Source organism: Triticum urartu, chromosome 2A (genome assembly GCF_056163025.1).
Source record: "Triticum urartu cultivar PI428250 chromosome 2A, HENAU_Tu73, whole genome shotgun sequence".
Lineage (NCBI taxonomy): Eukaryota > Viridiplantae > Streptophyta > Magnoliopsida > Poales > Poaceae > Triticum > Triticum urartu.
This window is the reverse complement of record NC_141874.1, coordinates 518,972,668-519,044,756: the sequence shown is the minus strand read 5'-3', so window position 1 is coordinate 519,044,756 and position 72,089 is coordinate 518,972,668. Positions and strand designations below refer to the sequence as shown.

The following is a 72,089-nucleotide window of genomic DNA, read 5'->3' as shown; positions in this document are numbered from 1 at the left end:
TTGCTTGTTTGCAATAGAGTACCCGGAGTGCGCCGCTTGCTACTTTGAATCTCTAGGTTTCGTGGATCATCAGCAAGGCAAGTAACACTTTGATCATACCTCTTTACTACCCAGTTTTATTGCATTAGGTCAATCCTCAAACAATTGCATGATTAGGATCTAATTAAATTGTGGGTTTTGGGAAGTAGATGAGGTAGTACCTATTACCTGTTTTATTATCAAACCCTTGGGAGTTACTTCTACGTTTGCTTATTATGCCATGCTATGCTACTAGACGTGGATTGGGTGAGTGTATCCATGACAGATGTGAGATTGATAAATTGATAGTTTATTTAAGGTGGCAACTTAAACACACATCTGGGTGGATTGAGGCACCTGGGTATTCCAGGATTGCCTGTTTTTCTTTATGGACCGCCACCCAGGCTCAAAGGGATCATGAGATTATTCATACTAGAAACTTCCGTGTGCAGCCACAAGCTACTATGGGCTCTAGCATAGTTGACTAAGTCGTGCGAACTCTTACAATGGTAGACTAGCAGATGTAGGGGATGTAGGTTGGTACTGTCTACCCGATCATAAGGTGCTAGCACTTCTAAAAGACTATGTCTCGGTCATCCGTTTCTCAAACATCATGTAGTGCGAAAATCCCAACGGAGGAGATCGAGTCTTGTGGGGAAAAGTGCGCAAACCTCTGCAGAGTGTATAAACTAATCATGGTTAGCCGTGTCCCCGGTTATGGACGTCTTGAGTATCTAGTACTTGGATTATCATGTGAATCTCATCATGTTACTTTAAATTAATATTGTTGGGTTTTAATGATGATACTTAATTGGGATTGAGAGTATGTCTATCTTCTCAATGTTTAACAACCACCATGATAGTTAAATAAAATTTATTCCTTTGCAGTAGGGAAAAATTGGCTTTATGCAAAAACTGTAACCATAGAGCTTTCCACCAGCCAAATATGCATGTAGTATAACTTTATTCTTTCATTACTCTCTATGTGTTACATTGCCAGCATATTCCATGTGCTGGCCCGTTTTCGGGCTGCAACGTTCATGTTGCAGACTTTTCAAACGACGAGTAAGGTGCCTTTAGGTCGTGGTTCTATACTTAGTGATGCCGTTGGAGTTGATGGACTCACTTATCTTCCAAGCCTTCCGTTGTTATCGTTATTAGATGGCCTTAAGCCATATTTATTGTAATAAGTTCTCTTTTGAGACATTCAGTGTAATAAGTGTGTGATTGCTACTCTGTTATAAATCCTTCAAGTACTGTGCGTGTCAGCATTACTGATCCAGGGATGACACTAAAGCACAGAGATCAGACTGCTTGAGGTCTGGTCGCTACATATTATTTTTATTTTTTTTATTTTTAATGTATTTATACGCCGTTATACAAATTTTGGTATAGTACGAATTATGAGGTTGTTATATCAATATGTCCATAACAGTGTGTCAAATGAAGGTGAATTAGGTTCAAGTGGAGGCAACATGTGGTGCATGTCAAAAGTATACTACTAATCCAAACTTAATCTAGTTTGGACTAGTAGAACTTTCGATGTGCACCAGATGTTGCCTCCACTTGAATCTAATCCGCCAACGCAAGCTATTTAATCATCATCATAGTCATTATCACCAATAGTAGCTATTTAGTCATCATAGTCATAGTGTAGCACACATCATCATCTTCAAACTCATTCTAGCTAGCTAATCACCACCAACACTAGCTGCGGTAGCTATATCTAATCACTACCAACACTAGCTAATAATAATCATCATAATCATTACCACCAACGCTAGCTATTTGATCATCATAACTCATTTCTAGTTAGCTAATCACTCCTGCTGCTGCTCTCTCTCTCTCTCTCAGGTAAAATAGGATAAAACATGTGTAGCACTCCTGCTTCATCAAGTTGGAGCATGCAGATGAACCTGTCTCCTAATCGTGATCCGCGCTTCTGATTGCAACCTCCCTAGTACTTCTCTGCGATCGTTCATAATTTTGCTCCAATCTTTCACTATTAAGCATTCCTCGCTATTAGAAATCCTGAATGCACTAAAGTGCATTGTAGAATATCTTGGCCATAAGCTAACAATTCTCATGCGACCTTTAGTCTCGATCCAATGAGGCACAACATTCATCGGGAGTCCCTGTTGAAGAACATCGTATAGTAACATACTTAGCAATGAAGTTTAGCTTAAAAAATAATGTATGCAAAAGATGCACTGAGGACAAATAGTAAAAATCTTACCATCTTTCCTAAATAGATATGACCGTAGTTCAGTACGAACACTATTGGTTCGCACGCTTTGAGTACTAAGATTTTTGAGTCCAGAAAAATAATTTGTCTTGACACTATGAAGATCCTCAAGCCATGAAACATAATGACTTATCTCCTCGCAGTTTAGTTCAGCCCCGGGACAGTAGTAGGTCATGTCTACCAAGCGCTGGACATGTTTGCTTGAACGGAAATTAGTTGTCAATTATTTTTGAATAAACAATATCGAAGACATAAATATGAAGGAAATATACCCTAGAGGCAATAATAAAGTTATTATTTATTTCCTTATTTCATGATAAATGTTTATTATTCATGCTAGAATTGTATTAACCGGAAACATAATACATGTGTGAATACATAGACAAACAGAGTGTCACTAGTATGCCTCTACTTGACTAGCTCGTTGATCAAAGATGGTTAAGTTTCCTAACCATAGACATGAGTTGTCATTTGATTAACGGGATCACATCATTAGGAGAATGATGTGATTGACTTGACCCATTCCGTTAGCTTAGCACTTGATCGTTTAGTTTGTTGCTATTGCTTTCTTCATGACTTATACATGTTCCTATGACTATGAGATTATGCAACTCCCGTTTATCGGAGGAACACTTTGTGTGCCACAAAATGTCACAACGTAACTGGGTGATTATAAAGGTGCTCTACAGGTGTCTCCAAAGGTACTTGTTGGGTTGGCGTATTTCGAGATTAGGATTTGTCACTCCGATTGTCGGAGAGGTATCTCTGGGCCCACTCAGTAATGAACATCACTATAAGCCTTGCAAGCATTGCAACTAATGAGTTAGTTGCGGGATGATGTATTACGGAACGAGTAAAGAGACTTGCCGGTAATGAGATTGAACTAGGTATTGAGATACCGACGATCGAATCTCGGGCAAGTAACATACCGATGACAAAGGGAACAACGTATGTTGTTATGCGGTCTGACCGATAAAGATCTTCGTAGAATATGTAGGAGCCAATATGGGCATCCAGGTCCCGCTATTGGTTATTGACCAGAGAGGTGTCTCGGTCATGTCTACATAGTTCTCGAACCCGTAGGATCCGCACGCTTAACGTTCGTTGACGATATAGTACTATATGAGTTATGTATGTTGGTGACCGAATGTTGTTCGGAGTCCGGGATGAGATCACGGACATGACGAGGAACTCCGGAATGGTCCGGAGATAAAGTTTTATATATGGGATAATAGTGTTTGGTCATCGGAAGGGTTCCGGAATTCACCGGAAGGGGTTCCGGATGTTTCCCGAAATGTTTGGGTACGAGAACACTTTATTTGGGCCAAAGGGGAAAGCCCACAAGGTTTTTGGAAAGCACAAAAGGAAGTTTTGCAGAGTCTAGGGGCCAGACGCCAGGGTCCCTGGCGTCTGGGTCCAGACGCCGGGAACCCTGGCGTCTGGCCCTGGAGTCCGAGAAGGACTCTTGCCTTTCGAGTGAAACCGACTTTGTGGAGGCTTTTACTCCAAGTTTCGACCCCAAGGCTCAACATATAAATAGAGGGGTAGGGCTAGCACCCAAGACACATCAAGAAACACCAAGCCGTGTGCTGGTAACCCCGTCCCCTCTAGTTTATCCTCCGTCCTAGTTTTCGTAGTGCTTAGGCGAAGCCCTGCGGAGATTGTTCTTCACCAACACCGTCACCACGCCGTCATGCTGCTGGAGCTCATCTACTACTTCGCCCGTCTTGCTGGATCGAGAAGGCGAGGACGTTACCGAGCCGAACATGTGCAGAACTCGGAGGTGCCGTGCTTTCAGTACTTGGATCGGTCGGATCGTGAAGACGTACGACTACATCAACCACGTTGATATAACGCTTCCGCGGACGGTCTACGAGGGTACGTAGACAACACTCTCCCCTCTCATTGCTATGCATCACCATGATCTTGCGTGTGCGTAGGAAATTTTTGAAATTACTACGTTCCCCAACAGTGGTATCAGAGCCAGGTTTTATGCGTAGATGTCATATGCACGAGTAGAACACAAGTGAGTTGTGGGCGATATATGTCATACTGCTTACCAGCATATTATTCTTTGGTTCGGCGGTATTATTGGATGAAGCGGCCCGGACCGACATTACACGTACGCTTACGCGAGACTTGTTCTACCGACGTGCTTTGCACACAAGTGGTTGGCGGGTGTCAGTTTCTCCAACTTTAGTTGAACCGAGTGTGGCTACGCCGGTCCTTGTGAAGGTTAAAACATCACCAACTTGACAAACTATCGTTGCGGTTTTGATGCGTAGGTAAGAACGGTTCTTGCTAAGCCCGTAGCAGCCACGTAAAATTTGCAACAACAAAGTAGAGGACGTCTAACTTGTTTTTGCAGGGCATGGTGTGATGTGATATGGTCAAGATGTGATGAGATATAAGTTGTTGTATAAGATGATCATGTTTTGTTGAAGTTATCAGCAACTGGCAGAAGCCTTATGGTTGTCTCTTTATTGCATATGATGCAAGCGCCAAATAATTGCTTTACTTTATCGCTATGCGATAGCAATAGTTGCAAGAGCAATATTTGGCGAGACGACCATGTGACGACACATTGATATAGATCAAGATGATGGAGATCATGGTGTCACGCCGGTGACGATGGAAATCATGACGATGCTTTGGAGATCGAGATCAAAGGCACAAGATGATGATGGCCATATCATGTCACATATTTTGATTGCATGTGATGTTTATCTTTTATACATCTTATTTTTCTTAGTTCGACGGTAGCTTTATAAGATTATCTCTCACTAATTATTAAGGTACAAGTGTTCTCCCTGAGTATGCACCATTGCGAAAGTTCTTCGTGCTGAGACACCACGTGATGATCGGGTGTGATAGGCTCTACGTTCAAATACAACGGGTGCAAAACAGTTGCACACGCGGAATACTCAGGTTAAACTTGACGAGCCTAGCATATAACAGATATGGCCTCGGAACACTGAGACCAAAAGGTTGAGCGTGAATCATATAGTAGATATGATCAACATAGTGATGTTCACCATTGAAACTACTCCATCTCACGTGATGATCGGACATGGTTTAGTTGATATGGATCACGTGATCACTTAGAGGATTAGAGGGATGTCTATCTAAGTGGGAGTTCTTAAGTAATATGATCAATTGAACTTAAATTTATCATGAACTTAGTCCTGGTAGTATTAGCATATCTATGTTGTAGATCAATAACTCGCGTTTAGCTCCCCTGTTTTATTTTTGATATGTTCCTAGAGAAAACTAAGTTGAAAGATGTTAGTAGCAATGATGCGGATTGGATCCGTGATCTGAGGTTTATCCTCATTGCTGCACAGAAGAATTATGTCCTTGATGCACCGCTAGGTGACAAACCTATTGCAGGAGCAGATGCAAATGTTATGAACGTTTGGCTAGCTCAATATGATGACTACTTGATAGTTTAGTGCACCATGCTTAAACGGCTTAGAATCGGGACTTCAAAGACGTTTTGAACGTCATGGACCATACGAGATGTTCCAGGAGTTGAAGTTAATATTTCAAGCAAATACCCGAGTTGAGAGATATGAAGTCTCTAACAAGTTATATAGCTAAAAGATGGAGGAGAATAGCTCAAGCAGTGAGCATGTGCTTAGATTGTCTGGGTACTACAATCACTTGAATCAAGTGGGAGTTAATCTTCCAGATAAGACAGTGATTGGCAGAGTTCTCTAGTCACTATCACCAAGTTACTAGAACTTCGTGATGAACTATAATATGCAAGGGATAACAGAAACGATTCCCAAGCTCTTTGTGATGATGAAATCGACAAAGGTAGAAATCAAGAAAGAGCATCAATTGTTGATGATTAACAAGACCACTAGTTTCAAGAAAAGGGCAAAGGGAAAGAAAGGGAACTTCAAGAAGAACAGCAAGCAAGTTGCTGCTCAAGTGAATAAGCCCAAGTCTGGACCTAAGCATGAGACTAAGTGCTTCTACTGCAAAGGTACTGGTCACTGGAAGCGGAACTGCCCCAAGTATTTGGTGGATAAGAAGGATGGCAAAGTGAACAAATGCTATATTTGATATACATGTTATTGATGTGTACTTTACTAGTGTTTATAGCAACCCCTCAGTATCTGATACTGGTTCAGTTGCTAAGAGTAGTAAATCGAAACGGGAGTTACATAATGAACAGAGACTAGTTAAGGGTGAAGTGATGATGTGTGTTGGAAGTGGTTCCAAGATTGATATGATCATCATCGTACACTCCCTACACTTTCGGGATTAGTGTTGAACCTAAATAAGTGTTATTTAGTGTTTGCGTTGAGCATGGATATGATTGGATCATGTTTATTGCAATACGGTTATTCATGTAAGTTAGAGAATAATTGTTGTTCTGTTTACATGAATAAAACCTTCTATGGTCATACACCCAATGAAAATGGTTTGTTGGGTCTCGATCGTGGTGATACACATTTTCATAATATTGAAGCCAAAAGATGCAAAGTTAATAATGATAGTGCAACTTATTTGTGGCACTGCCGTTTAGGTCATATTGGTGTAAAGCGCATGAAGAAAATCCATGCTGATGGGCTTTTAGAATCACTTGATTATGAATCATTTTGATGCTTGCGAACCATGCCTCATGGGCAAGATGACTAAGACTCCATTCTTCGGAACAATGGAGCGAGCAACTGACTTATTGGAAATAATACATGCTGATGTATGTAGTCCGATGAGTGTTGAGGCTCGCGGCGGGTATCGTTATTTTTTGACCTTCACAGATGATTTGAGCAGATATGAGTGTATCTACTTGATGAAACACAAATCTGAAACATTTGAAAAGTTCAAAGAATTTCAGAGTGAAGTGGAGAATCATCGTAACAAAAATAAAAGTTTCTATGATATGATCGCAGAAGTAAAATATTTGAGTTACGAGTTTGGCATTCAGTTAAAACAATGTGAAATAGTTTCACTACTCACGCCACATGGAACACCACAATGTAATGGTGTGTCTGAACATTGTGACCGTACTTTATTAGATATGGTGCGATCTATGATGTCTATTACCGATTTACCACTATCATTTTGGGGTTATGCATTAGAGACAGCTACATTCAAGTTAAATAGGGCACCATCTAAATCCGTTGAGACGACACCATATGAACTATGGTTTGGCAAGAAACCTAAGCTGTCATTTCTTAAAGTTTGAGGTTGCAATACTTATGTGAAAAAGTTTCAACCTGATAAGCTTAGACCCAAATCGGAGAAGTGCATCTTCATAGGATACCCAAAAGAAAATGTTGGGTACACCTTCTATCACAGATTCAAAGGCAAGATATTCATTGCTGAGAATGGATCCTTTCTAGAGAAGGAGTTTCTCTCGAAAGAAGTGAGTGGGAGGAAAGTAGAACTTGATGAGGTAACTGTACCTGCACCCTTATTGGAAAGTAGTTCATCAAAGAAACCTGTTCATGTCACTACTACACCAATTAGTGAGGAAGCTAATGATGATGATCATGTAACTTCAGATCAAGTTACTACCGAACCTCGTAGGTAAACTAGAGTGAGATCCGCACGAGAGTGGTACGGTAATCATGTTCTGGAGGTCATGTTACTTGACCATGACGAACCTACAAACTATGAGGAAGCGATGATGAGCCCAGATTCCACGAAATGGCTTGAGGCCATGAAATCTGAGATGAGATCCATGTATGAGAACAAAGTATGGACTTTGATTGACTTGCCCAATGATCGGCGAGCCATTGAGATTAAATGGATCTTCAAGAGGAAGACATACGCTGATAGTAGTGTTACTATCTACAACTCTAGAATTGTCGCAAAAAGGTTTTCGACAAGTTCAAGGTGTTGACTACGATGAGAGTTTCTCACTCGTTTCTATGCTTAAGTCTGTCTGAATCATGTTAGCAATTGCCGCATTTTATGAAATCTGGCAAATGGATAAACAAAACTGCATTCCTTAATGGATTTATTAAATAAAGAGTTGTATATGATGCAACCAGAAGGTTTTGTCAATCCTAAAGGTGCTAACAAAATATGCAATCTCCAGCGATCCATCTATGGACTGGTGCAAGCATCTCGGAGTTGGAATATACGCTTTGATAAGTTGATCAAAGCATATAGTTTTATACAGACTTGCGGTGAAGCCTGTATTTATAAGGAAGTGAGTGGGAGCACTACAACATTTCTGATAAGTATATGTGAATGACATATTGTTGATCGGAGATAATGTAGAATTATTCTGCAAAGCATAAAGGAATGTTTGAAAGGAGTTTTTCAAAGAAAGACCTCGGTGAAACTGCTTACATATTAAGCATCAAGATCTATAGAGATAGATCAAGACACTTGATAAGTTTTTCAATGAGTACATACCTTGACAAGATTTTGAAGTAGTTCAAAATGGAACAGTCAAAGAAAGAGTTCTTACTTGTGTTAGAAGGTGTGAAATTGAGTAAGGCTCAAAGCCCGACCACGGCAGAAGATAGAAAGAGAATGAAAGTCATTCCCTATGCCTCAGCCATAGGTTCTATAAAGTATGCCATGCTGTGTACCAGATCTATTGTATACCCTACACTGTTTTTTTGGCAAGGGAGTACAATAGTGATCTAGGAGTAGATCACTGGACAGCGGTCAAAATTATCCTTAGTGAAATAAGGATATGTTTCTCGATTATGGAAGTGACAAAAAGGTTCATCGTAAAAGGTTACGTCGATGCAAATTTTGACACCGATCCAGATGACTCTAAGTCTCAATCTGGATACATACTGAAAGTGGGAGCAATTAGCTAGAGTAGCTCTGTGCAGAGCATTGTTGACATAGAAATTTGCAAAATACATATGGATCTGAATGTTGCAGACCTGTTGACTAAACTTCTCTCACAAGCAAAACATGATCACACCTTAGTACTCTTTGGGTGTTAATCACATAGCGATGTGAAATAGATTATTGACTCTAGTAAACCCTTTGGGTGTTGGTCACATGATGATGTGAACTATGGGTGTTAATCACATGGTGATGTGAACTATTGATGTTAAATCACATGGCGATGTGATCTAGATTATTGACTCTAGTGCAAGTGGGAGACTGAAGGAAATATGTTCTAGAGGCAATAATAAAGTTATTATTTATTTCCTTATTTCATGATAAATGTTTATTATTCATGCTAGAATTGTATTAATCAGAAACATAATACATGTGTGAATACATAGACAAACAGAGTGTCACTAGTATGCCTCTACTTGACTAGCTCGTTGATCAAAGATGGTTAAGTTTCCTAACCATAGACATGAGTTGTCATTTGATTAACGGGATCACATCATTAGGAGAATGATGTGATTGACTTGACCCATTCCGTTAGCTTAGCAGTTGATCGTTTAGTTTGTTGCTATTGCTTCCTTCATGACTTATACATGTTCCTATGACTATGAGATTATACAACTCCCGTTTACCGGAGCAACACTTTGTGTTCCACCAAACGTCACAACGTAACCGGGTGATTATAAAGGTGCTCTACAGGTGTCTCCAAAGGTACTTGTTGGGTTGGCGTATTTCGAGATTAGGATTTGTCACTCCGATTGTCAGAGAGGTATCTCTGGGCCCACTCGGTAATGAACATCACTATAAGCCTTGCAAGCATTGCAACTAATGAGTTAGTTGCGGGATGATGTATTACGGAACGAGTAAAGAGACTTGCCGGTAACGAGATTGAACTAGGTATTGAGATACCGACGATCGAATCTCGGGCAAGTAACATACCGATAACAAAGGGAACAACGTATGTTGTTATGCGGTCTGACCGATAAAGATCTTCGTAGAATATGTAGGAGCCAATATGGGCATCCAGGTCCCGCTATTGGTTATTGACCAGAGAGGTGTCTCGGTCATGTCTACATAGTTCTCGAACCCGTAGGGTCCGCACGCTTAATGTTCGTTGACGATATAGTACTATATGAGTTATGTATGTTGGTGACCGAATGTTGTTCGGAGTCCGGGATGAGATCACAGACATGACGAGGAACTCCGGAATGGTCCGGAGATAAAGTTTGATATATGGGATAATAGTGTTTGGTCACCGGAAGGGGTTCCGGATATTTCCCGAAATGTTTGGGTACGAGAACACTTTATTTGGGCCAAAGGGGAAAGCCCACAAGGTTTTTGGAAAGCGCAAAAGGATGTTTTGCGGAGTCCAGGGGCCAGACGCCAGGGTCCCTGGCGTCTGGGTCCAGACGCCGGGAACCCTGGCGTCTGGCCCTGGAGTCTGAGAAGGACTCTTGCCTTTCGGGTGAAACGGACTTTGTGGAGGCCTTTACTCCAAGTTTCGACCCCAAGGCTCAACATATAAATAGAGGGGTAGGGCTAGCACCCAAGACACATCAAGAAACACCAAGCCGTGTGCCGGTAACCCCGTCCCCTCTAGTTTATCCTCCGTCCTAGTTTTCATAGTGCTTAGGCGAAGCCCTGCAGAGATTGTTCTTCACCAACACCGTCACCACGCCGTCGTGCTGCCGGAACTCATCTACTACTTCGCCCCTCTTGCTGGATCGAGAAGGCGAGGACGTCACCGAGCCAAACGTGTGCAGAAGTCGGAGGTGCCGTGCTTTCGGTACATGGAGCGGTCGGATCGTGAAGATGTACGACTACATCAACCACATTGATATAACGCTTCCACAAACGGTCTACGAGGGTACGTAGACAACACTCTCCCCTCTCGTTGCTATGCATCACCATGATCTTGCGTGTGCGTAGGAAATTTTTGAAATTACTACGTTCCCCAACAAAATATGGATGAGAAACTTACATAATGATATAACTGGAGGCGTCAGCACATCGACCCAGATGTCGATATTACCATCAATATCATCTTCTGGACGAATATCAAAGGTGATAACCATATCAGGCTCAAATGCATAAGTCTTGCATAGTGCTTGCCAAATTTTGCATTCAAAATAGGTGTAGGTGTCTGCGTTGTATAATTTTGCGTGGAAAGTATAACCATGCTTGGTCTTCAAGTAAACTCTCTTTACCTTCATAGTAGTTTTCATATGACTGAAACCTATCTTATCCAAGACAAAAACTCTTGCATGGAAGAGGATACGCTAGTAGAATAGTAAAAAACTAAATTATAAGTTGAAGCAAATGAAGCAGATGTCATGCTTAATTACGAAAAAAGACTTGTCATTGTGACTTACTGTATCCACTTTGAAGTTCTCGTCCAGCTTGATGCTGAAGCGCTTATCATCATCTAGGAAGATTCTGTCGCACAGGCCGCACTCGTCTTCGCAGTATTCGCAAATACCGAAATCCTTTTCGTCGTTAGACATTTCCTATGTTCATAGTTGAAACATTAATTAAAAATCGATCGAAGGCAACTACCAGGATATTCAACACACAAATCCAGGGCACTCGATATTTCCTACATATTCTGGCATAAGTCATGCCAAAATTCATGGAAAAATCCGACATGACCTTTGCTAAAATAGGACATATCGAGCGCCTGAAATTTGCCGGAACGGAAATGAATCAACACTCCGGCAAAACATAGGCCACTCGAAGGTGTAACCTGCAAACATGACCGGCCACTTGGGCAAGCACATATCCTATTTGAGCAACACAAGATATACATTTCAAAATATCTTATAGGACTCATATTGACATGAGCATTCAATAAGCAAAACCAAATCATAAAATAAATAAGTATTCAAATTAGCATGCATTCAATAAGAAAAAGTAAATCATCTCATGCGTCCGTACATCGTCGAATATTATCACTAATACATCCCGAATAGTATCATACATATAACATCACTAATACAACTAAATCCCTAGCGCACGATGGGTATCGACGCGGGCGGTGGACACCCAAAGAGAATGAACCATCACAGGATCATAGCTCCAATGAGATCCCTGGAGAACCTGCCAGGTATTGGAGAACCTGTGCTCCAACGCAAACAAGCAGCGACGGACGTGCGCGTCCTCCTCGCTGACACGGTGACGTACCACCTCCGCGGGATCCTCAAGCCTCTGCACCGTCACTGGCCCACGTGACCGCCACCAAAGAAGGTTTGGGTCAACGACAGAATGACTCCTCACCAAGCTGCGCCCCCCGGTAGGTAGCGCCTCCCAGTACCAGCCCGGCGGAGCCCGGTCCCAGACATGGCCCATCTGGTCAAGCAGGTGTCCTCCGTTGAGTCGACGACGAGGATGCGGGATATACATCGTCGACGTCGATGCGGGAATAATTGCTTTAACTAAAAAAATAACAACAATGTGACATGTTCAACTAGTTCTATTAATTAAACTAGTTCTTACTAAAAATAAAATTACTATAAATAAAATTAAACTAGTACCTAATTAGTACCTAGTTCTTAGTAACTAATTATGAACCTAGGGGTGGAAAGTGGTAGCGGATAATCCGAAATATCCGATATTCGTATTCGATCGGGTATTCCGATTATCCAACTTAAAAGTCAAATAAGTGGTCAAATTTTACTATTTTTATGATTAATCTTAGAAATTATTATGCATTACAATAGTGTTTATTCATAAACCTATTTATCATTGACTTATTGTATGTCACAAGTTGAATACTTCATGTCACATAGCTATTGACTAATACACTTAAGCAATATGTCACTATTATTCGTATCCGTTCCGAATCAAGAAAACATCCGATTCGTTTCCACCCCTAGATGCACCCTAACTAATTTGATGCAATTAAAATTTGAAGAACCCTAGGCAGAGGCAGGGGAGGGGGAGGAGCAGGCGTGCTCACCTCGGGTGCCTGCGGCGAGGGAGGGGCAGGCGGCGTCGAGGTCGGGGTTGGGGCTTGGGCGCGCGGCGGAGGACGGCGTCGAGGTCGAGGTAGCGTCGAGGTCGGGGTCAGGGGCGGCATTGAATCCGTGGTCGGGGGCGGCGTGGAGGGTGTGCGGAGAGCGACGGGAGAGCGTGCGGCGGCCGATGGGCGGCGACAGCGGCGACAACGGGGGAGTTTGGATTTGGGGGAAGTGTCCGTGGGGGGAATGAACCGCGCGGTTAAGTCAAAAGTAGCAGTAGCGCGTTCTGGGAAGTGCGCTACTGCCAAGTTAGCTATAGCGTGTTTCCGGATACGTGCTAATGCTATTCCTTTCTCTCTCTCTTTTCCCTTTTTTCATTTATTTTCATTTACATTTTATTCTTTTCCTTTCTTCTTTTTCTATTTCTTTCATTTTCATTTACTTTTCTATTTGCTTTCCATTTAATTTTATTTCCTTTAGCAGTAGCGCCTTTCTGCGTAAACGCGCTGCTACAAACCAACCAGCAGTAGCGCTGTTCACAGTATATCGCTACTACTATGTGTAGCCTATCAGCTTTGCAGTGGGAATTTTAGTAGTAGCGCTCTTATCTTTAGGCACGCTACTGCTACAATTGTATCTGTAGCGCGGTTTATCACAACGCGCTACTGCTACTTAGCACTAGCGTGCTTTTTTAACACGCGCTATTGCTAAAGTTCTGTGTATAAGGTTTTCCCTAGTAATGATCCCCGGCACCGCTCGAGCCGCCCCGAGCTCGAAGCCGACGCCAGGCGCGCGAGCCTCTGCTTGATCGCCGCCCGGTCCGAATGGAGAGGGAGAGAGACCAGGCCCCGCTGCCGGCGGCACCGCGTGGGCTTTGCTGGGCGACTTCCTTCGACGATGGTGAAGAAGGGGAAGCGAGGTGGGGAAGGGCTGCGGCAGCGTGGTAGAGTTTCTCTCGGGTCGCCCGCGGGGGCACCACGGGAAGAAGAGGGGTGCTTGGTAGACCAAATATCTATATCTGCAATATCAAATATATACCACAAGACCAAGCTGACCAAGCAGTCAGTTTGGTAAGCTAGCTACAAAAAATACAATAAATATATCGCATGAAAAATATATTTCATGATGAATGTAATGATACTGATTTGATATTCTACATGTTGATACGTTTTTCTATAAATTTGTTTAAATTTTACAAAGTTTGACTAAAAGATGTAGTAGGCACTATATTTTGAAACGGAAGGGGTAGTAATCACCGTGCTGCTTATTCTTTTGCATGAGTTCAGACAGACATGCTTCAGTTTCACACCGAGAGCAGTCGCAAATTGGATTTGGGCCACGAGATAACCTACATTACGTATGAGTGTCAGCCTTTTTCTGTTCTGATGTAGCCTGTACCGGCAGCAAGGCCGGTCAAGATCGCCACATTTACGCTTCTCCCTCTCCGTCGATCACCATGGCCTCCTTTGAGTAACCCTTAAGATAGTACGCGAGCACCACCAGATAGGCTGCCAAGGATCGCACGACCCGGAGGCACCACACCGATCGAGAAGAGAACGCACTCCCAAAGAAGATGTGGAGACTCAATTATATACTACTAGTAACATTCCCTGGATCTGTTGGATTAGATACTTCGGCCCCATGATCGATCACTCTGACCCAGCTCGCGTTCCGGTGTATGATCTCGAGAGCTCATGAGATAACATAAACAACTTGCAACCTGGCTCCAGATTAATTTGGCGAAATCGTAGACGTCGTTGCAGCGAGCTTCTCCTATCTCGTGGCATGTACTCCTATAAATCATGGCCATGCATTGCAATGTCGCATTAGCCCAGACGGTAGCATTGGGGAGAGAAGATGAGCAATTCGGCTGCTTTGGCACCAGCATCACGCTCACGCGTGGCTGTGTTTCTTGCCTTCTCCCTCGTCTGGCTCTCCAGCCACGTCCTTGCCGCCGGACACCCTGACTACGCCGACGCGCTCGCCAAGTCGTTCTCTTCTTCCAGGGGCAGAGGTCCGGCCGCCTGCCGGCGGACCAGGCCGTCAAGTGGAGGTCCAACTCCGCCATGTCCGACGGCTCGGCCGCAAACGTGAGCAAGCGATGTCTCGCACTCTACCACTTATCCTTGTGGCGCATGCTTGATTGTGGTCAACGTGCTGACCTAGAATTTGACTTTTGTTGACTTGGGTGCCGTGGATGGGCCGGGCGTATTTGGGCGGCAGGTTGACCTCACCGGCGGCTACTACGACGGCGGCGACAACGTCAAGTTTAATTTCCCCATGGCTTTCACCACGACCATGCTGTCTTGGAGCATCATCGAGTACGGCGGGCGGATGGAGGGGCGCGTTCACGACGCGCGCGCCGCGGTACGGTGGGCGACTGTAAGACAATGATTTGGGGAAACCAGCTTAACCTTTTAGGGGTGGCTTATCTCATATATATATATATATATATATATATATATATATATATATATATATAATGAGTGTGTTACAATAGGTACAATATACGTACACAAATACAGAAGCTATACATAGTCTAACACCCTCCCTCAATCTTAGCCACTTTCTAAAGAACTGAGAAGGGTAAGATTGCGCCTACAAGCCTCGAACTGTGGTAAAGGCAAAGGCTTAGTGAAGATGTCTGCAAGTTGATCTTTGGAAGAGATGAACTTGATCTGAAGTTGCTTCTGTGACACACGTTCCCGTACAAAGTGATAGTCCACTTCAATGTGTTTCGTTCGGGCATGAAATACCGGATTAGCAGAAAGGTATGTAGCACCGATGTTGTCACACCAAAGGATAGGAGGCTGCGGTTGAGACATACCCAACTCCTGAAGCAAAGATTGCACCCAAATAATCTCTGCAGTAGCATTAGCCACAGCCTTATACTCAGCTTCAGTACTACTACGTGATACAGTAGCCTGTTTCCGAGCACTCCAGGCGATCAAGTTAGAGCCAAAGAACACAGCATACCCCCCGTGGATCGCCTGTCATCCGGGCTGCCAGCCCAGTCCGCATCAGAGTAGGCCGAAAGAACCCGAGAGGAAGACGGCCGAATATGCATCCCAAAAGACACTGTGAATTGGACATAACGCAGGATGCGCTTAACAGCCGCCCAATGAGTGTCGCGGGGAGCCTGAAGATACTGACAAACCCTGTTGACAGCATAAGAAATATCTGGCCGCGTAATCGTCAAGTACTGAAGCCCACCAACAATACTCCTGTACTCTATGGCATCCGCAGAAGACAAAAGCGCACCATCAACAGCAGTAAGCTTCTCGGTAGACGACATGGGTGTGGTAGTCGGTTTGCACTTAAGCATCCCAGCTCGCTGCAATAAATCCAATGAGTACTTCTTTTGTGTCATAACAAGACCATCAGCACGAGAGGTAACCTCAACCCCAAGAAAGTAGTGAAGCTTCCCAAGATCTTTGACAGCAAAAGCAGCACCAAGAGAGTGAACAAGAGCATCGGCAACATACCGAGAGGAACTGACAAGAATAATATCATCCACATAGACCAAAAGATACATAGTGACTTCTGGCTTCTGGAGAAGAAATAATGAGGAGTCAGCAGTGGACGACATAAACCCATGAGCACGAAGAGCTGAGGCAAGACGAGCATGCCAGGCACGAGGAGCTTGCTTCAGACCATAGAGCGCTTTGGTGAGACGGCAGATGTGATCAGGACGATCAGGATCAGAGAAACCAGGCGGCTGTCGCATATAAACCTCTTCCTCCAAGAAACCATGAAGAAAGGCATTCTACACATCAAGTTAACGAAGAGACCAACCGCGAGTGACAGCAAGAGAAAGAAGAAGCCGAATGGTGGTAGACTTGACAACGGGACTGAAGGTGTCCTCGTAATCAAGACCATAGCGCTGCCGAAATCCTCTGGCAACAAGGCACGCTTTATAACGCTCAATAGATCCATCCGAGTGCTTCTTCACTTTGAACACCCACTTGCAGTCAATAACATTAACCCGTGGTGGGGGAGGAACAAGAGTCCATGTCTCGTTATGAAGAAGAGCATGATACTCCTGCTCCATAGCCTCTCGCCAATGAGGAACACGCATGGCGGCCTGATACGAGCGGGGCTCAGAAGACGGATCCGCAACAGCAGCAGCCAAACATGCTGCCAACCAAGCAACAGTACCATCCGTACGTTCCTTTGGTCGAAAAATACCACTGCGACTGCGTGTATGTGGATGTAACACAGGAGCCGTCGAGGTCGAAGAAGCAGCCGACGAGGGGCTGGGCGACGAAGAGCCAGACAATGGAACCAGATCCTCCATCTTGACAGCCGGCTCGGTGGAGCCAGAACCCGCCAGTGGGCTATCCAACAGAGTCGCGGGCGAGGCCGGTGGAGCGGACCAAGCCACGGGCGACGCCGACGTAGTGGGCCGAGCTGCAGGAGACGTGGGCGAGGCCGGTGTAGCAGGCTGATCTGCTGGAGACGGGGGCGAGGCCGGCGTAGCGGGCCGAGCCGCGGGAGACGCAGGCGTCCCAGGCCGATCAGGGGACGAGGCCGGTGCCTCAGGTGCATCCACCAAGCGTGTATGGGCACACGGATCGAGGCCATGCAACATCGCGGTGTGATCGACGTGCACAACAGAGGGCGGCGGCGATGATGATGGGGAGTCCTCCAAAAGCTCCAAACGAGCCCCACGTCTGGTTCCTGCACCATGGTTAGGCAATAACACAGGAGAGTATGCAACATCATCAAATTGGTCAGAGGCAAGAGAGGATGAATGGATGGACGGAGGAGTATCTGTGGAGACAGGTAGATTGGCAAACGGAAAGACATGCTCATCAAACACCACATCCCGAGAAATATAGACACGATTAGTGGGAACATGAAGACATTTGTAACCTTTATGAAGGGAACTATAGCCAAGAAAGACACACTTTTTGGACCTATTATAGGGTCGAAGATGCGGCCAGCAAGCACACCCAAAGACTTTAAAGAAAGTATAATCGGGTTGTTCATTAAGGAGAAGTTCAAGGGGAGTCTTCATGTTGAGAACACGTGTGGGAGTACGGTTGATAAGAAAACAGGCAGTGGTAAAAGCATCACTCCAAAACCAGAAAGGAACCGATGCATGGGCCAAAAGAGTGAGACCAATCTCAACAATATGACGATGCTTACGTTCGACGGAACCATTCTGCTGATGAGTATGTGGACATGCTAAACGATGAGCAATCCCAAGCGACTGGAAGAAGGAGTTGAGGTTGCGATACTCGCCACCCCAGTCCGACTGAACATGAACAATTTTATGCTTGAGAAGACGTTCAACATGTTTTTGAAACTGAACGACAATATCAAACGCATCAGATTTACGCTTAATAAGATAGAGCCAAGTAAAACGACTGTAAGCATCCACAAAACTAATATAATAGTTATGACCACTGACAGAAGTTTGGGAAGGGCCCCATATATCCGAAAAAACAAGTTCTAAAGGATGTTTCACCTCACGGCTAGACTCCGAAAAAGGAAGTTGATGACTCTTCCCCTGCTGACAAGCATCACACACTGCTACATCATTATTGCTAGAGACACTAGGAAGCTCATGACGATGCAAAACATGACGAACGATAGGTGTGGCTGTTGGAAATATGCCCTAGAGGCAATAATAAATTGGTTATTATTATATTTCCTTGTTCATGATAATCGTTTATTATCCATGCTATAATTGTATTGATAGGAAACTCAGATACATGTGTGGATACATAGACAACACCATGTCCCTAGTAAGCCTCTAGTTGACTAGCTCGTTGATCAATAGATGGTTACGGTTTCCTGACCATGGACATTGGATGTCGTTGATAACGGGATCACATCATTGGGAGAATGATGTGATGGACAAGACCCAATCCTAAGCCTAGCACAAAGATCATGTAGTTCGTATGCTAAAGCTTTTCTAATGTCAAGTATCATTTCCTTAGACCATGAGATTGTGCAACTCCCGGATACCGTAGGAGTGCTTTGGGTGTGCCAAACGTCACAACGTAACTGGGTGGCTATAAAGGTACACTACAGGTATCTCCGAAAGTGTCCGTTGGGTTGGCACGAATCGAGACTGGGATTTGTCACTCCGTGTAAACGGAGAGGTATCTCTGGGCCCACTCGGTAGGACATCATCATAATGTGCACAGTGTGATCAAGGAGTAGATCACGGGATGATGTGTTACAAAACGAGTAAAGAGACTTGCCGGTAACGAGATTGAACAAGGTATCGGGATACCGACGATCGAATCTCGGGCAAGTATCATACCGCTAGACAAAGGGAATTGTATACGGGATTGCTTAAGTCCTTGGCATCGTGGTTCATCCGATGAGATCATCGTGGAACATGTGGGAGCCAACATGGGTATCTAGATCCCGCTGTTGGTTATTGACAGGAGAGTCATCTCGGTCATGTCTGCATGTCTCCCGAACCCGTAGGGTCTACACACTTAAGGTTCGGTGACGCTAGGGTTATAGAGATATTAGTATGCGGTAACCCGAAAGATGTTCGGAGTCCCGGATGAGATCCCGGACGTCACGAGGAGTTCCAAAATGGTCCAGAGGTAAAGAATTATATATAGGAAGTGCTATTTCGGCTATCGGGACAAGTTTCGGGGTCACCGGTATTGTACCGGGACCACCGGAAGGGTCCCGGGGGTCCACCGGGTGGGGCCACCTGCCCCGGGGGGCTACATGGGCTGTAGGGGGTGCGCCTTGGCCTGTATGGGCCAAGGGCACCAGCCCCAAGAGGCCCATGCGCCAAGACATAAGGGGAAGGAAGAGTCCTAAAGGGGGAAGGCACCTCCGAGGTGCCTTGGGGAGGATGGACTCCTCCCTGGCCGCACCCTTCCTTGGAGGAAGGGCCAAGGCTGCGCCCCCTCTCTCCCTTGGCCCTATATATAGTGGGGGGAAGGGAGGGCAGCAACACCTAAGCCCTGGCGCCTCCCTCTCCCTCCCATGACACATCTCCCTCCTCCCGCAGCGCTTGGCGAAGCCCTGTTGGAATCCGGCTACTTCTACCACCACGCCGTCGTGCTGCTGGATCTCCATCAACCTCTCCTTCCCCCTTGCTGGATCAAGAAGGAGGAGACGTCGCTGCTCCGTACGTGTGTTGAACGTGGAGGTGCCGTCCGTTCGGCGCTAGGATCATCGGTGATTTGGATCACGACGAGTACGACTCCATCAACCCCGTTCTCTTGAACGCTTCCGCGCGCGATCTACAAGGGTATGTAGATCCACTCCTCCCTCGTTGCTAGATGACTCCATAGATAGATCTTGGTGACACGTAGGAAAATTTTGAATTATTGCTACGTTCCCCAACAGTGGCATCATGAGCTAGGTCTATTGCGTAGATTCTATGCACGAGTAGAACACAAAGTAGTTGTGGGCGTTGATTTTGTTCAATATGCTTACTGTTACTAGTCCAATCTTGATTCAGCGGCATTGTGGGATGAAGCGGCCCGGACCAACCTTACACGTACGCTTACGTGAGACCGGTTCCACCGACTGACATGCACTAGTTGCATAAGGTGGCTGGCGGGTGTCTGTCTCTCCCACTTTAGTCGGATCGGATTCGATGAAAAGGGTCCTTATGAAGGGTAAATAGCAATTGGCATATCACGTTGTGGTTTTGCGTAGGTAAGAAACGTTCTTGCTAGAAACCCATAGCAGCCACGTAAAACATGCAAACAACAATTAGAGGACGTCTAACTTGTTTTTGCAGGGTATGCTATGTGATGTGATATGGCCAAGAAGAATGTGATGAATGATATGTGATGTATGAGATTGATCATGTTCTTGTAATAGGAATCATGACTTGCATGTCGATGAGTATGACAACCGGCAGGAGCCACAGGAGTTGTCTTTATTTATTTATGACCTGCGTGTCAACATAAACGTCATGTAATTACTTTACTTTTTTGCTAACCGGTAGCCATAGAAGTAGAAGTAATAGTTGGCGAGACAACTTCATGAAGACACGATGATGGAGATCATGATGATGGAGATCATGGTGTCATGCCGGTGACGATGATGATCATGGAGCCCCGAAGATGGAGATCAAAAGGAGCAATATGATATTGGCCATATCATGTCACTATTTGATTGCATGTGATGTTTATCATGTTTATACATCTTATTTGCTTAGAACGACGGTAGTAAATAAGATGACCCCTCGTTAAAATTTCAAGAAAGTGTTCCCCGTAACTGTGCACCGTTGCGAAAGTTCGTCGTTTCGAAGCACCACGTGATGATCGGGTGTGATAGATTCTTACGTTCGAATACAACGGGTGTTGACGAGCCTAGCATGTACAGACATGGCCTCGGAACACATGCAAAACACTTAGGCTGACTTGACGAGCCTAGCATGTACAGACATGGCCTCGGAACACAAGAGACTGGAAGGTCGAGCATGAGTCGTATGGTAGATACGATCAACATGAAGATGTTCACCGATGATGACTAGTCCGTCTCAGGTGATGATAGGACACGGCCTAGTTGACTCGGATCATGTAATCACTTAGATGACTAGAAGGATGTCTATTTGAGTGGGAGTTCATAAGATGAACTTAATTATTCTGAACATAGTCAAAAGGTCTTCGCAAATTATGTCGTAGCTCGCGCTTCAGTTCTACTGTTTAGATATGTTCCTAGAGAAAATTTAGTTGAAAGTTGATAGTAGCAATTATGTGGACTAGGTCCGTAGACTGAGGATTGTCCTCATTGCTTCATGGAAGGCTTATGTCCTTAATGCACCGCTCAGTGTGCTGAACCTCGAACATTGTCTATGGATGTTGCGAACATCTGACATACACATTTTGATAACTACGTGATAGTTCAGTTAAACGGCTTAGAGTTGAGGCACCGAAGACGTTTTGAAACATCGCGAAACATATGAGATGTTTCGAGGGCTGAAATTGGGATTTCAGGCTCGTGCCCACGTCAAGAGGTATAAGACCTCCGACGATTTTCTTAGCCCACAAACTAAGGGAGAAAATCTCAATTGTTGAGCTTGTGCTCAGATTGTCTGAGTACAACAATCATTTGAATCGAGTGGGAGTTGATCTTCCAGATGAGATAGTGATGTTTCTCCGAAGCCATTACCACCAAGCTGCTAGAGCTTCATGATGAACTATAATATATCAGGGACATATATGATGATCCTTAAGATATTCGCGATGTTTGACACCACAAAAGTAGAAATCAAGAAGGAGCATCAATTGTTGATGGTTGGTGAAACCACTAGTTTCAAGAAGGGCAAGGGCAAGAAGGGATACTTCATGAAACGGCAAATTAGCTGCTGCTCTAGTGAAGAAACCCAAGGTTGAACCCAAACCCGAGACTAAGTGCTTCTGTAATAAGGGGAACAGCCACTGGAGCAGAATTACCCTAGATACTTGGTAGATGAGAAGGCTGGCAAGGTCAATAGGAGTATATTGGATATACATTGTGTTAATGTGTACTTTACTAGTACTCCTAGTAGCACCATGGTATTAGATACCGGTTCGGTTGCTAAATGTTAGTAAACTCGAAATAAAAGGCTGCGGAGTAAACGGAGACTAGCTAAAGGTGAGCTGGCAATATGTGTTGGAAGTTTTTCCAAGCTTCATGTGATCAAACATCGCACGCTCCCTCTACCATCGAGATTGGTGTTTGCATTGAGCATAGACATGATTGGATTATGTCTATCGCAATACGGTTATTCATTTAAGGAGAATAATGGTTACTGTGTTTATTTGAATAATACCTTCAATGGTCTTACACCTAAAATGAATGGTTTGTTGAATCTCGATCGTAGTGATACACATGTTCATGCCAAAAGATATAAGATAGTAATGATAGTACCACCTACTTGTGGCACTGCCACGTAAGTCATATCAGTATAAAACGCATGAAGAAGCTCCATGTTGATGGATCTTTAGGCTCACTCGTTTTTGAAAGGATTGAGACATGCGAACCATGTTTGTTGGTAGATATGCATGAAGAAACTCTATACAGATGGATCGTTTGGACTCACTTGATTTTGAATCACTTGAGACATGCAAATCATACCACATGGGCAAGATGACTGAAAGCCTCATTTTTCAGTAAAATGGAACTAGAAAGCAACTTGTTGGAAGTAATACATTTTGATGTGTGCAATCCAATGAGTGCTGAGGCATGTAGTGGATATCGTTATGTTCTTACTTCACAGATGATTTGAGTAGATGTTGAGTATATTTACTTGATGAATCACGAGTCTAAATTATTGAAAGGTTCAAGTAATTTCAGGGTGAAGTTGAAAGATCATCGTGACAAGAGGATAAAATATCTATGATATGATCATAGAGATGAATATCTGAATTATGAGTTTGGCACAGAATTAAGACATTGTGGAAATTGTTTCACAACTAATACAGCCTGGAACACCATAGTGTGATGGTGTGTCCGAACATCATAACTGCACCCTATTGGATATGATGCATACCATGATGTCTCTTATCGAATTACCATGATAGTTTATGGGTTAGGCATTAAAGACAACCACATTCACTTTAAATAGGGCACCACCTAATTCCAATGAGATGACACCATATGAACTATGGTTTAAAGAAACCTAAGCTGTAACGCCCGGGTAATTAAGCTACAGTAATCCCACGCTAATGGAGCCACGTTACCTACGTTATTGTTGCTAATCGATCGTTAGATCAAAACCGGACCAAAATTCAAATTCAAACTTTGGTAAATAATAAAAGTTTTCAAACATTGAAATAAAAATGTTCGGTTTGTACTAAATATTACATAGATAATTGTGGTGTAGGAGACCCAGTTTTTATAAAATGCATAAATATTTTAAACTGAATTGAAACACAAGAGAAAATAAATAAAAGAAAGAAAATACAAAAAAGAAAAACTAAACAAACAAACAAAAAAAACCCTGGGCTTCGGCCCGGCAGACCGCAAGCCCCCCCCCCCCCCCCCGCGCTGGGCCTCAGCCCGGCTGGCCATCCAACCAGGCCGGCCCACCTAACCCTCCATAACCCCCCACCGTGACCTAACCCTATCCCACGACCCCCACTCTCCCCAGCACGTCTCTCCCTCTCCCTCCCAGCGCCGCCACACACCCAGCGCCCCAGCGCTCGGCGCCCCCGTCCCATCGGCCCGTCGCCCTCATCCCGACCCCGCCGCCTCTCCCCGGCGACCGCGCCGCCCCACTCCTCGACGCCGGCGCCTCGCCTCGTTACCGACCCTGAAGCCGCCGGATCGAGCCGCGCCCCGCCGCCTGGACACCGCCGCCCCAAGTCGCCGCCACCCGCCGCCGGCGGCCTCGACACCGCCGCCTGTCGCTTGCTACCTCGTCTCCCCGAGCCCATTGCCGCCCCCTACGCTCCGCTGTGAGCCCCTCACCGATTCCCCCTCGTCCCCTTCGTCCCCGTCGTCGTAGGTGGTCGCACACGGCGTTGGCCACCATGGCTGCGCTCCGGCAGTCCCCCATCCGCGCGTTGGCCTCGCCTTCCCCGGCTGCGGCCACTAGCCTCCCCGTCGCGATCCCGCCTACGCCTGCACCTGCCCCTGTACGCCCAGCCGCTGCTGCTCGCCGATCCGTACGTTGCCCTGCTCGCCGCTCGCGGCCACCACCGCCACCGCCACTGCCGCGCCGCCTCTGGTCTCGCCCCTCGCTCGCCGGCCTCATCGGCGCGGCCAGTGCCTCCCCTGGCCACACCATGGCCATAGTTGGCCCCTGTGTGTGTGTGTGTGTCACAGCCAGGGCGTGGCCTTGTGCCACTGACCACAGGGGCCCACCCCCTGTTTAGAACAAAATTGATAATAAATAAAAATAGAAATGAATTTAATTAATTAATTGATTAATTAACTAAATTAATTAAGTTAATTAATCATGTTTAATTAAGCTAATTAACTAGTTAGTTTAATTAAATAGTACTTAGTTTAACTAAGACCTAATTAACCTAAACAGGGTATGACAGGTGGGTCCCATTGGACCCACATGTCAGTTTGACCCAGTCAACTCAGTTGACTGCTGACGTCAGCATGACATCATGCTGATGTCATTAATTCATTTCGAATTAATTTAAATAATTAATTAAATACCAAAAATTAATAAAATCTTCACAAAATCATATCTTTTAATCCGTAACTCGGATTAAAATACTTTCAACATGAAAGTTGCTCAGAACGACGAGACGAATCCGGATACGCGGTCTGTTCGTCCTCCACGCATCCCTAGCATAGCGAACACGCAACTTTCCCCCTCCGTTTCATCTGTCCGAAAATGCGAAACACCGGGGATACCTTCCCGGATGTTTCCCCTCTTCACCGGTATCACCTCATACCGCGATAGGGCACCCCTAGCACCGATACTTGTCATGTCATGCAACATCATGCATTTGTTTGCAGTATATTTATTGTTTCTTCCCCCTCTTCTCTCGCTAGACATTGAGACCGACGCCACTGCTACCCAGTACTACTACGGAGTTGACGACCCTTCTCTCTTGCCAGAGCAACCAGGCAAGCCCCCCCCTTGATCACCAGATATCGCCTACTCTCCTCTATACTTCTTGCATTAGAGTAGTGTAGCATGTTACTGCTTTCGTTATTCCTATTCTGATGCATAGCCTGTCCTTGCTACTACTGTTGATACCTTTACCTGCAATCCTACTTGCTTAGTATAGGATGCTAGAATTTCCATCTGTGGCCCTACATTCTTGTCCGTCTGCTGTGCTATACTATCGGGCCGTGATCACTCGGGAGGTGATCACGGGTATATTCTATTTACTTTATACATGATACATGTGGTGATTAAAGACGGGTCGGCTCGTAGGAGCACCCGCGAGTGGATCTTTGAGGCGGAGCGACAGGGCAGGTTCCGACCACCTAGGAGAGAGGTGGGCCTGGCCCTGGTCGGCGTTCGCGGATACTTAACACGCTTAACGAGATCTGGGTATTTGATCTGAGTTTGGCCATTTGGTCTATACGCACTAACCATCTACGCGGGAGTAGTTATGGGTATCCCGGTGTCATGGTATCAGCCGAAGCCTTCATGACGTCAGCGACTGAGTGGCGCGCGCCGGATTGGAACGTAAGCCTGCTCTTGTATTAAGGGGGCTAGTTCTGCTTCCGGCCGCGTTCGCAATGTGCAGGTGTGCTAAGGGCGATGGGCCCAGACCCCTGGGCGCTTAGGTTTAGACCGGCGTGCTGACCTCTCTGTTGGTCTAGGTGGGGCTGCGACGTGTTGATCTTCTGAGGCCGGGCATGACCCAGGAAAGTGTGTCCGGCCAAATGGGATCAAGCGTGTTGGGGAATGTGGTGCACCCCTGCAGGGATAATCTATTCGAATAGCCGTGATCTTCGGTAACAGGACGACTTGGAGTTGTACCTTGACCTTATGACAACTAGAACCGGATACTTAATAGAACACACCCTTCCAAGTGCCAGATACAACCGGTGATCGCTCTCTCACAGGGCGACGAGGGGAGGATCATCGGTTAGGATTATGCTATGCGATGCTACTTGGAGGACTTCAGTCTACTCTCTTCTACATGCTGCAAGACGGAGGCTGCCAGAAGCGTAGTCTTCGAAAGGACTAGCTATCCCCCCTTATTCCAGCTTTCTGCAGTTCAGTCCACATATGCTACCCTTATTCCATTTGATACCAATGCATACATATGTAGTATAGCTCCTTGCTTGCGAGTACTTTGGATGAGTACTCACGGTTGCTTTCTCCCTCTTTTCCTCCTATCCCTTCTACCTGGTTGTCGCAACCAGATGTTGGAGCCCAGGATCCTGACGCCACCGTCGATGACGACCCCTACTACACCGGAGGTGCCTACTACTACGTGATGCCCGCTGACGACGACCAGGAGTAGTTTAGGAGGATCCCAGGCAGGAGGCCTGCGCCTCTTTCGATATGTATCCCAGTTTGTGCTAGCCTTCTTAAGGCAAACTTGTTTAACTTATGTCTGTACTCAAATATTGTTGCTTCCGCTGACTCGTCTATGATCGAGCTCTTGTATTCGAGCCCTCGAGGCCCCTGGCTTGTAATATGATGCTTGTATGACTTTTTTTTATTTGTAGAGTTGTGTTGTGATATCTTCCCGTGAGTCCCTGATCTTGATCGTACACGTTTGCGTGTATGATTAGTGTACGATTAAATCAGGGGCGTCACAAGTTGGTATCAGAGCCGACTGCCTGTAGGAACCCCCCTTCCACACTCCTTGGCTGAAGTCGAGTCTAGACATTGCAAAAACTTTTACTAACTTGGCTGTGTGCCTTACGGGCGCACGTCGCCATCGGGTGGTACTAGGATCTTTTACTCCTCGACCTTTACTCTGGGACTCTGAACTCTCTTCTACTCGGGTTAAGCGAATTTACTAACTCTGACACTAGGATCCCGTTACGACATTCACCCCAAAGTTGGATAAGCCCTAGTTATTCTTTAGAGTAGTATTTGAACATTATCCACATTGTCATTTGACTCCTGTGAAAACATCTTTGTTTTCAGATGGAACCCACGAGGCAGGTCGTGCGCCACACAACGGCCATTGGTGCCTCAGGATCACCTGCTGTGTTGGTTGAGATGATGACCTATCTGGGTTATCGCTGGCACCCTGAGTACACCGTCTATGAGGAGTATCAGGACTTCAACCAGGAGCAGTATCGTGCCATCGTCCACCTCTACTCTCGGGAGTATGACTCCACTACCGTGCTGCACACTGCTCATGGTGTTGGAGTGACCATCGACATGGCGGTCCATGATGCTGCTTATGCTGCTCTGACACGTCTTCGTGGAGAGTATCAGGAGTTGGACACCTCCCCCTTCAGGCACATTGCTATCGCATCCGATGTTGGTGCGGAGGGATACTACACTGCTGCCTACTCCACTGTCACCCGAGAGCCCTTCTACCATCAGAACCTGGTTCTGCATGCTGATGGGCTGGATAGAGCTAACCGAGCTCTTCGCCACGAGTTGTACACCACCCGTCAGCACCTGTATCGTGCTCTGACGCTGTTGCACCCCTCTGTCCACTCTGGTGATCTGTCGCGTTCTGCGATCTACCCTGCCCGGACCGTGATGCCCCAGGGCGTCGGCTGGCCAGATGTGGGAGGCTACTCTCCTGCATTGGGTCCTCTCCAGCCACCTGCGCATCGGGTTCCGCACCAGAGTATCCGCGGACCCCAGGCTACTCGCGTGGAGGTCTTCCCTTCGCGTCACTACCAGCTGTCGGGCTACACCTACCTCCGCTGTACCGCATGGGACTTGACGTAGACTTGCTTATTAGTGTTAGCTGCATTCGCCGCGAGCCTGTGTGCCGCCTATGATGTCTTAGCCTATGTACCGAACTCTGTGTAACGAACTCTATGCTGATCTCTTTTGTAAGATATGCCGACTACTATGTAGTATCTATCGTGCTACGTTCGTTGTGCATGTTTCATCATGAATGATTCTTGTTTTTTGCAATTCCTCAATGCTGAACTACCCCTGTTAAATATTAGCAGGATGGTTAGACCAGGTGGTCGTGGTCGTGGTGGCAACGCCCCACCACCGCCTGAGTACATGGCTGGGATGATGCAACAGTTTGAGCTGAATCGTCAGTTCATGGAGAATATTATGGCTCCGTTTCCTCGCCCCAATATGAACCAGCAGCCAACCCAACTGACTCTGCAAGATTTCATGCGCCTCAACCCAACCGTGTACCGCAGCTCAATTCAGCCTCTGGATGCTGACGACTGGCTCCGTGACATCACCTATGAGATGGAGTCTGCTGATGTAGCCCCTGCCAGCTATGTCACCTTTGCTTCTTTCTTCCTGAAAGGACCCGCGGCTCAATGGTGGGACAGCCACAGGCGTACTCTGACAGCTGGAACAATCATCACCTGGCCAGACTTCCAAGCTGCCTTCCGTGCTTGCTTCATTCCTCAAGGAGTCATGGACCGGAAGAAGCGTGAGTTTCGCAACCTCACCCAAGGCAGCAAAACTGTGGAAGCTTATCAGCGGGAGTTTCTGGACTTGTCCCGCTATGCTGAAGAAGACATTGCAACTGATGCACACAGACAGGAGAAGTTCCGTGATGGCCTTCAAGCTGACATCAAGCTCGCACTTCTAGTGCACGACTTTACTGATTTCGCCACCTTGGTGAACAAGGCCATCAATGTCGAAACTGTTCTGCAGGAATACCAGAGCTCTCACAGGCGCAGCCGTGACACGGGCTCATCTTCAGGCCCGTCTTCACAGAAGCGCAAAATATGGATTCCCAACAGCATGTACCAGCCGAATGCACCTGCCCCAAGGCAGACCTATGTTGCACCTCGTCTGCCTGCTCCTCCAACTAGGCAGACAAGACTTCCAGCTCCACCACCACAAGCTCCTGTTCCCACTCCCAATAATGGTCTCTGCTACAAGTGTGGTCAACCAGGTCACCGTGCTAGGGATTGCAATCAAAACCAGAATCAACTGGCCCTCCCAACAACTGGCCGTGGAAGCAACCAGCCTCGCAACAACAGTGCCAAGTCTTATGGTCGTGTTCATGCCAACCATGTTGATCTCAATGAAGTTCTAGACCAGCCTGCTACCGTGATGGGTACACTCCTCGTAAATTCAGTACCAGCATCTGTTTTATTTGATACAGGAGCATCACATTCATTCATATCAGCTGAGTTTGCATTCATGCATGGCATTAAATACGAAGAGATGAACACTGTGATTGTGGTACACACTCTTGCGGGCCAGTGTCAAACCTCTATGGTTAGTCACGATGTTCCCGTTGAAATTGAAGGGCTGGAATTCCTTGCCTCTCCCATCGTACTGAAGTCCTGTAGCATCGACCTCATTCTGGGAATGGATTGGTTGAAAGCGCATACTGCTTCTATAGTTTGCGCCACTAAGGTCGTCCATCTGCTACACCCTTCTGACGAAATAATTGCTTACCAAGCTCATCTAGTTCAGAACGCCGAGGCACGTCTTTATGCCTTGAATGCGTTGAACGCTGCACCACTCGAGGGCATTGAAAACATTCCCGTCGATCGTGAATTCCAAGACATCTTCCCAGAAGAACTTCTAGGGATTCCTCCTGCTAGAGCTGTCGAATTCATCATCGACTTGAAACCCGGCACTACCCCTATAGCTAAACGACCCTACAAGATGCCGCCGCATGAACTCATTGAGCTTAAGGAGGAAATCGACAAATCTCTTGTCAAAGGTTTCATTCGTCCAAGTTGCTCTCCTTGGGGAGCACCTTCTCTCTTTGTTAAGAAAAAGGATGGGACAAATCGATTAGTCCAAGACTACCGTCCTATAAACCAAGCTACCATTCAGAATAAATATCCTCTTCCTCGGATCAATGATCTTTATGATCAACTGGCTGGTTCATCAGTGTTCTCCAAACTTGACTTGAGGTTGGGTTACCACCAGATCCGTGTTCGTGAGGAGGACATCCCAAAAACCGCCTTCGTGACTCAGTATGGGTCATACGAGTACACCGTCATGTCATTCGGCTTAACGAATGCTCCCGCCACCTTCTCTCGTCTGATGAATTATATATTCATGGATTACCTCGACAAGTTCGTCGTGGTTTATCTGGACGATATCCTTGTATTTTCCAAGAACGAGGAAGAACATGCTGGACAATTGCGTCTTGTGCTGGAGAAGCTTCGAGAACATCAGCTGTATGCTAAGTATTCCAAGTGCGAATTCTGGCTCCCCGAAGTAACCTATCTCGGGCATGTCATCTCCAAGGATGGTATTGCCGTCAACCCCGAACGAGTTCAGGCTATTCTCGATTGGACTCCTCCGAAGAATGTGAAGCAAGTCCGAAGTTTTCTCGGCCTCGCCAGCTACTGCCGTCGATTCGTCGAGAACTTCTCCAAGATTTGCCAGGCCTCTGACTAATCTGTTGCATAAGGGTGTCAAGTTTGACTGGACAGACAAGTGTCAGGAAAGTTTCCAGGCGCTCAAAGACAAGTTGACTTCTGCCCCCGTACTTGCTCCACCTGATACTAAGAAGGACTCCGTCATTTACTGCGACGCTTCCCGTCAAGGATTAGGCTGTGTCCTAATGCAAGAGCGCAGAGTGATTGCTTATGCCTCTCGTCAACTGCGCCCTCACGAAGAAAACTACCCAGTTCACGACCTCGAGCTTGCTGCTATCATTCATGCACTGAAGCAGTGGCGACATTACCTTCTCGGTAATCGTTGCGAGATCTTCACTGACCATCAAAGTCTGAAGTATCTGTTTACTCAGCCAGATCTGAACCTCCGTCAGCAGAGATGGATGGAGACTGTTGCAGACTTTGACGTGGGTATATCCTATACCCCCGGCAAGGCTAATGTAATGGCTGATGCCTTGAGCCGCAAGTCTTACTGCAACCACCTCCAGGTCCACAAAGTTCAGCCTTCGCTTACCGAAGAATTTAGAAGGCTGAACCTCCATATTGTTCCTCCGGGATCACTCGCTCCCCCTCCCGAAGGTTTCCCCAAACGGAACCTCCATGTTGTTTCCAAGGGTTCTCTCAATACCCTGGTTGCGAAACCAGATCTTGTGGACACCATCAAATGGATACAGAAATGTGACGATGAAGTCCTCAAGATTAAGCGCGACCTCAAAAAAAGAAAGCCCTCATTCTTCACTGTTGCGGACGATGGCGCCTTGTATTTCAAAGGCCGCCTAGTGGTACCATGTTCGAAGAAAAACCTGGATAAGACTAAAAGGGTTATGCAAGAAGCTCATGATACGCCTCTGTCCATCCATCCTGGTAGTACAAAGATGTACCAGGATATTCGTCAAAGATTCTGGTGGTCTAATATGAAGCAGGACATTGCTCGTTATGTTGCTGAGTGTGACGTTTGTCGCCGAATCAAAGCAGAGCATCAAATGCCTGCTGGAACTCTGCAACCTATCTCCATTCCTGAATGGAAATGGGACCATGTTGAAATGGACTTCGTCACTGGATTTCCCAAATCGCAGAAAGGTAATGATGCTATTCTTGTCGTCATTGACCGGCTTTCCAAAGTTGCCCATTTTCTGGCGGTCAAAGAGACAATTACTGCTAGTCATCTTGCTACTCTCTACATGGACAGAATTGTTTCACTTCACGGTGTCCCACTGGTTATCAGTTCAGACCGTGGCAGCTTATTCACTTCAAGGTTTTGGGCGAGTTTCCAAGAAGCTATGGGAACTCATCTGTCGTTCAGTACTGCGTTTCATCCTCAGTCGCAAGGACAGGTTGAACGTGTCAACCAAGTTCTCGAAGACATGCTTCGAGCTTGTGTAATATCATTCGGCAAGAAATGGGGGGAATCTCTTCCATATGCCGAGTTCTCTTATAATAATAGCTATCAAGCTAGTCTGAAGATGTCCCCCTTCGAAGTGCTATATGGACGAAAGTGTCGAACCCCTCTGAACTGGTCAGAAACGGGGGAACGTCCACTCTTCGGTCCGGATATTATCCAACAGGCCGAAGAACAAGTTCGCATTATTCGTGAGAATCTCAAGACTGCTCAGTCACGTCAGAAAAGTCAGTATGACCGTCATCACCAAGACATGGTCTATCAACCTGGCGAAAAGGCTTATCTTCGAGTTACACCAATGAAGGGTGCTCACCGCTTCGGGATCAAGGGCAAGCTAGCTCCTCGCTATATCGGTCCCTTCACTATTCTCGAAAGGCGTGGAAAGGTGGCATATCAACTGGAGCTTCCGCCGAACCTTTCTCAGGTTCACGATGTGTTCCATGTGTCACAACTCCGCCGATGCTTCAAGGATCCAATCCGAGCGGTGGATCATGAAGTGCTCGAATTGCAACAGGACCTCTCTTATAAAGAGCATCCGGTCCGCATTCTTGACCAAGCTGAACGCCGCACACGTCAGAAGGCGATCAAATTCCTCAAAGTCCAGTGGTCGAATCACTCTGAAGACGAAGCCACTTGGGAACGCGAGGATCGCCTGCGTGAAGAATACCCCGCGTTGTTTCCTTCTACCTCCTAAATCTCGGGACGAGATTTCTTGTAGTGGAGGAGATTTGTAACGCCCGGGTAATTAAGCTACAGTAATCCCACGCTAATGGAGCCACGCTACCTACGTTACTGTTGCTAATCGATCGTTAGATCAAAACCGGACCAAAATTCAAATTCAAACTTTGGTAAATAATAAAAGTTTTCAAACATTGAAATAAAAATGTTCGGTTTGTACTAAATATTACATAGATAATTGTGGTGTAGGAGACCCAGTTTTTATAAAATGCATAAATATTTTAAACTGAATTGAAACACAAGAGAAAATAAATAAAAGAAAGAAAATACAAAAAAGAAAAACTAAACAAACAAACAAAAAAAACCCTGGGCTTCGGCCCGGCAGGCCGCAAGCCCCCCCCCCCCCCCCCCCCGCGCTGGGCCTCAGCCCGGCTGGCCATCCAACCAGGCCGGCCCACCTAACCCTCCATAACCCCCCACCGTGACCTAACCCTATCCCACGACCCCCACTCTCCCCCGCATGTCTCTCCCTCTCCCTCCCAGCGCCGCCACACACCCAGCGCCCCAGCGCTCGGCGCCCCCGTCCCATCGCCCCGTCGGCCTCATCCCGACCCCGCCGCCTCTCCCCGGCGACCGCGCCGCCCCACTCCTCGACGCCGGCGCCTCGCCTCGTTACCGACCCTGAAGCCGCCGGATCGAGCCGCGCCCCGCCGCCTGGACACCGCCGCCCCAAGTCGCCGCCACCCGCCGCCGGCGGCCTCGACACCGCCGCCCGTCGCTCGCTACCTCGTCTCCCCGAGCCCACTGCCGCCCCCCTACGCTCCGCTGTGAGCCCCTCACTGATTCCCCCTCGTCCCCTTCGTCCCCGTCGTCGTAGGTGATCGCACGCGGCGTTGGCCACCATGGCTGCGCTCCGGCAGTCCCCCATCCGCGCGTTGGCCTCGCCTTCCCCGGCTGTGGCCACTAGCCTCCCCGTCGCGATCCCGCCTACGCCTGCACCTGCCCCTGTACGCCCAGCCGCTGCTGCTCGCCGATCCGCACGTTGCCCTGCTCGCCGCTCGCGGCCACCACCGCCACCGCCACTGCCGCGCCGCCTCTGGTCTTGTCCCTCGCTCGCCGGCCTCATCGGCGCGGCCAGTGCCTCCCCTGGCCACACCATGGCCATAGTTGGCCCCTGTGTGTGTGTGTGTGTGTGTCACAGCCAGGGCGTGGCCTTGTGCCACTGACCACAGGGGCCCACCCCCTGTTTAGAACAAAATTGATAATAAATAAAAATAGAAATGAATTTAATTAATTAATTGATTAATTAACTAAATTAATTAAGTTAATTAATCATGTTTAATTAAGCTAATTAACTAGTTAGTTTAATTAAATAGTACTTAGTTTAACTAAGACCTAATTAACCTAAACAGGGTATGACAGGTGGGTCCCATTGGACCCACATGTCAGTTTGACCCAGTCAACTCAGTTGACTGCTGACGTCAGCATGACATCATGCTGATGTCATTAATTCATTTCGAATTAATTTAAATAATTAATTAAATACCAAAAATTAATAAAATCTTCACAAAATCATATCTTTTAATCCGTAACTCGGATTAAAATACTTTCAACATGAAAGTTGCTCAGAACGACGAGATGAATCCGGATACGCGGTCTGTTCGTCCTCCACGCATCCCTAGCATAGCGAACACGCAACTTTCCCCCTCCGTTTCATCTGTCCGAGAACGCGAAACACCGGGGATACTTTCCCGGATGTTTCCCCTCTTCACCGGTATCACCTCATACCGCGATAGGGCACCCCTAGCACCGATACTTGTCATGTCATGCAACGTCCTGCATTTGTTTGCATTATATTTATTGTTTCTTCCCCCTCTTCTCTCGCTAGACATCGAGACCGACGCCGCTGCTACCCAGTACGACTACGGAGTTGACGACCCTTCTCTCTTGCCAGAGCAACCAGGCAAGCCCCCCCCTTGATCACCAGATATCGCCTACTCTCCTCTATACTTCTTGCATTAGAGTAGTGTAGCATGTTACTGCTTTCGTTATTCCTATTCTGATGCATAGCCTGTCCTTGCTACTACTGTTGATACCTTTACCTGCAATCCTACTTGCTTAGTATAGGATGCTAGAATTTCCATCTGTGGCCCTACATTCTTGTCCGTCTGCTGTGCTATACTATCGGGCCGTGATCACTCGGGAGGTGATCACGGGTATATTCTATTTACTTTATACATGATACATGTGGTGATTAAAGACGGGTCGGCTCGTAGGAGCACCCGCGAGTGGATCTTTGAGGCGGAGCGACAGGGCAGGTTCCGACCACCTAGGAGAGAGGTGGGCCTGGCCCTGGTCGGCGTTCGCGGATACTTAACACGCTTAACGAGATCTGGGTATTTGATCTGAGTTTGGCCATTTCGTCTATACGCACTAACCATCTACGCGGGAGTAGTTATGGGTATCCCGGCGTCGTGGTATCAGCCGAAGCCTTCGTGACGTCAGCGACTGAGTGGCGCGCGCCGGATTGGAACGTAAGCCTGCTCTTGTATTAAGGGGGCTAGTTCTGCTTCCGGCCGCGTTCGCAACATGCAGGTGTGCTAAGGGCGATGGGCCCAGACCCCTGGGCGCTTAGGTTTAGACCGGCGTGCTGACCTCTCTGTTGGTCTAGGTGGGGCTGCGACGTGTTGATCTTCCGAGGCCGGGCATGACCCAGGAAAGTGTGTCCGGCCAAATGGGATCAAGCGTGTTGGGGAATGTGGTGCACCCCTGCAGGGATAATCTATTCGAATAGCCGTGATCTTCGGTAACAGGACGACTTGGAGTTGTACCTTGACCTTATGACAACTAGAACCGGATACTTAATAGAACACACCCTTCCAAGTGCCAGATACAACCGGTGATCGCTCTCTCACAGGGCGACGAGGGGAGGATCATCGGTTAGGATTATGCTATGCGATGCTACTTGGAGGACTTCAGTCTACTCTCTTCTACATGCTGCAAGACGGAGGCTGCCAGAAGCGTAGTCTTCGAAAGGACTAGCTATCCCCCCTTATTCCGGCTTTCTGCAGTTCAGTCCACATATGCTACCCTTATTCCATTTGATACCAATGCATACATATGTAGTATAGCTCCTTGCTTGCGAGTACTTTGGATGAGTACTCACGGTTGCTTTCTCCCTCTTTTCCTCCTATCCCTTCTACCTGGTTGTCGCAACCAGATGTTGGAGCCCAGGATCCAGACGCCACCGTCGACGACGACCCCTACTACACCGGAGGTGCCTACTACTACGTGATGCCTGCTGACGACGACCAGGAGTAGTTTAGGAGGATCCCAGGCAGGAGGCCTGCGCCTCTTTCGATCTGTATCCCAGTTTGTGCTAGCCTTCTTAAGGTAAACTTGTTTAACTTATGTCTGTACTCAAATATTGTTGCTTCCGCTGACTCGTCTATGATCGAGCTCTTGTATTCGAGCCCTCGAGGCCCCTGGCTTGTAATATGATGCTTGTATGACTTTTTTTTATTTGTAGAGTTGTGTTGTGATATCTTCCCGTGAGTCCCTGATCTTGATCGTACACGTTTGCGTGTATGATTAGTGTACGATTAAATCGGGGGCGTCACATAAGCTGTCATTTCTTAGAAGTTTGGGGCTGTGACGCTTATGTGAAAAAGTTTCAGGCTGATAAGCTCGAACCCAAAGCGGATAAATGCATCTTCATAGGACACCCAAAACAGTTGGGTATACCTCCTGTCTTAGATCCGAAAGCAATAAGGGATTGTTTCTAGAATCGGGTCCTTTCTCGAGGAAAAGTTTCTCTCGAAATAATTGAGTGGGAGGATGGTGGAGACTTGATGAGGTTATTGAACCGTCTCTTCAACTAGTGTGTGGCAGGGCACATGAGTTGTTCCTGTGGCACCTACACCAATTGAAGTGGAAGCTTATGATAGTGATCATGAAACTTCAGATCAAGTCACTACCAAACCTCGTGGGATGACAAGGATGCGTACTACTTCAGAGTGGTACGTAATCCTGTCTTGGAAGTCATGTTGCTAGACAACAATGAACCTACGAGCTATGGAGAAGTGATGGTGGGCCTGGATTCCAAAATGGCTCGAGGCCATATAATCCGAGAGAGGATCCATATATGAACTACTTGATGGTCGTAAGGCTGTTAGGTACATATGGATTTTAAAAGGAAGACGGACAATGATGGTAGGTATCACCATTAAGAAAGCTCGACTTGTCGTTAAGATGTTTTCCGACAAGTTCAAGGAGTTGACTGCGATGAGACTTTCTCACTCGTAGCGATGCTAAGAGTTTGTTGGAATTATATTAGCGATTACTGCATTATTTATGAAATCTTGCAGATAGGATGTCAAAACATTGTTTCCTCGACGATTTTCTTGAGGAAAGGTTGTATGTGATACAACCGGAAGGTTTTGTCAATCCTGAAAGATGTTAATAAGTATGCAAAGCTCCAGGAATCCTTCTAGGGACGGGAGTAAGCATCTCAGAGTTGGAGTGTATGCTTTGATAAGATGATCAAAGTTTTTGGGTGTATACAAAGTTTATGAGAAACTTGTGTTTCCAAAGAAGTGAGTGGGAGCACTATAGAATTTCTGATAAATATATGTTGACATATTGTTGATCAGAAATGACGTAGAATTTCTGGAAAGCATATAGGGTTATTTGGAAAGTGTTTTTCAATGGAAAGCCTGGATTAAGCTACTTGAACATTGAGCATCAAGATCTATAAGGATAGATCAAAACGCTTAATGGTACTTTCAAATGAGCACATACCTTGACATGATCTTGAAGGTGTTCAAGATGGACCAGTCAAAGAAGGAGTTCTTGCCTGAGTTGTAAGGTATGAAGTTAAGACTTAAAGCTCGACCACGGCAGAAGAAAGAGAAAGGACGATTGTCGTCCCCTATGCTTTTGTCATAGGCTCTATACGGTATGCCATGCTGAGTACCGCACCTGATGTGTGCCTTGCCACATGTCTGGAAAGAGGGTACAAAGGTGATCCAGGAGTGGATCACTAGGCAGCGGTCAAAATTGTCCTTGGAGTAATAAGGACATGTTTCTCGATTATGGAGGTGATAAAGAGTTCAGCGTAAAGGGTTACATCGATGCAAGCTTTAACACCTATCCGAATGACTCTGAGTAGCAAACTGGATACGTATAGTGGAGCAACCATTTGGAATAGCTCCAAGTGGAGCGTGGAAGCAGCATTTATAATATGACCTAGAGATTTGCGAAGTACATACGGATCTGAATGTTGCAGACCCGTTGACTAAAACCTCTCTCACAAGCAAAACATGATCAAATCCAGAACTCATTGAGTCTTAATCACATGATGATGTGAACTAGTTTAGTGACACTAGTAAACTCTTTGGATGTTGGTCACATGGCGATGTGACCTGTGAGTGTTGATCACATGGCGATGTGAACTAGATTATTGACTCTAGTGCAAGTGGGAGACTGTTGGAAATATGCCCTAGAGGCAATAATAAATTGGTTATTATTATATTTCCTTGTTCATGATAATCATTTATTTTCCATGCTATAATTGTATTGATAGGAAACTCAGATAGATGTGTGGATACATAGACAACACCATGTCCCTAGTAAGCCTCTAGTTGACTAGCTCATTGATCAATAGATGGTTACGGTTTCGTGACCATGGACATTGGATGTCGTTGATAACGGGATCACATCATTGGGAGAATGATGTGATGGACAAGACCCAATCCTAAGCCTAGCACAAAGATCATGTAGTTCGTATGCTAAAGCTTTTCTAATGTCAAGTATCATTTCCTTAGACCATGAGATTGTGCAACTCCCGGATACCGTAGGAGTGCTTTGGGTGTGCCAAACGTCACAACGTAACTGGGTGGCTATAAAGGTACACTACAGGTATCTCCGAAAGTGTCTGTTGGGTTGGCACGAATCGAGACTGGGATTTGTCACTCCGTGTAAACGGAGAGGTATCTCTGGGCCCACTCGGTAGGACATCATCATAATGTGCACAGTGTGATCAAGGAGTTGATCAGGGGATGATGTGTTACGAAACGAGTAAAGATACTTGCCGGTAACGAGATTGAACAAGGTATCGGGATACCGACGATCGAATCTCGGGCAAGTATCGTACCGCTAGACAAAGGGAATTGTATACGGGATTGATTAAGTCCTTGGCATCGTGGTTCATCCGATGAGATCATCGTGGAACATGTGGGAGCCAACATGGGTATCCAGATCCCGCTGTTGGTTATTGACCGGAGAGTCATCTCGGTCATGTCTGCATGTCTCCCGAACCCGTAGGGTCTACACACTTAAGGTTCGGTGATGCTAGGGTTATAGAGATATTAGTATGCGGTAATCCGAAAGTTGTTCGGAGTCCCATATGAGATCCCGGACGTCACGAGGAGTTCCGGAATGGTCCGGAGGTAAAGAATTATATATAGGAAGTGCTATTTCGGCTATCGGGACAAGTTTCGGGGTCACCGGTATTGTACTGGGACCACCGGAAGGGTCCCGGGGGTCCACCGGGTGGGGCCACCTGCCCCGGGGGGCCACATGGGCTGTAGGGGGTGCGCCTTGGCCTGTATGGGCCAAGGGCACCAGCCCCAAGAGGCCCATGTGCCAAGAGATAAGGGAAAGGAAGAGTCCTAAAGGGGGAAGGCACCTCCGAGGTGCCTTGGGGAGGATGGACTCCTCCCTGGCCGCACCCTTCCTTGGAGGAAGGGCCAAGGCTGCGCCCCCCCTCTCCCTTGGCCCTATATATAGTGGGGGGAAGGGAGGGCAGCAACACCTAAGCCCTGGCGCCTCCCTCTCCCTCCCATGACACATCTCCCTCCTCCCGCAGCGCTTGGCGAAGCCCTGTTGGAATCCCGCTACTTCTACCACCATGCCGTCGTGCTGCTGGATCTCCATCAACCTCTCCTTCCCCCTTGCTGGATCAAGAAGGAGGAGACGTCGCTGCTCCGTACGTGTGTTGAACGCGGAGGTGCCGTCCATTCGGCGCTTGGATCATCGGTGATTTGGATCACGACGAGTACGACTCCATCAACCCCGTTCTCTTGAACGCTTCCGCGCGCGATCTACAAGGGTATGTAGATCCACTCCTCCCTCGTTGCTAGATGACTCCATAGATAGATCTTGGTGACACGTAGGAAAATTTTGAATTATTGCTATGTTCCCCAACAGTGGCAGGATGACCAAGACGAGCATGCCACTGTGACGACGAGACGCGAACTCCACTGAAAACCCGAGAGACTCCAGGATGCTCCAGACGGTAAAGACCCTGGTAGAGACGCCCACTAAGCAGAACGGCCCTCGTGTCCCGATCCTTAATAAAAAGATCAAACGGGTGAAATTCACAAAAAACATTATTGTCATAAGTGAGTTTAGGAACGGAAAGGAGATTACGCGTCACAGATGGTACTCTAAGAACATCACGAAGCTGAAGCCTCCTAGTGGCATGACTAGTGGGATGCTTGACCAATATGGGAGATGTGCATACCTGCTCCGTTGGTGGTGTGGATCTTGTCGGAACCATGATAGGGCTCGCGAGGATGAAGCTTCCCCATCTCATTCGTCAGATGCTCCGTCGCACCAGAATCCATGTACCAGTGCGGATCAACGGAGTAGGACTGAGTATGGCCCTGAGGCTTCTGCGGGGCCGGGCGATCAGCCATAGCCACCTGACGCGCAGTGTTGCGCGTATCCTTGCCGTCATTGCCGAGACCGAGGAAGCTCTTCTGAAAGCGACGATGGCACTTGGAGGCCCAATGGCCGTCAAGACCACAAAGCTGGCAGACCCGCCGACCCCCATCACCCGGTAGCGTCAGAGTGGGGGTGGACGAGGCCGGAGGAAGCGACGCGGGCCCCTTGCCCGAGGCGGAGGACTGGGCGCCGCCGGAGGGGCGACCACCTCGGTAGGCCGCGTTGGCGGAGGAGGAGCCGCGACTACGGTTGGCACGGCGCGCCTCAACTCGCTGCTCAGTAAGAAGAAGCCGAGAGTAGACCTCATGCGCCATCATGGGGGTCGTGTTGCCGCGCTCATTAATGATCTCAACTAAGCCATCATACTCTTCGTCGAGGCCGTTGACAATGAAGGAGTTGAACTCAGAATCGGTAAGCGGTTGTCCAATGGATGCCAATGTGTCAGCAAGAGCCTTGACCTTGTTGTAGAACTCCGTTGCCGTGGAATCAAGCTTCTCACAGGCACCAAGCTCGCGACGGAGCGCACTGACCCGGGCTTGCGACTGTGACGCAAAAGAGCACTCAAGGATGGTCCAAGCCTCATGGGAGGTCTTCGCGAAGACGACGAGCCCAGCAACAGCCGGAGTGAGCGAACCCTGGATGGAGGAGACGTTCGCCTGGTCCTGCCCCGTCCAGACACGGTGTGCCGGGTTGTAAACCGGGCCGTTCACGCTGTCCACCAGCGCAGGAGGGCAAGGAAAAGTGCCGTCGACGTAGCCAAGCAAGTAGTGGCTCCCAAGGAGCGGAAGAACCTGCACACGCCAGAAGATATAATTGTCGGACGAGAGCTTGACGATGATGAGGTTGCCGAAGTGAAACGGTGGATGCAGCGATCCCGTGGAGGCACCTGCCGGAGGCGCGTACGCCATGGGGGCAGGGGCAGGCGGCGCGGGCGAGACCACGAGATTGGAACCCGCGGGCGGCGGTAGCGCTGCCGGAGTGAATCCCTCCTGAGGCGCGGATGGCATGAGCCCCGCCGTGACAGCCGACGAGGTGTCCTCGGGCGCGAAAGCCAAAGGCGCGATGACGCCGGACGACGAGGCGGGTGAAGAGGCGCTCGACGTATGAACCGTCAGCGCAAGCCCCGGCGATGAAGGAGCCGGAGAGTTGTTGGAGAAAAACGAGCCAACGCTCCTGGTCCCGAGCTGCGGCGGCCGCATCATGGCCGAGTCAAGCGGGAGCGAGAGGAGGGCGGCGAGCGAGTCCGGGAGAAACCCGACAGAGGAGGAGCTGGAGGTGGCGGCACCCGACATGGCGGCGGCGGCGCGATCTGGTGGCGGCGGCGGCGCGATGGAGGGGGCGGCGGCGGGGTTAGGGTTTTGCGGAAGCGTGAATCGTAATTAGGTATGTTATCATGTAAGACAATGATTTGGGAGAACCACCTCAACCCTCTATGGGTGGCTTATCTCATATATATATATAATGAGTGTGTTACAATAGAAACAATATACGTATACAAATACAAAAGCTATACATAGTCTAACAGCGACGGACTACCTCCTGAAGGCGGCCAAAACGACCCAGGACAAACTCTACGTCGGAGTGGGCGACGCCGACGCCGACCACCGCTGCTGGGAGCGGCCGGAGGACATGGACACGCCGCGGAATGTGTACGAGGTGTCGGCGTCCGCCCCGGGGTCCGACGTCGCAGGGGAGACCGCGGCCGCGCTCGCCGCAGCCAGCCTGGTCTTCAAGGCCGCCGACCCGGACTACTCCAGGAGGCTGGTCGCGGCGGCCAGGGACGTGATGGCGTTCGCTTGGCAGCATCAGGGGAAGTACAGCGACCACGTCGGCGGCGGCGTCAGCAACTACTACCCGTCCTACTCCGGCTACAAGGTGCAAGCCAAATCCTTCAAAAGATCACGCCGTGCAACGAATTGGAAATCCTTATATAGCGCTCCTGCGTGTTTCTCGTCACGACTTTGCGTGCACGGTGTGCAGGACGAGCTCCTATGGGGATCCGCATGGCTGCTCTGGACGACGAAGAACAGCTCCTACCTCAACGACCTCATGTCCCTCGGCGCCAACGACGGCGTCGACATGTTCAGCTGGGACAACAAGCTCGCCGGGGCGCGCGTCCTTCTGTCACGGGTAACTGAAACACACCATGCAACCCTCTCCAATGCCAGTATGCCATATGCAGCTGACAAATTGCATCCGTCCGAGCAGAGGGCTCTGTTGGACAGGGACAAGAGGCTGGAGCCGTTCACGCGTCAAGCGGAGGAGTTCATCTGCCGCGTCCTGCCCAAGTCCAGCTCCCCTTCGTCGACGACGCCGTACACGCCGGGCGGGCTGATGCACCGGTCGGGCAACGCCAACCTGCAGTACGTCGCCTCGGCGAGCTTCCTGCTCACCACCTACGCCAAGTACATGGCCGTCTCCAACCGCGCCTTCTCCTGCCAGAACCTCCCCGTCACCCACAAGGCCCTCAGGGCCCTGGCCAAGAGGCAGGTGGACTACGTGCTGGGCGACAACCCGCTGGGGATGTCCTACATGGTGGGCTACGGCGCCAGCTCCCCTCATAGGATACACCACAGGGCGTCCTCCATGCCGTCCGTGGACGTGCACCCGGCGCACATCGGCTGCCAGGAGGGTTTCCAGAGCTACCTCTACGCCGGTGGCCCTAATCCCAACGTGCATACCGGCGCCGTCGTCGGCGGGCCGGACCAGAACGACGCGTTCCCGGACGACCGCACTGACTACGCGCGGTCGGAGCCCACCACGTACACCAACGCACCCCTCGTAGGTTGCCTCGCCTACTTTGCCGGCAGCTACAAGAAATGACCATGGCTACCACGTGGAATCTTTACCGTACTATCTCCGTCTCAAAATATAAGATATTTTTCAGTTTAATTTTAAACTGAAAAAATATACGTCGTCTTACAATATGAGACGTTATATTCTGAGACAGAGGTAATTACAATTTCGCGGATAGAAAACAACTTACCGAGGTGTTAATTAAGCGTTCAGGAATTTGTTAGAAATCCCACGTTGGCAGTAATGAAACCATCTGGACTGCATTTGAATCCCGAAATTGCTTCACGAACGACATCATCTGTGTGATCGTGAGAAGCAAATCTGACAATACATGACAGCGTTGGGTGGGAGGTGTGTGAAGCAATTTCAAGTACTGAAACAATCTGGACTGCATTTGAATCTCGAAATTTCTTCACGGGCGACCCCATCTGTGACGATATTTCCTTCCCAACTGCGCTAGCATCAGCTTTGAAAAAAACACAATTGCCTAAACGTTGTTGGTGCTGCCACGTAGTATCATGTAGGCGTCGGGCACAAAATTATTATCTGCGTAGAAGAGCTCTTTGAATCTCAGCTCTTAACAAATATTCGGTTGGTTGCCTCGCTCGCTAACGCGCTTGTGCCTCGCGCACGCGAGCCTCGTAGCTCTGGGGCCCACGCACACCGCTTTCTCTCTTCTCTCCATCGTCTTAGAGCATCTCCAGTCGTTCGGATCCTCAAGGACTTGAAATATCGCCGCTTGGGCCAACCGGTGGTAATTTCGGCCCGGGGGGGGGGGGGGGGGGGGGAGGGGAGGGTTCCCAGCCGACCCCCCAAAGTTCGCTCCCAGCCGCCGATATCGGTTCAAATTCGGCGCAAATTGGCCCAAATTCGCCGTTCTTCGGCACAAAATTCAACATAAATTAATTCTTATCACATAGTTCATTACAAAAATCAATACAAATCAAATAGTTCAACGAAGCAAACTCATAATTCAAACATAAATTAAAACTCATAGTTTATCACATGTTGAACTAGGTGTTGCCCTTGAGCCTGCATAGGTGCCCCACCAGATCGTGCTGCAGCTCTTGATGCACATATGGGTCTCAGATCTCCTGACGCATATTGAGGAAGGCGGTGATACGTCTCCAACGTATCTACTTTTCCTAACACTTTTCCTCTTATTTTAGACTTTAATTTGCATGATTTGAATGAAACTAACCCAGGCTGACGTTGTTTTCAGCAGAACTACCATGGTGTTGTTTTTGTGCAGAAATAAAAATTCTCGGAATGGAACGAAACTTTGCGAGGATTTTTTATACAATAAATACGAATTTCTGGAGCCAAGATCCACCGGAGGGGGGCACCTGAGTGGGCACAACCAACCAGGATGCGCCCCCTCCTGGCGCGCCCAGGTGGGTTGTCCCCACCTGGTGGCCCGCAGACCCTGAAACCGACGCTATAAAATCCTATTTTTAGAGGAAAAAAAATTAGGGAGAAAGAATTATCGCGATCTACGAGACGCAGCCGCCGTCACCTCCTGTTCTTCATCGGGAGGCCAGATCTGGAGTCCGTTTGGGGCTCCGGAGAGGGGTGTCTTCGTTCTTCGTCATCACCAACCCTTCTCCATCGCCAATTTCATGATACTCCCCACTGGGAGTGAGTAATTCCTTCATAGGCTTGCTGGTCGGTGAGGAGTTGGACGAGATTCATCATATCATCGAGTTACTTTTGTTAGGGTCTGATCCCTAGTATCCACTATGTTCTAAGATTGATGTTGCTATGACTTTGCCATGCTTAATGCTTGTCACTTTGGGCCCGGTTGCCATGATTTCAGATCTGAACCGTTTATGTTATCACCATTATATCCATATTCTAAATCCGGTCTTGCAAGTTATAGTCACCTACTACGTGTTATGATCCGGCAACCCCGAAGTGACAATAGTCGGACCACTCCTGTTGATGACTGTAGTTTGAGGAGTTCATGTATTCACTGTGTTAGGGCATCTCCAACAGTCTGTATGTTAGTTTGTTGGTAAAATATGTCATGTCATCAACCAACACCTTAACATACAACAACTCCAATGGGTTGTATCTAGTTTGCCCAATAGGATGTGAGATAATAAATAAGGTGCTCTCTCATTCTACATTGGAGTTTGTGCGAGGGATGTTGGTTCATGTAGATACAACCTTCCTCTCTTCCCTCATTTATTGTATGACACATCATCAAAAATCCTATGTGGCAAAGTCTACCAACAACTATCTTACAACCATTGAAGATGCCCTTAATGCTTTGTTCCAGTACTCTATTAAAAGGAGACATTAATATCCCTTAGTTTCCAATTGGACCTCGCTGCCATAGGAGAGTAGGACATTAATATCTTGAAAATGCCTCCTTATGCAAAGTACATGAAAGACATCATCACTAATAAGAGAAAAATACAGGAAGCTGAAATCTCCAATATGCTTGCTAATTATACTTTTAAAGATGGAGTACCTAAAAAACTTGGAGATCCGGGAATACCAACTATACCTTGCTCCATCAAAAAGAATTATGTGAAAACTGCTTTGTGTGATTTAGGAGCTGGTGTTAGTGTTATGCCTTTCTCTTTATATAAAAGACTCGATTTCAAAAAACTCACACCTACTGAAATATCTTTGCAAATGACTGACAAATCAACTGCCATACCTATCGGTATCTGTGAAGATGTGCCCGTTGTTGTTGCTAATGTTACTATTTTGACTGACTTTGTTATACTTGAGATGCCTGAGGACGAAAACATGTCAATTATCCTTGGTAGACCCTTCTTGAATACTGTAGGGGCTGTTATTGATTGCAATAAAAGCAAGGTCACTTTTCATATCAATGGTAATGAGCATACGGTGCACTTTCCAAACAAACAATTCCAAGTGAATGGTATTAATGTTATTGAAAAATCTCCGACAATCACTATTGGAAGTTTTCAAATACCTCTACCTACTGTCAAAAAGAAATATGAAATGCTTATTGTTGGGGACATTCATATCCCCATTGAGATATGATACGTCTCCAACGTATCTATAATTTGTTATCGTTCCATGCTATTATATTATCTGTCTGTTTTGGATGTTAATGGGCTTTATGTTACACTTTTATATTATTTTTGGGACTAGCCTATTAACCCAAGGCCCAGTGCAAATTGCTGTTTTTTTGCCTATTTCAGTGTTTCGCAGAAAAGGAATATCAAACGGAGTCCAAACGGAATGAAACCTTCGGGAGCGTGATTTTTGGAATAAACGTGATCCAGAGGACTTGGAGTGGACGTCAAGAAACCAACGAGGTGTCCATGAGGCAGGGGGTGTGCCCTCCCCTCTCGTGGCTCAACCTACCTACTTCTTCCTCCTATATATGTTCACATACCCCGAAAACATCCAGGAGCACCACGAAACCCTATTTCCACTGCCGCAACCTTATCTACCCAAGAGATCCCATCTTGGGGCCTTTTCCGGAGCTCCGCCGTAGGGAGCATCGATCACGGAGGGCCTCTACATCAACTCCATGGCCCCTCCGATGATGTGTGAGTAGTTTACTTCAAACCTTCGGGTCCATAGCTAGTAGCTAGATGGCTTCTTCTCTCTCTTTGTATCTCAATACAAAGTTCTCCTCGATCTTCTTGGAGATCTATTTGATGTAACTCTTTTTGCGGTGTGTTTGTCGAGATCCGATGAATTGTGGGTTTATGATCAAGTCTATCTATGAACAATGTTTGATTCTTCTCTGAAATCTTTTATGCATGATTGGTTACCTTTGCAAGTCTCTTCGAATTATCAGTTTGGTTTGGCCTACTAGATTGATCTTTCTTGCAATGGGAGAAGTGCTTAGCTTTGGGTTCAATCTTGCGGTGCTCGATCCTAGTGACAGAAAGGGAAACGACACGTATTGTATTGTTGCCATCGAGGATAGAAAGATGGGGTTTATATCATATTGCTTGAGTTTATCCCTCTACATCATGTCATCTTACCTAAGGCGTTACTCTGTTCTTATGAACTTAATACTCTAGATGCATGCTAGATAGCGGTCAATGTGTGGAGTAACAGTAGTAGATGCAGGCAGGAGTCGGTCTACTTGTCACGGACGTGATGCCTATATACATGATCATGCCTAGATATTCTCATAATTATTCGCTTTTCTATCAATTGCTCGACAATAATTCATTCACCCACCGTAATACTTATGCTATCTTGAGAGAAGCCACTAGTGAAACCTATGGCCCCCGGGTCTATTCTCCATCATATAAGTTTCCAATCTATTTTATTTTGCAATCTTTACTTTCAATCTATATCATAAAAATACCAAAAATATTTATCTTATCATTATTATCTCTATCAGATCTCACTCTTGTAAGTGACCGTGAAGGGATTGACAACCCCTTTATCGCGTTGGTTGCGAGGTTCTTATTTGTTTGTGTAGGTACGAGGGACTTGCGTGTGGCCTCCTACTGGATTGATACCTTGGTTCTCAAAAACTGAGGGAAATACTTACGCTACTTTGCTGCATCACCCTTTCCTCTTCAAGGGAAAACCAATGCAGTGCTCAAGAGGTAGCAAGGTAACTTAGTGATTTATGATAGTTCTTAGGTTTCATGCTAATCGAAAATGGTTGTTAATAAGACTTGATCAACCTTATTAATGGATCATTTTTTAGCGGTATGAAGTTGATGAATTTAGTAAGCACTACCTTCTGTCCCTACTTTTTGTTTTCTGTTTTTATTAGTTAAATAAAATAAAATACCATGTTTTGTCTATTTTGTGAATTTCCTATGTAGTAAAAAATGTCCCAAAATAAAAGTTCTCAGAATACTCTGAAAATTTAATACGATTTTTTTTCTAAATATTTGAGAATTTCTGGTGCAAATAATATCAGAGGGTGGTGCACTAGGTGGGCACAACCCACCTGGACGCGCCAGGACCCCCAGGCGCGTCCTGGTGGGTTGTGGTCCCCACGTGGGCCCCCTCACTTATATCACCTACCTCCAGAAAAAATTCCCCATAGCTCTCTCCCATGTTCTTGCTCTCAAACCCGCAGATTTCGATCTCTTTGCTCGAAGCTCCATTTTCGAAACTGTTTGGGGGGATTGTTGCTTGGTATGTGACTCCACCATTTGTCCAAATAGTTTTTTTAGTGGTTTATATTTTGAATAATTAGCTAGTCTTGGTGCTGCTGTAGATGAGCTTGCATGTTGAATTCTTAGACTTCTAAGTAGTTTGAATGCTTGCTATGGCCTTTGTGTATCCCTATGAGTAGTTGGTATCATTCTTGTGAAGTTTTGTTGAGAAAATTTTGTGGACCAAAAATTTCAGAATTTTTGTTCATAGGAAAACCATGAATATCTTTAGGAAGTTTGGTTCCAAGAAGAACTCCAAGGGTGTTATTGGGGAGTCATCTGACAGTGATCTCCATCCTCGGAGGTTGGCGGAAGTACGGCTGTGCGAATGGCTGGACGCCCCGTTCATGGAAGAGGTTGGAATCCTTCAGGAGTTCACACAATATGCTCCTAATGCCGGCCTCACCGACTTCATCGCAGCTGAATGCGAACAATATCATCTCCTCACAAGCACCTTTGTTCAAAGTTTTACTTTCCTTCTTAGGAATAATCCTCCTGAGGTGCGGTTTGATTTATATGCTGAAACCCATCAGATACCACTTACTGAATTTTGTAACATATGCATGATCTCTTCTTATGGGAGCCTAGCTGAGCCTAGGCTGGCAGAGTTTGAGGCCTTTTATCGTACCTTGACGGTGGGAGATGTGAGAGGGGTGTTAGCTATCACTGCCGCTGGCTTGCATTTTCCTGTTGTTCATTACTTTGCTCTTTTCATTGCAAAATGCTTGCTTGTTAGAGAGAAGATGGGTGCACTCAGCTGACCAGACCTTGCTGTTTTGCGTCGTGCATTAGAGGGTGACACCACTTATAGCTTGGGAGCTATTGTGGCACGTCGCCTCCACATTAATAGGTCCAAGGGTAAAATACATGGTGGGATTTTCGCTACTCATTTGGCGGCTCACTTCGAGGTTGAGATACGCCTTCATGATTATCCATTTACCGGGGTTTACCTAGACCGCGCAGCCATGGAACACCACCATTTTATTGCATGAGATTACCCTAATATCCCTATTCCTTATAACTTGGTTTTCAGCATTGAAACTCGTGATATTATTCCATTGCCTACTCCTGCTTTGTTTGATCCTGTTGCCAGGGGCTGATATAGGATTATGCCTGCAGACATCATTGCCTACCGGAACGATCAGGCTGCAGAGGAGCACGAAGAGCCTCAGCAGTGGGATCAGTGGATGCCCGCTCCTCAGTACCCCAACTACTATCCAGGCTTCTGATTGATTACCAAGTTAGGCCAAAAGCCTAAGCTTGGGGGAGTACGTGTTTCTCACCGACATTACATTCATGTTCACACATCTCATTCCATCTGTCGGTGTTCACACTTTTTCATTGTATCATTCATGCTTAAATTTATTTTCTCGCTTTCTTCTTTTGAGTTTGAAAAACTTCAGAAAAAACAAAAAAAATAGTTGTAGTTAGTTTACTTTCTATGCTTGCTTAGTTGTTGCATTAAAAAGAAAAATCAAAAAGATTTCCTTCTCATCTTTTGCTTGTTGGGAGCTTTACTGTGTAAATAGTTTTTCTCACTTTTGCTTTTCCCTTTTATTTGCTTGTTCAAGAAAACCAAAAACTCCAAAAATATTTCAGTGTGTTTCTCTGAATTTCTTTTCTTTTTATTTGAGTTGTACCGAGGAGAAGACCACAGTGAAAATGTTGAGTGGCTCTCATATGAATAACTGTTGATCTAATGAAGAGCCCATTTTACCTTGCCTTCTCCTGTTGAATAAAATGTTTGCAGATTCCAGCTTAGTCCACAGCATTCTTGCACTTTTATTATTTTGATACCATTCGGCCGTGCAAGTGAAAGGCAATAATGACGATATTCGATGAACTGGCCGTGGCAGAGAGAAATGGGTATGAACTCGACTTGTTCTGTTTGTGTAAATATGTTTAACCTAGTATCCATGATTCAGCCCATTATGATTAAACATGTTTGCAATGACAATTAGCGATTATAGTTTCTCATGCCATGCATAAGTATCTAGGAGTGGATAATGATTTATCATGGATATCAACATTGCGTTAAAATGATTGTGATGTAGTATGATGATATGGTATCCTCCTCCGAATGTTTGAGTGGCTTGACTTGGCATATGTTCATGCATGTAGTTGAATCAAAACCAACGTAGCCTTTATGATATTTATGTTCATGGTGTTCATATCCAACTCATGCTAGTGTCCAATGTTACTTATGCATAATGCATTCATGACCGTTGTTGCTCTCTAGCTGGCCGCTTCTCAATCTGTTTGCTAGCCTTCGCCTATACTAAGTGGGCATTCTGCTTGTACATCAAAAACCTTGAACCCAAAAGTTATTCCAGATGATTCCACTATATCTACCTATATGCGGTATTACCCTGCCGTCCTAAGTAAATTTGCATGTGCCACCTCTAAAAGCTTCTAATAAATACCCTTTTGTGTGCCTGGATCATTCATGGAATGACAGGAGGTGGTTGGTATCTTCCATGCTAATCAGGTGCTACCTCTTGAGCACTTGCGTTGGTTTTCCCTTGAAGAGGAAAGGGTGGTGCAGCAAAGTAGCGTAAGTATTTCCCTCAGCTTTTGAAAACCAAGGTATGAATCCAGTAGGAGGCTACGCGCGAGTCCCTCGCACCTACACAAAACAAATAAATCCTCCCAACCAACGCGATAAGGGGTTGTCAATCCCTACACGGTCACTTACGAGAGTGAGATCTGATAGATATGATATGATAATATTTTTGGTATTTTATTGATAAAGATGCAAAGAAAAATAAAAGCAATGAAAATAACTAAGTATTGGAAGATTAATATGATGAAGATAGACCCGGGGGCCATGGGTTTCACTAGTGGCTTCTCTCAAGAGCATAGGTATTTTACGGTGGGTGAACGAATTACTGTTGAGCAATTGACAGAATTGAGCATAGTTATGAGAATATCTAGGTATGATCATGTATATAGGAATCACGTCCGAGACAAGTAGACCGACTCCTGCCTGCATCTACTACTATTACTCCACACATCGACCGCTATCCAGCATGCATCTAGAGTATTAAGTTCAAGAGAACAGAGTAACACTTTAAGCACGATGACATGATGTAGAGGGATAAACTCATGCAATATGATGAAAACCCCATCTTGTTATCCTCGATGGCAACAATACAATACGTGCCTTGCTGCCCCTACTGTCACTGGGAATGGACACCGCAAGATTGAACCCAAAGCTAAGCACTTCTCCCATTGCAAGAAAGATCAATCTAGTAGGCCAAACCAAACTGATAATTCGAAGAGACTTGCAAAGATAACCAATCATACATAAAAGAATTCAGAGAAGATTCAAATATTGTTCATAGATAAACTTGATCATAAACCCACAATTCATCGGTCTCAACAAACACACCGCAAAAGAAGATTACATCGAATAGATATCCACAAGAGAGGGGGAGAACTTTGTATTGAGATCCAAAAAGAGAGAAGAAGCCATCTAGCTAATAACTATGGACCCGTAGGGCTGAGGTAAACTACTCACACTTCATCGGAGAGGCTATGGTGTTGATGTAGAAGCCCTCCATGATCGATGCCCCCTCCGGCAGAGCTCCGGAACAGGCCCCAAGATGGGATCTCGTGGATACAGAAAGTTACGGCGGTGGAATTAGGGTTTTGGCTCCGTATCTGATCGTCTGGGGGTACGTAGGTATATATAGGAGGAAGAAGTACGTCGGTGGAGCAACAGGGGGCCCACGAGGGTGGAGGGCGCGCCTGGGGGGGGGGGGGTAGGCGCGCCCCCTACCTCGTGGCCTCCCTGTTGGTTGCTTGACGTGGGGTCCAAGTCTCCTGGACCATGTTCGGCGAGAAAATCGCATTCCCGAAGGTTTCATTCCATTTGGACTCCGTTTGATATTCCTTTTCTTTGAAACCCTAAAATAGGCAAAAAACAACAATTCTGGGCTGGGCCTCTGGTTAATAGGTTAGTCCCAAAAATAATACAAAAGTGGATAATAAAGCCCAATAATGTCCAAAACAGTAGATAATATAGCATGGAGCAATAAAAATTTATAGATACGCTGGAGACGTATCAAGCATCCCCAAGCTTAATTCCTGCTCGTCCTCGAGTAGGTAAATGATAAAAATAGAATTTTTGATGTGGAATGCTCCCTAACATAAAAAAATCGGTTTTACCTTCCTACGCAAGTTGATTCTTGTTCCCATAAGTTGTTTGCTCACAAAATCCCTATGCATATGAAGTATGTTAGACTTAAATGTGCTAGTCATATTCTTCATGATGCTCTCTTTATGTTTCAATTCTTATCTTTTATGTGAGCATCATTGAAATCATCATGCCTAGCTAGGGGCGGTAAACGATAGCACTTGTTGGGAGGCAACCCAATTTTATTTTAGTTCCTTGCTTTTTGTTCCTATTTAGTAATTAATAATTCCTCTAGCCTCTGTTTAGATGTGTTTTTATGCTTTTAATTAGTGTTTGTGCCAAGTAGAACCTTTGGGAAGACTTGGGGAAAGTCTTGTTGATCATGCTGTCAAAAACACAAACTTTAGCGCTCACGAGAATTGCTTCCTTTTTTATTTGAACAGTGCTATTTAGTTAATTCTTTTTGCAGATGATTAATAGATAAATTCCTCAGGTCCATCAATTTATTTGAGAATTTTATGAGTTCCAGAAGTACACGTTTGATTCAGATTACTACAGACAGTTCTGTTTTTGACAGATTCTGTTTTTCATGTGTTGTTTACTTATTTTGATGAACCTATGGCTAGTAAAATAGTTTATAAACCATAGAGAAGTTGGAATACAGTAGGTTTAACACCAATATAAATAAAGAATGAGTTCATTACAGTACATTGAAGTGGTGATTTATTTTCTTGTACTAACGGAGCTTACGAGTTTTCTGTTAAGTTTTGTGTTGTGAAGTTTTCAAGTTTTGAGTAAGGATTCGATGAAATATGGAATAAGGAGTGGCAAGAGCCTAAGATTGGGGATTCCCAAGGCACCCCAAGGTAATATTCAAGGACAACCAAGAGCCTAAGCTTGGGGATGCCCCGGAAGGTATCCCCTCTTTCGTCTTCGTTCATCGGTAACTTTACTTGGAGCTATATTTTTATTTGCCACATGATATGTGTTTTTCTTGGAGCATCAATTTATTTTGTTAGAATTTTCTTGCTGTTATTTAGAAATTTTTTTTGCATCTTTTATTTCAATAAAAGTGGCATTGATAGCCTTTACTAAGCCTATTTTAGAAGTCCACATGTTGCTGTTTGTAAACAGAAAGTTTACCGCTGTTGCAATAATTCCCTAGAACAGTAAGAATGTGATAAAATGTTGAAACCTTTTTCATATTAAGATCTGATAAATTTACTACAGTGGGAATTTTCTTTCATAGTTTTTGGAGCTAGTTAAGTATGGATGTTGCTGCATTCTTTACAGACTATGCTGTTTAGGCAGATTGCTGTTATGTTTGCTTCTTTAATGATTCTATTTGAGGATAGGACTATTAAATATGCAGAGGCATTTAGTATGCAATGTTGAATAATAATTTTAGTGATTTTCTACAGTAGATTATGGTAAGGTTTTTGCAATGGTTTATACTAACTTATCTCACGAGTCCTTGTTGAGTTTTGTGTGGATGAAGCTTTTGAGATTTAGGGAGACCGTGATATGAGAGGAATTAAGGAGACACAAAAGCTCAAGCTTGGGCACGCCCAAGGCATCCCAAGATAATATTTCAAGAAGTCTCAAGCATCTAAGCTTGGGGATGCCCCGGTTGGCATCCCACCTTTCTTCTTCAACAAATATCGATTAGTTTCGGTTGATCCTAAGTTTTTGCTTCTTCACATGATGTTTGCTATTCTTAGAATGTCATTTTATTTTGCTTTGCTTGCTGTTTGAATAAATTATCAAGATCTGAAATTATTAAATGAGAGAGAGTCTTCGCATAGTTGCATAATTATTCGACTACTCATTGATCTTCACTTACATCTTTCGGAGTAGTTTGTCATTTGCTATAGTGCTTCACTTATATCTTTTAGAGCATGGTGGTAGTTTTATTTTGAAGAAATAGATGAACTCTCTTGCTTCACTTAGATTATTTTGAGAGTCTTAAATAGCATGGTAATTTGCTTAAAATCCTAATATTCCAGGTATTCAAGATTAATAAAATTCTCTTATGAGTGTGTTGAATACTATGAGAAGTTTGATACTTGATAATTGTTTTGAGATATGGAGATGGTGATATTAGAGTCATGCTAGTTGAGTAGTTGTGGATTTGAGAAATACTTGTGTTGAAGTTTGTGATTCCTGTAGCATGCACGTATGGTGAACCGTTATGTGATGAAGTCGGAGCATGATTTATTTATTGATTGCCTTCCTTATGAGTGGCGGCCGAGGATGAGCAATGGTATTTTCCTACCAATCTATCCCCCTAGGAGCATGCACGTAGTACTTTGTTTTGATAACTAATAGATTTTTGCAATAAGTATGTGAGTTCTTTATGACTAATGTTGAGTCCATGGATTATACGCACTCTCACCCTTCCACCATTGCTAGCCTCTCTAGTACTGCGCAACTTTCGCCGGTACCATACACCCACCATATACCTTCCTCAAAACAGCCACCATACCTACCTATTATGGCATTTTCATAGCCATTCCGAGATATATTTCCATGCAACTTTTCGCCGTTCCATTTATTATGACACGCTTCATAATTGTCATATTGCTTAGCATGATCATGTAGTTGACATCGTATTTGTGGCAAAGCCACCATTGATAATTCTTTCATAGATGTCACTCATGAGTCATTGCAAAACCCGGTACACCGCCGGAGGCATTCATATAGAGTCATATCTTGTTCTAAGTATCGAGTTGTAATTCTTGAGTTGTAAGTAAATAAAAGTGTGATGATCATCATTATTAGAGCATTGTCCCAGTGAGGAAAAGATGATGGAGACTATGATTCCCCCACAAACCGGGATGAGACTTCGGACGAAAATAAATAAAAGAGGCCAAAGAAGCCCAAATAAAAAAAGAGAAAGAAAAGAGGCCATAAAAAAGAGAGAAGGACCGAATAAAAAATATAAAAATAAAAAAATGAGAGAAAAAGAGAGAAGGGACAAAGCTACTATCCTTTTACCACACTTGTGCTTCAAAGTAGCACCATTATCTTCATGATAGAGAGTCTCCTATGTTGTCACTTTCATATACTAGTGGGAATTTTACATTATAGAACTTGGCTTGTATATTCCAATGATGGGCTTCCTCAAAATGCCTTAGGTCTTCGTGAGCAAGCAAGTTGGATGCACACCCACTAGTTTCTTTTGTCGAGCTTTCACACACTTATAGCTCTAGTGCATCCGTTTCATGGCAATCCCTACTCACTCACATTGATATCTATTGATGGGCATCTCCATAGCCCGTTGATACGCCTAGTTGATGTGAGACTATCTTCTCCTTTTTGTCTTCTCCACAACCACCATTCTATTCCACCTATAGTGCTATGTCCATGGCTCACGCTCATGTATTGCGTGAAGATTGTAAAAGTTTGAGAACATCAAAAGTATGAAACAATTGATTGGCTTGTCATCGGGGTCGTGCATGACTTAAATATGTTGTGTGGTGAAGATGGAGCATAACCAGACTATATGATTTTGTAGGGATAGCTTTCTTTGGCCATGTTATTTTGAGAAGACATAATTGCTTAGTTAGTATGCTTGACGTATTATTATTTTTATGTCAATATGAACTTTTGTCTTGAATCTTTCGGATCTGAATATTCATATCACAAGTAAGAAGAATTACATTGAAATTATGCCAACTAGCATTCCACATCAAAAATTATCTTTTTTATCATTTACCTACTCGAGGACGAGCCGGAATTAAGCTTGGGGATGCTTGATACGTCTCCAACGTATCTATAATTTTTTATTGCTCCATGCTATATTATCTACTGTTTTGGGCAATATTGGGCTTTATTATCCACTTTTATATTACTTTTGGGACTAACCTATTAACCGGAGGCCCAGCCCAGATTTGATGTTTTATGCCTATTTCAGTGTTTCGAAGAAAAGGAATATCAAATGGAGTCGAAACGGAATGAAATCAACTGGAGAAGTTATTTTTGGAAGGAAACCTACCGGGTAGACTTGGACCCTACGTCAGAAGATGAAGAGGAGCTCACGAGGGTAGGGGGCGCGCCCACCCCCCTGGGGCGCGCCCCCCTGCCTTGTCCCCCCCCTTCGGTCCACTGACGTACCCCTTGTACCCATATATACCTACGCATCGTAAAACTTCCAGAACAGAGATTAGATCGGGAGTTCCGCCGCCAGAAGCCTCCGTAGCCACCGAAAACCAATCTAGACCCATTCCGGCACCCTGCCGGAGGGAGAAATCCTTCTCCGGTGGCCATCTTCATCATCCCGGAGCTCTCCATGACGAGGAGGGAGTAGTTCTCCCTCGGGGCTGAGGGTATGTACCAGTAGCTATGTGTTTGATCTCTCTCTCTCGTGTTCTTTATTTTGCACGATCTTGATGTATCGCGAGCTTTGCTATTATAGTTGGATCCTATGATGTTTTCTCCCCCCTCTACTCTCTTGTAATGAATTGAGTTTCCCCTTTGGAGTTATCTTAACGGATTGAGTCTTTAAAGATTTAAGAACACTTGATGTATGTCTTGCCGTGGGTATCTGTGGTGACAATGGGATACCACGTGATTCACTTGATGTATGTTTTGGTGATCAACTTGCGGGTTCCGCCCATGAACCTATGCATAGGGGTTGGCACATGTTTTCGTCATGATTCTCCGGTAGAACTGTGGGGCACTCTTTGAGGTCCTTTGTGTAGGTTGAATAGATGAATCTGAGATTGTGTGATGCATATCGTATAATCATGCCCACGGATACTTGAGGTGACATTGGAGTATCTAGGTGACATTAGGGTTTTCGTTGATTTGTGTCTTAAGGTGTTATTCTAGTGCGAACTCTAGGGTTGTTTGTGACACTTATTGGAATAGCCCAACGGATTGATTGGAAAGAATAACTTTGAGGTGGTTTCGTACCCTACCATAATCGCTTCGTTTGTTCTCCGCTATTAGTGACTTTGGAGTGACTCTTTGTTGCATGTTGAGGGATAGTTATGTGATCCAATTATGTTAGTATTGTTGGGGGAACTTGCACTAGAAAAAGTATGAACCCTAGGCCTTATTTCCACACATTGCAATACCGTTTACGCTCACTTTTATCATTAGTTACCTCGCTGTTTTTATATTTTCAGATTACAAACACCTTTATCTACTATCCATATACCACTTGTTTCACCATCTCTTCGCCGAACTAGTGCACCTATACAATTTACCATTGTATTGGGTGTGTTGGGGACACAAGGGACTCTTTGTTATTTGGTTTCAGGGTTGCTTGAGAGAGACCATCTTCATCCTACACCTCCTACGGATTGATAAACCTTAGGTCATCCACTTGAGGGAAATTTGCTACTGTCCTACAAATCTCTGCACTTGGAGGCCCAACAACGTCTACAAGAAGAAGGTTGTGTAGTAGACATCACTGGAATTAGGGTTTTGGCTCCGTATCTGATCGTTTGGGGGTACGTAGGTATATATAGGAGGAAGAAGTACGTCAGTGGAGCAACAGGGGGCCCACGAGGGTGGAGGGCGCGCCTGGGGGGGGGGGGGGGGGTTAGGCACGCCCCCTACCTCGTGGCGTCCCTGTTGGTTGCTTGACATAGGGTCCAAGTCTCCTGGATCATGTTCGGCGAGAAAATCACATTCCCGAAGGTTTCATTCCGTTTGGACTCCGTTTGATATTCCTTTTCTTCGAAACCCTAAAATAGGCAAAAAAAACAGGAATTCTAGGATGGGCCTCCGGTTAATAGGTTAGTCCCAAAAATAATATAAAAGTGGATAATAAAGCCCAATAATGTCCAAAACAGTAGATAATATAGCATGGAGCAATCAAAAATTATAGATACGTTGGAGATGTATCAAGCATCCCCAAGCTTAATTCCTGCTCGTCCTCGAGTAGGTAAATGATAAAAATAGAATTTTTGATGTGGAATGCTACTTGGCATATTTTCAATGTAATTCTTCTTAATTTTGGTATGAATATTCTGGTCCAAAAGATTCAAGACAAAAGTTCAATATTGGCATAGAAATAATAATACTTGAAACATACTAACTAAGCAATTATGTCTCTTCAAAATAACATGGCTAAGAAAGTTATCCCTACAAAATCATATAGTCTGGCTATGCTCTATCTTCACCACACGAAGTATTTAAATCATGCACAACCCCGATGACAAGCCAAGCAATTGTTTCATACTTTTGACATTCTCAAAACTTTTTCAATTTTCACGCAATACATGAGCGTGAGCCATGGATATAGCACTTTAGGTGGAATAGAATGGTGGTTGTGGTGGAGACAAAAAGGAGAAGATAGTCTCACATCGACTAGGCGTATCAACGGGCTATGGAGATGCCCATCAATAGATATCAATGTGAGTGAGTAGGGATTGCCATGCAACGGATGCACTAGAGCTATAAATATATAAAAGATCAAAAAGAAACTAAGTGGGTGTGCATCCAAATTGCATGCTCACGAAGACCTAGGGCATTTTGAGGAAGCCCATCATTGGAACATACAAGCCAAGTTCCATAATGAATATTTCCCACTAGTATATGAAAGTGATAACAAAGGAGACTCTCTATCATGAATATCATGGTGCTACTTTGAAGCACAAGTGTGGTAAAAGGATAGTAGCATTGTCCCTTCTATCTTTTTCTCTCATTTTTTTATTTGGGCCTTTTCTCTTCTTCTTCTTTTATGGCCTCTTTTTTTCTTTATTTATTTATTTTTCGTCCGGAGTCTCATCCCGACTTGTGGGGTAATCATAGTCTCCATCATCCTTTCCTCACTTGGGACAATGCTCTAATAATGATGATCATCACACTTTTATTTTCTCACAACTCAAGAATTAAAACTCGATACTTAGAACAAGATATGACTCTATGTGAATGCCTCCGGCGGTGTACCGGGATATTCAATGACTCATGAGTGACATGTATGAAAGAATTATGAACGGTGGCTTTGCCACAAATACAATGTCAACTACATGATCATGCAAAGCAATATGACAATGATGGAGCGTGTCATGATAAACGGAATGGTGGAAAGTTGCATGACAATATATCTCGGAATGGCTATGAAAATGCCATAATAGGTACGTATGGTGGCTGTTTTGAGGAAGGTATATGGTGGGTGTACGATGCCGGCGAAAGGTGCGCGGTATTAGAGAGGCTAGTAATGGTGGAAGGGTGAGAGTGCGTATGATCCATGGACTCAACATTAGTCATAAAGAACTCACATACTTATTGCAAAAATCTACAAGTTATCAAAGCAAAGTATTACGCGCATGCTCCTAGGGGGATAGATTGGTAGGAAAATACCATCGCTCGTCCCCGACCACCACTCATAAGGAAGACAATCAATAAATAAATCATGCCCCGACTTCATCACATAACGGTTCACAATACGTGCATGCTACGAGAATCACAAACTTTAACACAAGTATTTCTCAAATTCACAACTACTCAACTAGCATGACTCTAATATAACCATCTCCATATCTCAAAACAATTATCAAGTATCAAACTTCTCATAGTATTCAACACACTCATAAGAGAATTTTATTATTAATCTTGTATACCTAGCATATTACGATTATTTAAGCAAGTTACCATGCTATTTAAGACTCTCAAAATAATCTAAGTGAAGCATGAGAGATCAATAGTTTCTATAAGACAAATCCACCACCGTGCTCTAAAAGATATAAGTGAAGTACTAGAGCAAAACTATATAACTCAAAAGATATAAGTGAAGCACATAGAGTATTCTAATAATTTTTGAATCATGTGTCTCTCTCTCTCAAAAGGTGTGTACAGCAAGGATTATTGTGGTAAACTAACAAATAAAGACTCAAATCATACAAGATGCTCCAAGCAAAACACATATCATGTGGTGAATAAAAATATAGCTCCAACTAAAGTTACCGATAGAAGTAGAGGAAAGAGGGGATGCCTTCCGGGGCATCCCCAAGCTTTGGCTTTTAGGTGTCCTTAGATTATCTTGGGGGTGCCATGGGCATCCCCAAGCTTAGGCTCTTGCCACTCCTTGTTCCATAATCCATCAAATCTTTACCCAAAACTTGAAAACTTCACAACACAGAACTTAAAGTAGAAAATCTCGTGAGCTCCGTTGGCGAAAGAAAACAAAAGATCACTTCAAGGTACTGTAATGAACTCATTCTTTATTTATATTGGTGTTAAACCTACTGTATTCCAACTTCTCTATGGTTTATAAACTATTTTACTAGCCATAGATTCATCAAAATAAGCAAACAACACACGAAAAATAGAATCTGTCAAAAACATAACAGTCTGTAGTAATATGTAGCTAGCGCAAGATCTGGAACCCCAAAAATTCTAAAATAAATTTCTGGAGGTGAGTAATGTATCTATTAATCATCTAAAAAAATAATTAACTAAATATCACTTTCCAAGTAAAAATGGTAGCAGTTCTCGGTAGCGCTAAAGTTTATGTTTTTTACAGCAAGATTAACAAGACTTTCCCCAAGTCTTCCCAACGGTTCTACTTGGCACAAACACTAATTAAACACAAAAAACACAACCAAAACAGAGGCTAGATAAATTATTTATTACTAAACAGGATCAAAAAGCAAGGAATAAAAATAAAATTGGGTTGCCTCCCAACAAGCGCTATCGTTTAACGCCCCTAGCTAGGCATACAAAGCAATGATAGATCTAGGTATTGCCATCTTTGGTAGGCAATCCATAAGTGGCTATCATAATAGATTCATAAGGTAATTTAATTTTATTTCTAGGAAAGTGTTCCATGCCTTTCCTTAACGGAAATTGGAACCTAATATTTCCTTCTTTCATATCAATAATTGCACCAATCGTTCTAAGGAAAGGTCTACCAAGAATAATATGACATGAAGGATTGCAATCTATGTCAAGAACAATAAAATCTACGGGCACATAATTCCTATTGGCAACAATAAGAACATCATTAATTCTTCTCATAGGTTTCTTAATAGTGGAATCCGCAAGGTGCAAGTTTAGAGAGCAATCATCAAAATCACGGAAACCTAACAAATCACACAAAGTCTTTGGAATCGTGGAAACACTAGCACCCAAATCACACAAAGCATAGCATTCATGATCTTTAATATTAATTTTAATAGTAGGTTCCCACTGATCATAAAGTTTTCTAGGGATAGAAACTTCCAACTCAAGGTTTTCTTCATAAGATTGCAACAAAGCATCAACGATATGTTTGGTAAAAGCTTTATTTTGGCTATAAGCATGAGGAGAATTTAGCACAGATTGTAACAAGGAAATACAATCTATCAAATAGCAGCTATTATAATTAAATTCCTTGAAATCCAAAATAGTGGGTTCATAAATATTTAAAGTTTTGTCTTCTTCAATCCCACTTTTAACAATTTTAGCATCAAGATCTAAAAACTCCGAATTTTTGGAATGCCGTCTAGGTAAAGGTGGATCATATTCAGTCCCATAATTATCAAGATTCATATTGCAAAACAAGGATTTAATAGGGGACACATCAATAACTTTTAGATCTTCAGCTTTATTATCATGGTAACTAGAAGAACACGCTTTTATAAAGGGATCTTTCTTAGCACGCATCCTAGCGGTTCTTTCTTTGCACTCATCAATGGAAATTCTCATGGCTTTGAGAGACTCATTGATATCATGCTTAGGTGGAATAGATCTAAGTTTCAACGAATCAATATCAAGAGAAATTCTATCAACGTTCCTAGCCAACTCATCAATCTTAAGCAATTTTTCTTCAATCAAAGCATTGAAATTCTTTTGCGAAGTAATAAATTCTTTAATATTAGATTCAAAATCAGAGGGCATTTTATTATAATTTCCATAAGAATTGTTGTAGGAATTACCATAATTATTAGAGGAATTGCTAGGATAAGGCCTAGGATTAAAGTTTCCTCTATACGCGTTGTTACCAAAATTGTTCCTACCAACAAAATTCACATCCATAGATTCATTCTTATTGTCAATCAAAGTATACAAAGGCATATCATTAGGATCAGAAGAAACACTTTTATTAGCAAATAATTTCATACGTTCATCCATCTTTCCACTCAAAACATTAATTTCTTCTATCGCATGCACTTTCTTATTAGTAGATCTTTCAGTGTGACATTGAGAATAATTAACCATAATATTATATAGGAGTTTAGTAGCTTCTCCTAAAGTGATTTCCATAAAAGTGCCTCCCGCGGCCGAATCTAAAAGATTTCTAGAAGCAAAATTCAATCCGGCATAAAATTTTTGTATAATGATCCACAAATTCAAACCATGAGTAGGGCAATTACGTATAATTAATTTCATCCTCTGCCAAGCTTGTGCAACATGTTCATGATCAAGTTGCTTAAAATTCATAATATGGTTTCTAAGAGAGATGATCTTAGCGGGAGGAAAATACTTAGAGATAGAAGCATCTTTGCACTTATTCCATGAATCAATACTATTTTTAGGCAAAGACAAAAACCAAGCTTTAGCACGATCTCTAAGCGAAAAAGGAAATAGCTTCAATTTAACAATGTCATTATCAACATCTTTCTTCTTTTGCATATCACACAAATCAACGAAGCTATTTAGATGGGTAGCGTCATCTTCACTAGGAAGGCCGGAAAACAGATCTTTCATGACAAGATTCAGCAAGGCAGCATTAATTTCACAAGATTCAGCATCGGTAAGAGGAGCAATCGAAGTGCTAATAAAATCATTGTTGTTGGTATTGGTAAAGTCACACAATTTAGTGTTATCTTGAGCCATCGTGACAAGCAAGCAATCCAACACACAAGCAAACAAGAAATGGGCAAAAAGAGGCAAACGGGAAACAGAGGGAGGATAGAGAGAGAGGGCGAATAAAACGGCAAGGGTGAAGTGGGGCAAATGGCAAATAATGTAATGCGGGAGATAAGGGTTTGTGATGGGTACTTGGTATGTTTGACTTTTGCGTAGACCTCCCCGGCAACGGCGGCAGAAATCCTTCTTGCTACCTCTTGAGCACTTGCGTTGGTTTTCCCTTGAAGAGGAAAGGGTGGTGCAGCAAAGTAGCGTAAGTATTTCCATCAGATTTTGAGAACCAAGGTATCAATCCAGTAGGAGGCTACGCGTGAGTCCCTCGCACCTACACAAAACAAATAAATCCTCGCAACCAACGCGATAAGGGGTTGTCAATCCCTACACTGTCACTTTCGAGAGTGAGATCTGATAGATATGATAAGATAATATTTTTGGTATTTTTATGATAAAGATGCAAAGTAAAATAAAAGCAATGAAAATAACTAAGTATTGGAAGATTAATATAATGAAGATAGATGATACGTCTCCAACGTATCTATAATTTTTGATTGCTCCATGCTATATTATCTACTGTTTTGGATGTTTATGGGCTTTATTATACACTTTTATATCATTTTTTGGGACTAACCTATTAACCCAGAGCCCAGTGCCAGTTTCTGTTTTTACCTTGTTTTAGGGTTTCGAAGAAAAGGAAAATCACACGGAGTCCAATTGACCTGAAACTTCATGGAACTCATTTTTGGAAGGAAAGATGCCCAGAAGACTTGAAGTGCACGTAAGGGAAGCTTCGAGGAGGCCATGAGGTAGGGGGCGCGCCCCCCCTAGGGTGCGCCCTCCACCCTCGTGGGCCCCTCGTGCCCCCCTGATGTACTTCTTCCGCCTATATATCTTCATATACCCTAAAAACATCCGGGAGAACTATAGATCGGGAGTTCCGCCGCCAGAAGCCTCCGGAGCCACCGAAAGCCAATCTAGACCCGTTCCGGCACCCTGCTGGAGGGGGCAATCCCTCTCCGGTGGCCATCTTCATCATCTCGGTGCTCTCCATGACGAGGAGGGAGTAGTTCTCCCTCGGGGGTGAGGGTATGTACTAGTAGCTATGTGTTTGATCTCTCTCTCTCTCTCGTGTTCTTGAGGTGATACGATCTTGATGTATCGCGATCTTTGCTATTATAGTTGGATCTTATGATGTTTTCTCCCCCCTCTACTCTCTTGTAATGAATTGAGTTCTCCCTTTGAAGTTATCTTATCGGATTGAGTCTTTAAAGATTTGAGAACACTTGATGTATGTCTTACCGTGCATATATCTGGTGACAATGGGATATCATGTGATTCACTTGATGTATGTGTTGGTGATCAACTTGCGGGTTCCGCCCATGAACCTATGCATAGGGGTTGGCACACGTTTTCGTCGTGATTCTCCGGTAGGAACTTTGGGGCACTCTTTGAGGTTTTGTGTGTAGGTTGAATAGATGAATCTGAGATTGTGTAATGCATATGATATAATCATACCCACGGATACTTGATGTGACATTGGAGTATCTAGGTGACATTAGGGTTTTGGTTGATTTGTGTCTTAAGGTTTTATTCTAGTACGAACTCTAGGGCTGTTTGTGACACTTATAGGAATAGCCCAACGGATTGATTGGAAATAATAACTTTGAGCTGGTTTCGTACCCTACCATAATCTCTTCGTTCGTTCTGCGCTATTAGTGACTTTGGAGTGACTCTTTGTTGCATGTTGAGGGATAGTTATGTGATCCAATTATGTTATTGTTGAGAGGACTTGCACTAGTGAAAGTATGAACCCTAGGCCTTGTTTACTATCATTGCAATACCGTTTATGCTCACTTTTATCACTAGTTACCTTGCTATTTTTATATTTTCATATTACAAATACCTTTATCCACTATCCATATACCACTTGTATCACCATCTCTTCGCCGAACTAGTGCACCTATACAATTTACCATTGTATTGGGTGTGTTGGGGACACAAGAGACTCTTTGTTATTTGGTTGCAGGGTTGCTTGAGAGAGACCATCTTCATCCTACGCCTCCGACGGATTGATAAACCTTAGGTCATCCACTTGAGGGAAATTTGCTACTGTCCTACAAACCTCTCCACTTGGAGGCCCAACAACATCTACAAGAAGAAGGTCATGTAGTAGACATCAATAGACCCAGGGGCCATAGGTTTCACTAGTGGCTTCTCTCAAGAGCATAGGTATTTTACGATGGGTGAATGAATTACTGTTGAGCAATTGACAGAATTGAGCATAGTTATGAGAATATCTAGGTATGATCATGTATATAGGCATCACGTCCGAGACAAGTAGACTGACTCCTGCCTGCATCTACTACTATCACTCCACACATCAACCGCTATCCAGCATGCATCTAGAGTATTAAGTTCAAGAGAACAGAGTAATGCTTTAAGCAAGATGACATGATGTAGAGGGATAAACTCATGCAATATGATGAAAACCCCATCTTGTTATCCTCGATGGCAACAATACAATACGTGCCTTGCTGCTCCTACTGTCACTGGGAAAGGACACCGCAAGATTGAACCCAAAGCTAAGCACTTCTCCCATTGCAAGAAAGATCAACCTAGTAGGCCAAACCAAACTGATAATTTGAAGAGACTTGCAAAGATAACCAATCATACATAAAAGAATTCAGAGAAGATTCAAATATTGTTCATAGATAAACTTGATCATAAACCCACAATTCATCGATCTCAACAAACACACCACAAAAGAAGATTACATCGAATAGATCTCCACAAGAGAGGGGGGAACTTTGAATTGAGATCCAAAAAGAGAGAAGAATCCATCTAGCTAATAACTAAGGACCCGTAGGTCTGAGGTAAACTACTCACACTTCATGAGAGAGGCTATGGTGTTGATGTAGAAGCCCTCCGTGATCGATGCCCCCTTCGGCGGAGCTCCGGAACAGGCCCCAAGATGGGATCTCGTGGATACAGAAAGTTACGGCGGTGGAATTAGGGTTTTGGCTCTGTATCTGATCATTTGGGGGTACGTAGGTATATATAGGAGGAACAAGTACGTCGATGGAGCAACAGGGGGCCCACGAGGGTGGAGGGCGTGCCTAGGGGTAGGCGCGCCCCCCTACCTCGTGGCCTCCCTGTTGGTTGCTTGACGTAGGGTCCAAGTCTCCTGGACCATGTTCGGCGAGAAAATCACATTCCCGAAGGTTTCATTCCGTTTGGACTCCGTTTGATATTCCATTTCTTCAAAACCCTAAAATAGGCAAAAAAAACAGCAATTCTGGGCTGGGCCTCCGGTTAATAGGTTGGTACCAAAAATAATATAAAAGTGGATAATAAAGCCCAATAATGTCCAAAACAGTAGATAATATAGCATGGAGCAATCAAAAATTATAGATATGTTGGAGACATATCAGCAGGTTATTCTCAGGTCGAGTGTTTATTCACTCGCCATCGCATGAGAAAAGGGCAGTAATAGGGATGCCCGGTGCCTAACTGCAAATAGAAAAAGCTTACAAATAATCAGAAAAAACTCCCGATGTAGTCAAAACCTTTACTTTTATCGCTTGGGAATTGCCACTAGCGTGCTTAGCATGGAAGATATTGATAACTGATAGTCATGAAGTAAATGAGAAGGGTGCATGTCTCAAAATACCATTTACCTCTGTTTTAGAAACTTGAGCTCTAGCACCTATGCAAATCACCGCTTCCCTCTGCGAAGGGACTATCTATTTACTTTCATGTTGTGTCATCACCTTCTAAAACAAGTGCCAGAACCTGAGAGCACTGATGTCATGACTTATGCATTGTGTGTAGCTAATGTTGGGTGCATCATGACTGGATCTTTTCTTCCATGAGTTACAATGTTTAGTCACTTCTTGGACTTTGGAGGTGCTCTGCATTTATGTTTTGCGGTCTCATAAAGGGCTAGCGAGATACCACTATTGTCATATTATATCATGGTTGTTTTGACAACGTGTTGCCGTTTGAGATATCTTATTATTGCTCGCTAGCTGATTATGTTATTGATATGAGTTAATATAATATTTAAGAGTTATTGTCGGCATGGTTAGTTATAATGTTGGCTGAAAACCTGGGTGTTGTTTAAGCTTATTTATGCAAACAAGAGTAAAAGAGTTCGTAAAAGTTTTTCTTTTTCACTTTTAGATTATCAACTGAATTGCTTGAGGACAAGCAAAGGTTTAACCTTGGGGGAGTTTATACGTCTCGAACGTATCTACTTTTCCTAACACATTTCCTCTTGTGTTGGACTCTAATTTGCATGATTTGAACAAACTAACCCCGGACTGACGTTGTTTTCAGCAGAACTACCATGGTGTTGTTTTTGTGCAGAAATAAAAGTTCTCGGAATGAAACGAAACTTTGCAAGGATTTTTTATACAATAAATAAGAATTTCTGGAGCCAAGATCTACCGGAGGGGGGGGTACCTGGGTGGGCACAACCCACCAGGGTGCTCCCCCTCCTAGCGTGCCCAGGTGGGTTGTCCCCACCTGGTGGCCCCGCAGACCCTGAAACCGACGCTATAAAATCCTATTTTTCATAAAAAAATCAGGGAGAAAGAATTATCGCGATCTACGAGACGGAGCCGCCGTCACCTCATGTTCTTCATCGGGAGGCCAGATCTCGAGTCCATTTTGGGGCTCTGGAGAGGGTGGTCTTCGTCCTTTGTCATCATCAACCCTTCTACATCGCCAATTCCATGATGCTCCCCACCGGGTGTGAGTAATTCCTTCGTAGGCTCGCTGGTCGGTGAGGAGTTGGATGAGATTCATCATGTAATCTAGTTAGTTTTGTTAGGGTCTGATCCCTAGTATCCACTATGTTCTAAGATTGATGTTGCTATGACTTTGACATGCTTAATGCTTGTCACTTTGGGCCCGGGTGCCATGATTTCAGATCTGAATCATTTATGTTATCACCATTATATCCATGTTCTAGATCCGATCTTGCAAGTTATAATCACCTACGTGTTATGATCCGGCAACTCCAGAGTGACAATAGTCGGGACCACTCCCGGTGATGACCGTAGTTTGAGGAGTTCATGTATTCACTATGTGTTAATGCTTTGTTCCGATACTCTATTAAAAGGAGGCCTTAATATCGCTTAGTTTCCAATTGGACCCCGCTGCCACGGGAGGGTAGGACAAAAGATGGCATGCAAGTTCTTTCCATAAGCACGTATGACTATTTACGGAATACATGCCTACATTATATTGATGAAGTGGATCTAGTGCTGTATCACCCTAGGTTATAACTGTCTCATGATGAATATCATCCAACAAGTCACCGATCCAATGCCTACGAATTTATCTTATATTATTCTTGCTAAGTTACTACTGCTATCATCACTATTGCACTTGTTACAAAACTACTTCTGTCACTATTATCAAAACTATCATATTACTTTGCTACTGATCACTTTGCTGCAGATAATTAATCTCCAGGTGTGGTTGAATTGACAACTCAGCTGCTAATACCTTCAAATATTCTTTGGCTCCCCTTGTGTCGAATCTATAAATTTGGGTTGAATACTCTACCCTCGAAAACTGTTGTGATCCCCTATATTTGTGGGTTATCAGGAAGTTCATGATGCTGGTAGCTGGTGATCAATTTGGGCAAGAGGCCCCTGCGTGTAATATGGTTCAGTGTCAAACACTAGCTCTTCTTGCTCGCTAGCAATGATCATGTTATGCAAGATGACACAGCAAGTCATGACTTCCCACATTTGATCTTTCGACAAGGTCAGGGTGGAGTACCGGACAATAGCAAATCAAGATTGTAGCACACCAAATGCCCGCTCAACATCCTTCCTGCAAGCCTCCTTACACTTGGCAAAGTAGAAGTTCTTGCCTCCTAGCACAGGGTTTGAGATAGTCTTCACAAATGTGGACCATCTCGAATAGATGCCTGATACGTCTCCAACATATCTATAATTTTTTATTGTTCCATGCTGTTATATTATCAATCTTGGATGTTTTATAATCATTTTATAGTCATTTTATATCATTTTTTGGTACTAACCTATTGACATAGTGCCAAGTGCCATTTGCTGTTTTTTGCATGTTTTTACATCGCATAAAGTCAATACCAAACGGAGTCCAAATGACACGAAACTTTACGGAGATTTTTTATGGACCAGAAGACACCAAATGGGCCAAGGCTACACCTGGGGTGCTCCGAGGAGAGCACAGCCCACCAGGGCACGCCAGGAGGCCCAGGCACACCCTGGTGGGTTGTGCCCACCTCAGGTACCCCCGGACCGCCTCTTTGCTCTATAAATACCCCAATATTCCGGAAACCCTAGGGGAGTCGACAAAAATCAATTTCAGCCACCGCAAAGTCCAGAACCACCAGATCCAATCTAGACACAATCATAGATGGGCTTCACCACCTCCATTGGTGCCTCTCCGATGATGCGTGAGTAGTTCTTTATAGACCCTCGGGTCCATAGTTAGTAGCTAGATTGCTTCCTCTCTCTTGTTTGATTCTCAATACAATGGTCTCTTGGAGATCCATATGATGTAACTCTTTTGCGGTGTGTTTGTTGCGATCGGATGAACTTTGAGTTTATGATCAGATCTATCTTTTTATATCCATGAAAGTATTTGAGTTTCTTTGATATCTTTTATGCATGATTACTTATAGCCTCGTATTTCTTCTCCGATATTTGGGTTTTGTTTGTCCAACTTGATCTATTTATCTTGCAATGGGAAGAGGTGCTTTGTAGTGGGTTCAATCTTACGGTGCTTGATCCCAGTGACAGAAGGCGAACCGACACGTATGTATCATTGCTACTAAGGATAAAACGATGGGGTCTATCTCTACATAGATAGATCTTCTCTACTTCATGTCATCGTTCTTATTGCATTACTCCATTTCTCCATGAACTTAATACACTAGATGCATGCTGGATAGCGGTCGATGTGTGGAGTAATAGTAATAGATGCAGGTAGGAGTCGGTCTACTAATCTTGGACGTGATGCCTATGTAATGATCATTGCGTAAATATCATCATGAGTATTTCAAGTTCTATCAATTGCCCAACAGTAATTTGTTTACCCACCGTTTGCTATTTTTCTTGAGAGAAGCCACTAGTGAAACTGATAACCCACAAGTATAGGGGATCGCAACAGCTTTCGAGGGTAGAGTATTCAACCCAAATTTATTGATTCGACACAAGGGGAGCCAAAGAATATTCTCAAGTATTAGCAGCTGAGTTGTCAATTCAACCACACCTGGAAACTTAGTATCTGCAGCAAAGTGTTTAGTAGCAAAGTAATATGATAGTGGTGGTAGCGGCAACAAAAGTAAAGACAACAAAAGTAATGTTTTTGGTATTTTGTAGTGATTATAACAGTAGCAGCGGGAAAGTAAATAAGCATAAACCAGTATATGGAAAACTCGTAGGCACCGGATCAGTGATCGATAATTATGCCGGATGTGGTTCATCATGTAACAATCATAACATAGGGTGACACAGAACTAGCTCCAATTCATCAATGTAATGTAGGCATGTATTTCGTATATAGTCATATGTGCTTATGGAAAAGAACTTGCATGCCATCTTTTGTCCTACCCTCCCATGGCAGCGGGGTCCTATTGGAAACTAAGGGATATTAAGGCCTCCTTTTAATAGAGAACCAGAACAAAGCATTAGAACATAGTGAATACATGAACTCCTCAAACTATTGTCATCACCGGGAGTGGTCCCGATTATTGTCACTTCGGGGTTGCCAGATCATAACACATAGTAGGTGACTATTGACTTGCAAGATAGGATCAAGAACTCACATATATTCATGAAAACATAATAGGTTCAGATCTGAAATCATGGCACTCGGGCCCTAGTGACAAGCATTAAGCATAGCAAAGTCATAGCAACATCAATCTCAGAACATAATGGATACTAGGGATCAAACCCTAACAAAACTAACTCGATTACATGATAAATCTCATCCAACCCATCACCGTCCAGCAAGCCTACGATGGAATTACTCACGCACGGCGGTGAGCATCATGAAATTGGTGATGGAGGATGGTTGATGATGACGACGGCGACGAATCCCCCTCTCCGGAGGCCCGAACGGACTCCAAATCAGCCCTCCCGAGAGGTTTTAGGGCTTGGCGGCAGCTCCGTATCGTAAAACATGATGATTTCTTCTCCTTCTATTTTTTTCTCTCCGAAACAAATATATAGAGTTGGAGTTGGCGTCGGAGGGTTTCCAGGGGAGCCCACGAGGTAGGGGGGCGTGCCCTGGGGGGCGCCCCCACCCTCGTGAGAAGGGTGTGGGCCCCCTGGTCTTCATCTTTGGAGAGGATTTTTTATTGTTTTTTCTAAGATGTTCCGTGGAGTTTCAGGTCATTCCGAGAATATTTGTTTTCTGCACATAAAACAACACCATGGTAATTCTGCTGAAAACAGCGTCAGTCCGGGTTAGTTCCATTCAAATCATA

At 44.8% G+C, this 72,089-nt stretch overlaps 1 protein-coding gene across 1 annotated transcript; it reads left to right on the top strand.

Moving 5' to 3' along the window:
* The first annotated feature begins 14,881 nt into the window (after positions 1-14,881).
* On the top strand, positions 14,882-43,561 carry LOC125541743 (endoglucanase 11-like). Its single transcript, XM_048705085.2, has 5 exons — positions 14,882-15,134; positions 15,268-15,420; positions 42,263-42,613; positions 42,719-42,868; positions 42,947-43,561. The coding sequence occupies exons 1-5, from the start codon at positions 15,111-15,113 to the stop codon at positions 43,559-43,561; spliced, it is 1,293 nt and encodes a 430-aa protein (XP_048561042.2). The 5' UTR covers positions 14,882-15,110.
* The last annotated feature ends 28,528 nt before the right edge of the window (positions 43,562-72,089 follow it).

What these genes read in the sequence shown, in the direction of transcription:
- LOC125541743 (XM_048705085.2), top strand. Translation starts at nt 15,111, where the DNA reads ATGTCCGACGGCTCGGCCGCAAAC. An exon ending in CCGACGGCTCGGCCGCAAAC is followed by an intron (nt 15,135 to 15,267) that starts GTGAGCAAGCGA and finishes TTTGGGCGGCAG; the next exon opens with GTTGACCTCACCGGCGGCTA. An exon ending in CGCGCGTCCTTCTGTCACGG is followed by an intron (nt 42,869 to 42,946) that starts GTAACTGAAACA and finishes CCGTCCGAGCAG; the next exon opens with AGGGCTCTGTTGGACAGGGA.